The sequence below is a fragment of the Mirounga leonina genome, unplaced genomic scaffold (genome assembly GCF_011800145.1).
Source record: "Mirounga leonina isolate KUSES-001 unplaced genomic scaffold, KU_Mleo_1.0 Mir_176, whole genome shotgun sequence".
In the NCBI taxonomy this organism is placed as follows: Eukaryota; Metazoa; Chordata; class Mammalia; order Carnivora; family Phocidae; genus Mirounga; species Mirounga leonina.
This window is the reverse complement of record NW_023270454.1, coordinates 40,698,824-40,770,912: the sequence shown is the minus strand read 5'-3', so window position 1 is coordinate 40,770,912 and position 72,089 is coordinate 40,698,824. Positions and strand designations below refer to the sequence as shown.

Genomic DNA, 72,089 nt, shown 5'->3' with positions numbered 1-72,089 from the left:
TTAGAATTTTAGCCAAATTGTTCTTGGCATGAGGAATAGTCTACAACCAGCAACTTCATCACAGGTAAACATAGAATGTCTTAGCTTGGATACTCCTGTAGTTCCCAAATTTAAAGCACTGAGTTGGGATTGGGGGCAGGTAAATTATTCGGAGGGGGGGGTAGTCCCAGAAAACTGGAGAGGGGACACTCAGAATAGTTAACTAGGGAGAGAAAGAAAGCAAATTGAAGGTTTACTTGAATGCTAAACTGATTTATTGGTGTAGACAACTGGGGTTCAGTTCTGCTGAGGTCCCTCTAAGGAGCTATGTTAAATGCCCCTCAGAACTGCCTGCCCTATGCACGCAGGGAGTATTTATCTGCTGGCTCTTGCCATCATGGGTCCAAGGTTGACCCAAAGGGGATTAAATTCTCACACCTCCAGGTTTTCACATAGGCCTGAACGGCTGAGCACATTCTTGTGGTCATCCTATGTTGAGGAAGTAGAGAAATACAGGGGAAGAAAGCAAGAGAAAGGGGATCCAGCAGAGGTGAGGGATTGTCAGATGATAGATGTTTGCAGCTGGTTAGCAATTGCTGAAGGATAAGTCTAAGGGTTGTAAGATAGGCAATAAAAGATGTCCAACATATAGTGAGTAAATAAAGAGGAGCTCATTTTAGCACAACTTGGATGCACTTGTTCAAATGCACAGTATTTTAGAAGCAAGTAGACATAAATATGAGGAGAAACAAGCTTGCATCAAAAAGAGGCAGCAAAACAGTGAAAAAACAGATGGGGTCAGTTTAACCTGCGTAGTGTCTGTACATTTTAAAAGGAAAGTGTCTGGATTTTTGCATAAATTTGGTCACAGATGTAAACTCTGATTTGTGCACATTTAAAAAAAAATGAACTCGCATTAGGGTTATAGAGCCGTGAGGGAGGAATTGACTGGGAACCTGAGAACAGTAAGCACAAGCAAACATGCAACCAGGATGTTTTGTTTCGTAGCAGCGGAAGCAGCCTGGTTAGAGAACTTTTAGGGTAATATATACCTGGAGCTTCTTTTAATTCTTTTAATATTTAAAAATTTAGGAACGAATATTTTTTTAGATTAAAAAATACCAAAAAGTTTAAACATTCACTTAAAATTAATATTACAAAGACTAACTCAGGTCAGTTTTATTCAACCTAGAGGGGGAAAGTAGATTATGACAGCCTAGGTTAGGATGATATAATGGACATATGTTTTGCTTGACCAGCCTCTATTTTTCTTTCTTCCTCTGATCATTCTGTCATTATTATTACAGGGAAAGCCACTTCCTCTACACGCTCAGGCTGTGTAATTTGGGGTGGGACAGACCGCGGCCCGGGGAGGAAGGGGGGCTCATATTTGAAGTGGGGTGGGTGGGTGGGTATGGCAGGCATGTGATCCAGGCTGGCCAATGAATGTGTTCCATCTCTCAGGTCCGAGCTCAGCTCTGCAAGAGATGGGGGACCCAACTCAGGCCAAAGAAAGTCAGCCCTGGACTTCTCTCGAAACTGTTGGGAGAGATGTACTGTTTCCACCCAGGTTGCTTACCGGTGGACGTCAGGCCGGAGTGGCTGGTGACCTTCCTGCCTTCGCCTGTGTAGGGCTTGTGACTGAAAAAAGGAAGGCTGAGCCCTTTGATGGAGGCAACAGAGTCGGGACGGGATCCTGTGATCTCCGGAATGCAACGTACCTCGAGTTAGAGTTACTTCTGAACGTTTTACATATATAAATCAATTAATTCTTTTTCTCCCCAGCCACTTGGAGCAAAAAAAAAAAAAAAAAAAAAAAAAAAGGCCTGACTCAGTGGAGAGTACCAGTGCGTATGAGGCGAGGAGATGAATGAGGACTTGGAGGCTTGGCTCTGGAGGGTGTGGGAGAGAGAGGGCACAAAGGCGAATCGGAAGGGATCCGAGTGGTTTTCACCAAAGGAAAGATATGACTGATGAAGAAACAATTTTTCCTTTTACATATCCAGTGCATGTAGAAAAACATTTTTAAATAATAAATATAATATTGTAAATTAGAAATACGCAGCTGCTTCTCGGTAGTGTGTTTTTCCTTGTTGGCTTAAATTTTTGATAGATTATGTCTCTCAGGTCATTCGAAGTAATTTGTTGTTGAGTATGCACAGTGCTTCATAGTTCTCAACTAATTTTGGAATTTTTTAAATCTCATTTAATCATCACAAGAACTCTGTGTAGTAGGTGGGATAGTTTTCATCATTCCCCATTTGCCAAAGAAGGTGTGGAGGCACAGAGAGGTTAAGATAATTGACTAAGGAAACCCAGCAAATAACTTGTAGGAATGGTGTGAGAACCCAAATTTCCTAATCCTGTGCTTTTCCTATATATCATCCAGCTTTACTATTCCTGATAATTGTAGTTAGTTATAATCAATGATAAAATTATAGGTAGTGCCCTAGTGACCAAGTTATAAACAGGTAGGATTCCAAAAATAGCATCTCATTTTCTTTAAAACATTACAAAATATATTTAACCCAATCAGAACTATTCTAAAAAAATGCTCAACTAGCGCAATCTTGGGCGACTAGTTTAGCCAGAACTCTGATGTGTATCTGAGTGCTCACTGTGGGTCAGATTCACTATCCAACACCTCCAAATTCTTCTGAAATTCTGGAAATGGGGAGGACTTACTCTGTCTCTGAAGGGAGGGTCCTACAAATTGGGAAGTCTCACTCTTGGGGGGGAAGGTAAAACATTTCCTTTCTAGAGAAATAATTCTGATACTCTCTTATTTTTCAGTTCCCAGGAAAGGAAGTTGTTCTAATCTTACTGAGGGAAGCATATAGGGACCTCAGGGAAGGAAGAAAAAGAGCCAGTTGCCTACCAAATTGATGAATAAACAAGAGTTATTATATATATGAAGTTTTGGCTAGGAAGGGAATGTAGATAGATTAAGTCTGGTGATAAAGAACAATGTGTTGGGCCACTGAGCAAAGCTCATCATAGCAAAACATCAACATCAATGGAACTCATCTTCCTAAATAGCTACACACTCAATTTTCAAGTGCTGGCAAAATGGGGCTTGATTGCAAGTAATATTGAATAATTTTATGTCATTTCTAATTTTAATTTCTCTGTAGAAATGTAGGAAATGTTGAGACTAACACAAAAAACATTTTGGACACAGAAAAAGACTTGGCTTTGTGAAATTATGTGGTTTGATATTCTGTTGCTTTAGTGAAACTGTTGTTTATATTAGGTGGCTTTAGAGCCAAAATATAACACTGAATTTCATCCAAGTCATGTAGTTCAGCCCACGCTTCCAAATGAAACTAATGGTCTGGCTCTATTTAAACGTATTGATTCTGGATTCATAAGTTTGTGTCAAAATGTGATTATACATTCTTCAATTTCTACACAACTTCCCCTACCCTTACCCCTGCAAAGAAATCTTTGATGCATTGATTCTTCATTTCATCTTAAACTAGTACTTAGGTAAGAAATATGGTCATGACTCTTTTTCCCCTCTTGAGGAAAAAAAGAAACAATAGACGAATCTGATAAATCGGTGTTATTCTAAACAAAAATAAAAGCCAAATTCTAGTAATGTGACTGCTCTCTAACAAGAGGAAACCAATATTAGATTTGATAAGACCTTCTGGAACTTAGGCTGACTGAGATGTGCCTAGTATCTCAGATATCCTCTGGAATTCTTGGAGGAGAAGATGGTAGAAATGGAAAGAGGACTCTGCCTTCAAAGGGGGAGGGTCTTACAAATTGGGAGATGTTACTCTATATAGTTTGGAACACAGAGAAAGCCTTGCTTTGTAAAATCTGTGCTTTGAAACTCTGTTGTTTTGTGAAACTGTTGTTTGTAATTTTGAGATAGTAGAATGTGTATATGTGTTTGTGTGCATGCGCACGTATGTGTATGTGTGTGTATATATATATATATGACTTTGCCCCCAGTACCTGGCATAGAACTCCTAAAACCCCTGTAACATCCTAAGTGGTAAGAGCACTAGGATCATCTTTTGTTCTAATAGATAGTCTTTGACTCCCATTTGGCACATGAAAACTTTGTAATTTTCTGGGCAATGGAAATGTCTTTTGTTCTAATGAGGTGACTCTGGGTGGACTCCTGAAGGGCTTCTGGATGAGGGCTGTCAGCAGAAAGACCAAGCCATGATTAGAAGCCTGGAATTTTCAGTCCCTGCTCCCATTCTCTTGAGAAGGGAGCAGAGCTGAAAATGGAGTTAATGTGGATGCCTACGTGATGAAGTTCCATACAATCCCAATAGTGTGTGGTTCAGAGAGCTTCCAGGTTGGCAAACACATCCACACCGGTAGGGTGATGCACCCCAACTCACGGAGACAGAAGTTCCTGCACTCAGGACCCTCCCAGACCTTACCCCATGTGTCTTTTCATCTGGCTGTTCATCTGTATCCTTTATCATATCCTTTAATAAACTGGTAAATACAAGTAAGTATTTCCCTGAGTTTGTGAGCCACTCTTGCAGATTAATCAAACCTGAGGAGGGGGCCATGGGAACCTGAAAATTTTAGCCAAATAGGACAGAAGTCATGCATAACCTGGGGGCCTACTCCTCAAGCCTGGACTGGGTCCTTAACCCCAGGCATCTGACACTATCTTGAGGTAGATAGTGTTAGCTGGAGTTAAATTGTAAGACACCCAGCTGGTGTCACCGAGAATTGTTTGGTGTGGGGAAAAACTTCCACACATCTGGTGTCAGATTGTTGTGAGTATGGTGGTGAGAGAGAGTAAAGGACACACACAGGAAAGAAAGACACAGGAGGGAGGGAAAAACTTTTTTTTTTCCTAATCCAATCCTATATATGTAATATCTAGTATTATATATTATAATATATATAACATATATATATATGTATCTTTTCATTGTTGGTGTTGTCCACTCAGTGATACATTTTCCACGTGATACATCTATAACATAAATCTATTTTACTTCTCTTAATTGCACATAAAATTCTATTATAAAAATGTACCACATTTTATTTATTTCTTGTTAAACATTTCCAAGTTTTTTTTTTAAAGATTTTATTTATTTGACAGAATGAGAGCGAGAGAGAGAGCACAAGCAGGGGGAGCGGGAGAGGGAGAAGCAGACTTCCCGCTGAGCAGGGAACCCGATGTGGGGCTCGATCCCAGGACCCTGGGATCATGACCCGAGCAGAAGGCAAACACTTAACAACTGAGCCACCCAGGCGCTCCCCAAGTTTTTGAAATAAAAAAAGACTGAAATGAAGTTTTTTTGTTTATAAAATCCTGGGTGCTTTTATTTTTTTTAAACATAGGTATCTACCTGAGTGTTTTGGTTTTATTTGTTAAGCATAGCTATCTAAAATTTGAACTGTTAGTTCATAGAGGAGAGTATTTTCAACTGTACTACTACCAAGTACTACTTGGTACTACTTCCCTAAAACCTTCTCCTCTTTGCTCATCGGTGCTTGATAGATCTGCTTCCCCACCATCTCACCCACCCTTGATATTTACAAAGTCACTTTTGCAAATATGATCAAATACATGCAAAATGTTACCTCTTTTACACACACATCCATTTTGATGCTCTGGGCATTTTAAACCTCCTGTCTTTGTCATCCTATCTTTACCTTGGCAGATTCTGTCACTTAGCTCCTAGGCTCACCTCTGTTGACACCTCACCTACTCTGGAGACTAAGAGGTGGCTAGTGCTGGGGATGAGGAAAAGCTTCTGTAGCATAAAGATTGATTTTTTTTTTCTTTCTTTTTCAAAAATGAAATTAACAGCACTTGGTTTAGGGCTGTGAAACATCCCCCAAATCAAAGTGGACATATCCAAAATGACCCATAAAACACCTATGTGACATTTTCTACTTTCATCTTGAATTTTTCTTTTATAATAAATATATTTCTCTGAGATAATCTTTAACAGTTGCAGAGTATTTCATTTTATGGGTGTTCCAGAACTTAACAAATTCCTATTTATTTATTTGTTTGTTTCCAGACAGTTGGATAGACTCTAATTGTAGCAAAATCTCAGGGCACATTCTTAAATTTTAACACCAGACTTACTGGTCGAATGATTTTTCTGTCAACATCTTTTTTAAAGATTTTATTTATTTATTTATTTATTTATTTATTTGAGAGAGAGAGAGAACATGAGTGGGGAAGAGGAGCAGAGGGAGAAGCAGGCTCCCCGCTGAGCAGGGAGCCGGATGCAGTACTCGATCCCAGGTCCCTGGGATCATGACCTGAGCAGAAGGCAGACACTTAACTGACTGAGCCAGCCAGGCGCCCCTCTGTCAACGTTCTTGACTTCCTCTGAGTTTTCCCTAAATCAGACCAATTCTTTGGATTTTCTATTAAACTTGAACAATCTTACTATGAGGCAAATGGATTTTGAGAAAGATATTCTCAGCTTCATCCTTACAGAATTGCTTACCCAGAGCGTAGGGTTAATTGGACTAATTTACAATATTACTTTAGTTTTGTCCTATTCCGGGTACTACAACCCACTTTACTTGACTGCAACATGGCATCTATTTCTATGACCTTTATTTCACTCTTTAGGACCTCAGTAAATTTTCCAATTTAGTTTCTTGCTTTAAAAGTAACATTTTTCATCACCATGATAGTAAAATGCAAGAAGGTACTTTTCTCATTTTTGCTGTCAGCCACAGCTGGAGGTGATCCCTGGGTTAGCTGGAAAATACACATGTATTGCTATCTCTAGAAACTGCCTTCCAGGTGAAGCCTGACAAAGTGACATGCTGAAATGTGAGCACAGCAGGGGTTGTGAGTTCCAGAACCCTGGCACTAGAAATTTCTTGCCGATGAGGGCATTTTTTCTATAAACCATAAAAGGGTAAAAAGAAAAAGATGGATTTCTGCAGTTGAGTTTCATGACGCCAAGAGGAACCAAATCTCAGATTTATTTCTCCAGGATAAGGAACACAGGCATAGTAATCATCTAATGCTTTTTTCTCACGTGACTTGATCTGTGCTCTGTTAGACCTTATCTGTTCTTGCAAGCAAAGTTTTGTTGCCACATTTCTGAAGTTCAAAATTAGAAAAATCATATCCCCAAGCCTCTAATACTTAGAGCTGTGCAAATTCTATATTCTATTTTCACAAGTGCTTCTACATAAATCTTTATAAGACAAAAGAGAATTACAAGAAATAAAATATCCCATACGTACATAAGACCTCTTGATGGACTGTCCTTTTATGGGATGGGGACAGGTGGGAGCATGGGTCAGTAGGAGGTCCGTTAGAATAAAAAGTGAGAATTATTATTATTTTTAATTGGTGCCACTCATACACCAAGCATTATTGCCTTTTAAAGGGATGTGTGCTTCATAGAGCTGCTTTCCTTGAAGAACCCATTTCTATGTCATAACCCACCCACAAAAGCACTGAAAGTCTTAGAATATGAAGGACATAAAAACAGGGTTTAGCCAATCACTGTTCTTTTATAAACTGGGCCCCTCTTCTTCTGTTTTGTTTTTTTTTATCTCCATCCCCACATATTTTGCAATTTCTGTTTAGAATATTGGCTGATAGTAGAATCTTTGTAGTCTGACTTACAGTTTGAATCCTTATCAATCAAATATTTAAGGTAATTCTACAACACAGGAGAATTTTAGCATTTTATGTTATCTCTGTGTTTCTGGAAGACAAGACTCAATTTCTGTAGACTGACAGACTACATATGTAAAAGTAAAAGCATCGACCCTCTAATTGGCTTTTCTTAGGGAAAAATAGTAAAGAAGACCAGAGTGTTTCAAATTGGTAGTATAAGGCATATAAAGAAAAGGCACGACCATCTAGATAATAGAAATTGATTTCCTACCCTTGTACTAAAACCCAGACCCCACACAGCAGCCTGATGTAATTCCATTACCATGCTAAATCACCTGGCACTTGCATCGCCTTTTTATTTTTGTGTTACTGTTATTCCTGGCAAATGAATAAATTTCACTCAGCAGAAATAAATTAGACAGTTTGTCACTCAAGCTAATCACTATGGAGCTTTCCTTTCCCTGCTCAAAAGATAGGTTGACACCTACTGGGCATTAATTTAGTCATTTCTTGATAACAGAGCATCTATTTGCACATGGATATGAGTAGAGTTATAAAGATTTTAAAAGTAATTATCTCTGGGTCTCCTTAGCTTTTGAAAGTCTAATTAAAGAAAGTTTAAGTCTTTAAGAATTAGGTTTATGGCATGCAATCCAATCAGGTTGCCCTTAAACTGGGAACCAGGTATGTTAAAGATTGCAGAAACATTAATCTAAGCCAAGATTTAGTTGCTCACAAAACTGAAGTTTCAGGATGCCTGGGTGGCTCAGTCCTTAAGCGTCTGCCTTCTGCTCGCGTCATGGTCCCAGGGTCCTGGGATCGAGCCCTGCCGGGGTCTCCCTGCTCAGCAGGGAGCCTGCTTCTCCCTCTGCCTGCCAGTGCCCCTGCCTGTGCTCTCTCTCTGACAAAAATCTTAAAAAAACAAAACCCAAACCAAAAAAACCCCTGAAGTTTCAAAAAAATAGATGAAAAGTGGTAGGTAGAGGGACTCAGGTCTCTAATTCTGCTGAACAAAGAGAGTTACGTCCAGATCCCCTTTTCTAGCTGGCGTTAGGAATATGCCCTGGCACACACTTGTGTCAATGACATATGCTGACTTGTTGTGTTATTCTGAGTAGAGAATGGACACAACTGGAAGCAGTCATGGGAGAAGGGAATGGATATGGGTTTGGCTACATCCACTCCTGTGAATGGCATCTATACCTATGCATACAATTCACTCCGTCCCGTTTAGTCCTACATCCTCACTTCGTTTTGTTTCTTTTAGCCTATACACTTTCTTAAAATACGTGAACAAATCTATTGGTTTCATGTATGCATTAACCTGAGACCTAAAAGATATTAAGATGAAGAGAATTTTGCTATGTACTGAAAATAGTCCATGTTTTCCTCTTGGGAATGTAAAAGCTTTTTTGATCATATGTAAACGTCTAAAAACAGGTTCTATCCTAAAATATCAGTAATACAAGTAAATTGGTGTAGGATATGTCTGGGAGAACATGTCTTAAAACATTCAATAAATTTTGTCTTAAACAATCAATTTTAGGGGCCTTTTCTGGAAGGTGTTCCTTGGAGATAGCTGAATATATTTCTTTCAAGCAGATGCATTATGACTTCTTGGGTAAAAAAGCTGTAGAAGTCTGTGAAAGCCACCAGGAGAAAGGGTGCTATTCATTACTTCGGCTGGGGCCAGGGTAGGTAAAGAGATCTATTTTAAATTTTGGTGGCAGAAGGACATGTGAAGAGTACTTATAAAGCTATCTGCTTTTCCAAACAATTTTCTTCATGGTGTACCACCTTGGGGAAGCTTAATGGAAAAGAAGGAGCAGTTAATAGACTCTGTATAAGGGGGGAAGATCGGGCTGCTAGCCTACTAATTTACTTTATTACTGATGTTTCAGGAGAGAATTTACTTATAGATGTTTACATATGATCCAAAAAAAAAAAGTATTTTTCCTTTACCCCTTTCTCTCAATTATTTTTCACCTCTAAAACTTTTATATTCCCGAGAGAAAAATATGGACTATTTTCAGTATACAGCACAATTCTGCCTTCTTTTTAAGTCCAGTGTTTCAAGCTTGACCCAAACCACAGCAAAGGAGATATGCTTTGTCCTGCAGCACTAAAAGATATAACAAAAGTCATGTGGACAAGTTAAGCCTTGTAGAATTTACTTCAATGTCTTTGAAAAATGCAAAAATGTTCACCAATCAGGAAAAAAAGAGACCAAAGGAGAGTTACATTTCTCCTCCACAGGTAGTTTTTAAAAAAAAAATTTTTTTTTTTTAATGAAGCTCAGAATTATTCTGTTTACACTGAAGTGCATTGCTCAGTGCCATGGTAATAATCAGATTCAGAGCTTGACAATATGTATGATCCCTTACCCGATATAAGTAAGAGTTTAGTATCAGTTCTATCTCTGGGTGAAAATAAATAGCTCTGAAAAGTCAATCATTTTCATTTTCTTTCACACTTGGCCTGTAATAGTTGTTTTTTGTCATTCCTGTCAGAACTCTGATACCAAGTTGGATTGTATGTTACATCTCAGCTCTCAGCCTTTACTGAAAGTTAAATGAAAGATGCCTTTGCTAGCAATTCAGAATTCTGACTTGTCAGTCTTCCTTGATTTTTATTTGCCCCTCATCCACCAGCCGGTGGTAGACTCATGCATGGACTTTAGAGTTAGACAGACTGTGGCTTGAAACTTTGCTCAGCCCCTTATATTTTTATGTGGCCAGGTCACTTTTGAAGCTACTTCTTTCCCCCATCGAATAATGAATGTACCAACCTCACAGAGTTTGTGAGACATAAATGGGGTAATATTAGTGGTGAACCTAACTCAGGGTCCGTTACCCAGGAAGGCAATCCATGGAAAGCCGCCATTTTTTGTGACGTTGTTGGTGTGATAAAGGGGGTTTTCGAGTCTCATCACTGTTACCACAGGTCCACCTCCTTGAGGAGCCAGAGGACTCTGAAAGCCAATGAGCTCTAGTACTGAGGTGTGCTCAAGAGGTGTGGTCATCACTGTTGGATTTAATGACCATGAAAAAGAGTGACTCACTTCTTAGAAAAAGTGACATATAGCTCCAAGGCCCTCAAAGACTGTTACCAGTTGACAGTGCCCTCTGATGTGCTTGTTTAATTATATTTAAACACCTTAAATCTGATCATTTCCACCTAAGAATATATATTACCTAGGCTAATATGCTATAGAAAACCCTGTATCTGGCACAGAACCTGGCAGAGAGTAAGCGAGTATTTAGTATATGTTCATGGCTTGTGGAGTAAAGTCAGATTTTTCCTCAGTGCTGGGTTAAAACTCTGGAGCATACCTTCATGAACTTTAGCTAATCTAGAAGCTATTGAGGTGATCTGAAACAGTTTGTTATTCTTTTATTTCTACTGACATTTATTGAGTTTATGTAGCAATTCTATGGTTGGCAGTCCCATTCACAATTTTGTTTAATCTTTACTCTAGTCCTTCAAGGTAAATATTATTCCTATTTTCAGATAAGGAAACAGAGACTTAAGTGATAAAATGACCTACTGACAGTAGCGATGAATTGACTTGTAGAATACCTTAGCTACTATCTGGATAGTGGCATGCCTTGCCTAGAGAGGATTTGGGGGCACTAACTGCTGTATATTCAGTTGCCCCCCAAAATCTTTCCTTGAGAGCATATTATTTAGATCCATTCTTTTTTTAGGGTTGGGCCATGTTATGGACTAAATGTGTTCGCTCCCAAATTTATATGTTGAAGCTGTAACTCCCTATGTGACTGTATTTGGAGATAGGGTCTTTACGTAAGTAATTAAGTTTAAATGAGGTCATAAAGGTGGGACCTTGATCTAAGAGGACTAGTGTCCTTATAAGAAGAGATACCAGAGAACTTGATTTCTGTTTTTACCATATGGGGACACAGAAAGAAGGCAACTATCTATAAGCCATTGAGCTCTCCCCAGAAGCTGAACCCCGTCGGACCTTGATCTTGAACTTTCCAGCCTTCAAAACCCTGAGAAAATAAATTTCTCTTGTTTAAACCATGCAGTCTGTGACATATTGTTATGGCAGCCTGAGCAGACTAAGACAGGCCATCACAAGGTACAGATGCTTGGATATTCTCTTGTATGCTTAGTGGGTATACTGGTTAATAGAAATCAGGTATGCAAAAAAACCCAAAGGCATATTTTCCTTTCCATTTACTGATTTAGACTTTTTTTTTTTTTTAGCACTTTTAGGTTCATAGAAAAATTGAAAGGGAAGTATAGAGATTTTCTCTGCCCCCACACATGCATAGCCTTGTCCTTTATCAATATCTCCTGCAGAGTGGGACCTTTGTTAAAACGGATGAACCTACACCGATGTATCATAATCCTCCAAAGTCCAGAGTCTACCTTAGGATTCACTCTTGGTGGGGCACATTCCATAGATTTGGACAAATGTAACCATCATTATAGTATCATACAAAGTGGTTTCATACCCTAAAAATGCTCTGTGCCTCACCTATTCATCTCTCCTTACTCAACCCTGGCAACCACTTTTCTTTTTACTGCCTCCATAGTTTGCTTTTTCCAGAGTGTCCATATTATTGGAATTATACAGTATGTAGAATTTTCAGATTGGCTTCTTTCACTTAGTAATATACATTTAAGGTTCCTCTGTGCCTTTTCATGACTGGATAGCACATTTGATTTTAGTGCCAAATAATATTCCATTGCCTGGATATACCGCAGTTCTTTATCCTTTCACCTAGTGAAAGACATCTTGGTTGCCTCCAAGTTTTGGCAGTTATGAATAAAACTACTATAAACATCCATGTGCAGGTTTCTTGTGTAGATATAAGTTTCAACACCTTTGGGTAAATACCAAGCAGTGTGATTGCTGGATCATATAGTAAGACTATGTTTAGCGTTTTATAAGAAACTGCTAAACTATCTTCCAAAATGGTTGTATCTTTTTGCATTTCTACCAGCAATAAATAAGAGTTCCTATTGTTCTACATGCTTGCCAGAATTGGGTGTTGTCAGCACTCTGGATTTTGGCAATTCTGATAGGTGTGTAGTGGTATGTCATTGTTGCTTTAATTTGCATTTCCTTGATGACATATGCAGAGCATCTTACCATGTGCTTATTTGCCATATGTTTATCTTCTTTGATGCTGGTAAGATGTTTGGCCCATTTTTTAGTTGGGCTATTTGTTTCCTTATTTTTGAGTTTTAGGAGTTCCTTTATATATTTTGGATAACAGTCTTTTATCAGATGAATCTTTTGCAAATATTTTCTCCTAGTTTGTGATGTGTCTTCTCATTCTCTCAACATTGTCTTTTCCAGAGAAGCAATATGAGTTTAACTATTTTAGAAACAAAACCCCCAAATAATGCCTGAACCCAAAAGGTACATAAAAATGGCCAAAAATATTTTAAAACAATAGATCTGAAGATCATTTATAGCTTTTCCCTCCTAATATGAATGCTTTCAGCATGATTACAAACCGTATCAAATCATGTTATGCAGATAATCAATCTGGTTGCATTTGTAACTACTCCTGGGAAGGTAATCTTGGAGCTGTTCCTCCCAGCTGTTTGGTCAGCTCGTCCAGGAAGAAGCAGTCCTGGAGCCAGCAGGTGGGGAGCTGGGCCTCACCTGTCTTGTTACCGTTTGTTCTGTTGGCCCTCTGTGACAGAAGCAGACGGGACCCCGGCCCTTGTTGACATCACCGATGCACACCCACTGCCCGTGGATGGACTCCTTCCAAAGGGTCACCTTATTGTCTCCACCTGAGACAGCCAGGATGTTGGCTGTGGTGGACTAGCTCACATGCGACAAAATAAATATCACTGAACTTGTGCAGCAGTTTGGGTGACCACGCATTGCCTGAGTTGTCATCACATGTCCAAATGAACACACGTCTGTCCTCACACTGGGCAGCTGACAGTGGTGCTGGCGGGAAGGCCAATGGAGAGGGCCCAGGCCACATCTCAAACCCAGTCACTGTGCACTTCTAGCTTCTGTTCCTCCTTCTACTGGCTGTCCTCCTCCTCCTTCCACAGCTTGATGAGGTTGTCACAGACACTTGATGTGAACTTCTTGAAGTAGTTGGGTTTCTGCCCCAATGGCTAGTCTATGAGGCTTCTAGGTACAGTAGGAGGGGCCCAACTGATGGCATTGCAGCCAATAATGGGAGCATCGTTGATCTTCTTCACTTCCCTCTGGCCTTCTCCAGTGTACATCAGCAGGGAGATGACCCCATCTGAGTTCCCACAGGCCAGGATTAGGCTGTAGGCATGGGGGGCCCAGCAAACAGAGTTTATTGAGGATTTGTGGCCTATGTGCCTGTGCATCTTCCCTGAGGTGCTCTTCTCCACTTTCTAGATAATGACTTTCTGATCATAGGAGCAGGATGCCAGGATGTTCCTATACATGGAGTGGGCCCAGGCTGCTTGCTACACAGGACCCTCATGACCCCTGAGGTTGGTGATGAGGATCTGCCCTCCACTGAGCACACTGAAGATTATAATGGACCTGTCTGATGAGCAGGTTGCTAGACAGGTGCTATAGTAGTCCATCTAGGCATCATGAATCATGTCCTCATGGGAGCTGTCCATAGTGCTACTTACTGACACCATGGCTGTGATGGCAGCAGCTCCTGGTCTTGGATGTGGCAGCTCTTGGTGGCGCCCCCGAACAGCTCCTTCAGAGCAGATAGTTTTAATTTTAGTGAAGTCCAGCTTATCAATTATTTTTTTCATGGATTATGCCTGTGGTGTTGTACCTACAAAGTTATTGCCATACCCAAGCTCATTTAAGTTTTCTAGAAATTTCACAGATTTGCATTATATATATATATGATTTATTTTGAGTTAATTTTTGTGAAAAGTGTAAGTTCTATACCTAGATTCATTTTTGTTTTTCATGTGTATGTCCAGTTGTTTGAGCACTATTTGTTGAAAAGCCTATTTTTTCTCCATCATTGGCTCTTTTGCCAAAGATTAGTTGACTATATTTATGTGGGTCTATTTCTAGGCTCTCTATTCTGTACCATTGATCTATGTGTCTATTCTTTCACCAAAACTACTCTGTATTGTCTACTGTAGCTTTATAATAAATCCTGAAATCTGGTATTGTCAGTCCTCCAACCTTTTCTTCTCTTCAATATTGTGTTGGCTATTCTGTGTCTTTTGCCTCTCCATACAAACTTTAGAATCAGCTTGTCAATATTCACAAAATAACTTGCTGAAACCTTTATTAGGATTGCACTGAATCTTCAGATCAAGTTAGGAAGAACTGACATCTTGACAATATAGTGTCTTCCTGTCCATAAATTTGGAATATTTCTCGATTTATTTAGTTCCTAATTTTCATTCATCAGAGTTTTGTAGTTTTTCTTATATAGATCTTATACATATTTTGTTAGATATCCACCTAAATATTTAATTTTCTTAGGTGCTAATGTAAATGGTATTGTGTTTTTAATTTCAAGTTCTACTTGTTCATTGCTGGTATATAGGAAAGCAATTGACTTTTGTTTTTTGGGGTTTTTAAAAAGATTTTATTTATTTATTCGTAAGAGATATATATAGAGAGAGGCAGAGGGAGAAGCAGGCTCCCCGCTGAGCAGGGAGCCCAATGCAGGACTTGATCCCAGGACCCTGGGATCATGACCTGAGCCAAAGGCAGAAGCTTAACCATCTGAGCCACCCAGGCGCCCAGCAATTGACTTTTGTATATTAAATTTGTACCCTGCATCCTTACTCTAATTGCTTATTATTTCCAGGAATATTTTAGTCCATTCTTTTGGATTTTCTACATATATGTTTTCCTTTTATTTTTAGTGTGTAAGTTTCAGGTCATTATTTACTTATTTGCTGTAGATAATCATATTAATTGTATGTGTTAGTGTTGGTAAGAACTTATCTACAAACTTAAAATGCCTTTTAAATCCTAATTGATTTATAGATGTTCAATGAGAAGACAACATTTCTGTATCATCAGAAAAAATAAATTAATAAAATAATAAGTATTATATGATATACATATCATATATAGTATCATATGTATAGTATTAGAAGGATATATACAAAAATATTAATATGATAATGTGATCTCTTTGTGGAGATGCTATATGTAATTTTCTTTGTTTTTACTTATATGAATTTTTTAAAAGATTTTATATATTTAAAGTAATTTTTACACCCAACAAGGGACTCAAACTTACAACCCCGAGATCAAGAGTCTCACACACTCCACCAACTGAGCCAGCCAGGCAGCACTATATGACTTTATTTATATTTCTATCTTTGAAATATGCAAAAGAGAATAAAAGTCACTATCAATCAAAAGCAAGTCAATTTTACAGATGGGTAAAATACAGTTGACCCTTGAGCAACATAAGGGTTAGGGGCACTGACCCACCATGTGGTTGAAAATCCACATATGACTTTTGATTTTCCAAAAACTTAACTACTAATAACATACTGTTGACTAGAAGCCTTACTGATAACATAAACAGTCGATTAACATATATTTTGTCCATTATATGTATTATATGTTGTATTTGTACCATAAAGTAAGTTAGAGAAAAGAGAATATTATTAAGAAAATCATAAAGAAGAAAAAATATATTTACTGTCCTGGACTGTAAAAAGAGTCCATGTATAAGTGGACCCACACAGTTTATATCTGTGCTGTTCAAGGGTCAACTATACATATCTTCTTCCATAGAAAGGCAAAGAATTGTAAATGAATGTTTAGAGATATAAGAAGTAACAAATAGGATGTGTCTTTTGTCCAGAAGATCTATGGCATTAATTCACAAATACAGATATAAAAAATGAAACAAACACACCATTCAGAATTTCCACAAAATGTTGCTGAAGCAAATATACAGTCAAGAGTTAATTAAGGGGCGCCTGGGTGGCTCAGTCGTTAAGCGTCTGCCTTCGGCTCAGGTCATGATCCCAGGGTCCTGGGATCAGAGCCCCACATCGGGCTCCTTGCTCAGCGGGAAGCCTGCTTCTCCCCCTCTCACCCCCCCTGCTTGTGTTCCCTCTCTCCTTATGTCTCTCTCTGTCAAATAAATAAATAAATAAAATCTTAAAAAAATTAATTTAAATAAGCTGCAGGTAGGGTGTTTTTTTTTTTTTTTAAAGATTTTATTTATTTATTTGAGAGAGAGAATGAGAGAGAGCGAGCACATGAGAGCGGAGAGGGTCAGAGGGAGAAGCAGGCTCCCCGCCGAGCAGGGAGCCCGATGTGGGACTCGATCCCGGGACTCCAGGATCATGACCTGAGCCGAAGGCAGTCGCTTAACCAACTGAGCCACCCAGGCGCCCAGGTAGGGTGTTTTTTAAATGGGTGGCTAAGGGGGTGCCTGGGTGGCTCAGTCGGTCAAGTGTCCAACTCTTGGTTTCAGCTCAGGTCATGATCTCTAGGGTTGTGAGATCGAGCCCTGCATTGGGCTCCAGGCTTGGTGCAGAGTCTTCTTGAGATTCTCTCTCTCTCTCTCCCTCTGCTCCTCCCCTTGCTCTCTCTCTCTCTCTTTTTCTCTCTCAAATAAATAAATCTTAAAAAAATGGGTGGCTGAGGTGTTCACATTTTGCTATTCTGACAGGCATTACAGCACAAATTTAGTTTTGTAGAGTGACTCTCTAGGGACTTATTGGGGTGGTGTCCTGAGAGAAAGGGCAGTGGATTTGGAGTCTGTGGACCCAGATTTGACTCAGGTACCAGTTGTGTCATTGAAAAAGTCATTTAAGCTCTCAGAGACTTAGTCTTCTCATCAGTAAAAGTGACATCACAATTCAATGTGCTTTGCATGATTTTTGTCAGTATCAAACCAAATGAAATAATATGTGCAGTGCTTTGTGACCCATAGCACTCTATGTAAATGCTAGCTATCATTATTCTGAAGATGACTATATAAACAAAGTTACACAAATTAGAGAAATATAACAGAAGTCATTGTCCTGGAAATGTTAACTCTTGATGCTGGAGTCCTAATTATGCTAGGGTATACCATTTGCACATTCTTAATTTCTGCTCTGATTTTAATTAATGTATGCCAGTGTAGGTACTTTAGATTTCTGGCAGACAGTGAAATTTGAGGTTTAGGAAACTTTTGAGCAATGGCAGTGTAATCAGGATATAGTTTTGTAAATTCCAATTTTCATTCATTCAATATTTACCACTGAAATCTATTGCTATGGTATTCCAAGTCTTGTGGTCACAGCAGCAAATAAAGCAGAGTATCTGCTGAAATGGAGCTTACAATTTAACGAGGCGGGAGGCATGGTCCATAATACTGTAGAAAGTGAATATCTAATAGGACAGTAATGGACATATGATAGAGCAGTAAGTGTAAGAAGTGCTGAAGAACAATGAAGCAGAATAAGGAAGGAATGCTACAGGTCAGGTGTCCAGGAAGCAGAACCTTGGATGGAGATTAAATGCAGAAAGTTTACTGAAAGGATCAAACACTTGTCAGAGAAGGGTATGAAGAAGGATCTCGTGGAGGGAGAACTTGGGCTATAAAGTAGACACAACTAGGCCTCTGCCAACCCTCTGGGAAGCTGGGACGGGCCTTTAGAGTAGTGTTGAGTTGGGGCAAAGGAGTGCCAGGTCTTTATGCTCCTGCAATGACCAGAGAGTGGTTGCAAGCTGTCCCCTGGGAAGGGGGTGTGGCCTTGTGAGGTGGCTTTCTTCCACCCTGGGCAATTCCCAGAGAGGGCTAATAGCAGTTCTCAGCCAGCAGCACTGTATTCGTTACAGGGTGTGCATGTTCAAGGTGGGAAGCAAGGGATTGCTCATTTTATAAAAGATGATCAGGGAAGCCTCTACTGAAACTTTTTTGAGAGTACATTTGAAGGACATGAAAGAAAAACAACCTAGATATCTGGCAGAAGAGGATTCCTAGGGAAGATAATTTTGACCTTCATTTTTAGATTTTTCTCAATGTAATTTCTATGATCATCTATTGCTTTTCTACTCACACTCTATCATGGACAGTAATAATAATAACGAAAACAACAACAATATCATTTTTCACCATGTAATTGCAAGCTTTACGTTTAGAAGCTGATGTAAATGTCTTTCATAAGATTTTACTAGAGTATTAATAAACCAATCCATTTATTCATTCAGTTACACAGTGAGTATCTATAAGTGCTCAGTGTATGTCCCTTACTACATGAGGTGCTATGGGTACAATGGTGAATCAGTACCTGATTTCAAAGCTGTTGACTTGGGAGACAACTGAAACAGGCTATTTAAAAACAGGATAGAGTGGCCTGGTGTGGTTAAGCACAGGGAGGGAGGGTTAAAAAACAAGTCATTAAACTAAACCATGATGAAACTAGCATGTGAATAGATGGTGTAGGATGGATAACTAAAGTAGAGTCAAAATGAAGCTTTCTTTGAACTGGGGCAGAACGGTGTGTTCACAGCAAAGCTGGGCACAATAGGTGAGGTAGGTGATTCTGCAAAGGAAAAGCATGCTTTGTTCACTTTTTCAGTTGTAAGATGGGTTAAATCCACAAGGGTCTAGAAAGATCAGCCATCTATGCAGAAAACACACATTTCTATGACAAATCAGTTGTGTGAGAAGTTTTCATTGTGAAAGATGGGCTCTGGGCATAAAAGAGACTCGGTAAAACTTGGCTCAAGGAGTAAGCTGGCATCTCTTATCAGAGTGGCTGCAAGGCAGAACGTGTTTTGAACAAGTTAGTTGTCTTGAAAAAACAACATTGAAAGTGTTAAATATTTTTAGAAGATGGGATCTGCTCACTGCTCTAGCAAATTTTATACATCCTAAGAAAGTGTTTGAAACTTCCCTGTCATTCCACAACCTATTTATTGAATGATGTCTCTCTTCTACTTACTTGTCTAGGCATATAGAGACCCACACAGTCATTGCTCTCAGGAAACTTACATCCTGGTGTCTGTGGGACTGTGGGTGGCTTATGATAAAGTAGTAAGCCAATGTTATAAGATGTTGTGAGATTTTCCTATCCTTTCATAATTGGCATCCACGACAAAACAAGAAAGACTGAGAACCACCTCATTCTAAGAACCACTGAGCTGTTGCTCACTGCTGGGGCCAAACCACCTCACAGGGGTTTTTTAGACTTTACAGAACCAGACTTTCTGCAGACCAGGTCCATACAAGGTGAGCAATGTGGAGGGAAGAAACTCACTGAGGGTTCCTAGTCAGTGATCTGGTAGGGAATGTATGGAGGAAGAAAGAAGGGTGTTCTCCATCCCCAGAATTTAAGTGGGGAAGGGAAAGGGAAACTCTGAAAGAAAAGCTTATAAAGATTTGGATGCCTACAAGAAGATGGGAGAGACTGGCATTTTGCTTATTGTTGGAAGGCTCTTTGGGCAGCATTTTGCCAATGTGTCCCTATTTCTACATGAGTAGAGGAAAGATAATTGGAGTGGGACAATAGAGTTTAGAGAAGGGCAGTATTTGAGAAGTTGAACACCATCCATTTGGCGTGTACAGATGCCAGGATATCCAATGGATCAAGTGGAAAGTAGCCAAAGAATTATCTTGCTGGTATCTCACACTAAAGGATGGCCCCCTAAGCAAGGGGGCACTAGGAGTAAGAGCCTTGGGATAAGAATTTGGGGATGTGAGTTGAGCAAGAATGGAAGAGGCAGAGCTGGTGTGAATCCCCATGTGATGTCAAGGCCTTCTGAGATTCCCCCATATCTTTGAGAGATCCAGCATTGGACTCTGACTCCCAGAGTCCATTGGTGGGGTTTGTGTAAGCCAGGTCAGCAGCTACAACCATCAAGCAGAGGACCACAACCTGGAACAGTTAAGTACAATGATGCCCCTTCCCTGTTTTTTGTTCTTCACTTCTAACCCTCAGGAAGCTAAAGTTAGAAGGGAAAGGGTAGCCACAGAGCTTTGAATTGGATGTGAGATTAGCATATTGAAATTGAAATAGTTTTAATAACAAAAAAGAAAAAATTATTTTCACATGGTTGGCAATATTGGAAAGTTTTATCTCTCTCAGATGTCTGGAAGTAATAGGAAACGCATATTCCATATAGCTAAGTGAATAAAAGATTGAGTGTTTTTTTTACCCTACGAATTGGGACTTGCCAATAACCAGTTATGTAAATAAAGAGGACAGTCCTAGAAACTGGTTGCTATGAAGAAAATAAAGGGAAAAAAATGAGATAGAATTTAATGGAGGAAGGAGACAGGAAGCTGCTTTGCCTTGGGTAGGCAGGGGAGACCTATGTCATTCAACAAAATTTTATTGTTTTTCTGTCCACTCACTATTCCCAGCTTTGGGGATATAGTAATAAACAAAGCAGACAAAAAGTAAAACCATCAATAATCTTCTTTGAAGGTATGAGACAGGAATGATATGAAGGAGGTAACCAAGCAAAGATATGAGAATAAGTGAGAACAAGAAAGAAAGAAACATAGGGTATTGGAGTGTCAAGAGAAAAGGTCAGTGGCTGGAGCCTATGAATAAGGAGAGATATGGAGAAGGTGTGGGGCAGGGAGAGAAGATTGGGCATAAGGACAGGTGAGATCCAGAAGATCATGCTGAAGAGTGGTGATTTTGCTCTGGTGCAATGGGAAGCTCATTGGAGATTTTTAAATCGGGGAAGTAGATATTTATATTTTAATTTGTGTCTTAAGTTTTTACAAAAATTCCTCTGATTGCTTTGTGGTAGAGGGAGAGTAGGAAATAAGAAGAGGTAGAGAAATAACATGTGGGCTCTCACTGTGTTCCCAACAATCTCATCTCTTCTTTGTAGTAAGAATAAATGATGTTGGTCACTTTTCAGTGCTCCCTTTTCTTCATTTCAAAATGCTCAGGGATGGAGTTACTTTGATCTGAGAAAATTAAAATGTTCAGCACTTTTGTGCTTTAGTAGGCCTAGAAAGAATTTAATTGATTTAGGTTAAGTAAGACTTACATTAAACTGATTGCTTTTGATTTAATATTATCTTTCATCTGAGAATGGAAATTATTTTCACATGGTTGGCAATATTGGAAATAATTACTCAACTTCAGTTGATAAATAGTCTAAAAATTACTCTATTAGCTTTCCTCAGAGCACATCTTATTACAAATAACACTACCCACATGAGAAAAGAGCCATGAGAAGGGTCAAGGACATCCTCTGAGTGACTTAAGTAGAGATTGAAATAACATGTTCTTCTAATATATGATGCACTGACAGCATTTGGCAAAACCATCTGGAAGAGACCCAAACTGAGACAACAATCCCAGTTAATAAGCTTCACTGACTGATGTTCAGCAATTGATAATGTGAACTCAGGTTGAACTCTAGTCATAAAACTTGGAAAGAGGGAGGTTTGAGAAATTGTATGTTCTTCATTGCAAAATGACTGGCTTGAGCATAAGATCAATTCTAAGAATGACTTGAAGGGGCAGATAATTTCAAGGCCAACCTCAAAAAAATAGAAATGACTCAGCACCTGTTGATCATCTCAGATTCTATTCCCAAATTCTATTACCATTTATCCCACTTGCCATCTATACTGGAGAACTTTTTGGATATCCACTGCAGGACTGAAATTTTTGTCTCTAATTTGAACTGACAGCCACAGTTCCCTATAAACCACAACTAAACAGTCACTAGAATGTGTTGGGCATGCAAGCAACACAGTGCAGGAACTCAGATCTGGAGGACTGTTTTTATCATTTATAAGTAAATCCCCATGTAGACTAATACATTCTATACATTAGGGAAATGTGGTATAGCAACTGTCTGGTCATGATTTTTTTTTTTAACTTTAAAAAACTGTGGAAGGAACCAAGATGTCCTTCAACAGATGAATGGATAAAGAAGATGTGGTTCATATATACAATGGAATATTACTCAGCCATCAGAAAGGATGAATGCCCACCATTTGCATCCACATGGATGGAACTGGAGGGGATTATGCTAAGTGAAATAAGTCAGTCAGAGAAAGACAATTATCATATGGTTTCACTCATATATGAAATATAAGGAATAGTGCAGAGGACAATAGGAGAAGGGAGGAAAAACTGGGAAGAAATCAGAGAGGGAGACAAACCATGAGAGACTCTTGACTCCAGGAAAAAACTGAGGGTTGCGGAAAGGGAGAGGGGTGGGGGACGGAATAGCAGGGTGTGGGCATTAAGGAGGGCACGTGTGGTGATGAGTACTGGGTGTTATATGCAACTAATGAATCATCGAACATTACATTAAAACTAATAATGTACTATATGTTGGCTACTTAAATTAAAAAAAAGTTAATGATTTTTATTTACTTTTTCTTTGAAGATGTAATACAGGCTTATAAAAGGTTTGGAAGTTAGGCAAATGTAAAAAAGAAAAAAAAAACTAAAATTCACTATAAATATAATCCCTAAACACACACACACACACACACACACACGATGAGCTCTTACTACAGGAACCATTTGTAATCTTTCAGACATGAAACAAACCCCATTCCTTGTCATTAAATGTAACAGATGTCAGCATAATGTGACTGTTAAGTCATGTCCTGAGATTTCCAAAATACACCGGAATTTAGACATTCAAAGCAGTCGTTTTGGAAGTTCACGGTACACGTTTATTCCAATGTTGATGCTGAGCAACACAACTTTGTGCCTGTCTTCTTGCTGTCCATCAAGGGAAGGCATGTGACACATGGCCAGGGCCCTGCCATACCCTGTCTTTTAGGACGGGGAGAAATGAAGCCTCAGACATCCCTTACCCTCACCCCCAGGGCAAGGCTGTCATGGTATGTCTGGTGTAAGGGTTGGGGAGGGGGAGAACTACATGTGACACAAGACCCTTTGGTTTTAACTTTGTGTCACAGGCATGAGGGCATCATGTAGCCCCTTAGAGATTTCTGACTCAGGATCTGCCCTGTCCTTGAGATGACAGGAACTCTCCAGAGATCATTTGGAAGTCGGGCCCTCCTCTCTGTGTTCCTACCCTATGCCTGTCCTTCTCTTTACTGTTGAGAGAAGGCTCCAAACTCCAGGCAGGTGAATTATAATTGAGATCACTTCATACCAATGGAAGCCTTTCAAAAACCCTGCCTTAGAGACAAAGATTTGGAATACACTCAGTCCCTGCCTTTAAGGAGCTCACAGAATAATAAATATGCTCTTGTGCTTTGTTTTTAATCGCAGTGCCGTTTCAGCAGCCAGGCACCTGGGATATTGGCTAAATTTCAGTCTTTCTGGACATTCCTTTGCCATCCCTCACATGTTATTTCATTTGTGTTTGGACCGCCATGCAGTGAGCATGCAGGCTGAAGTCTCCCTTCTGCTTCTGCAAGTTCTCTGCTCTTGGCTTTGTTCACACCTTCATTCCTTCACATTTATCCTACTGGGCTTAAAATCTTAAAAATGGACAGAAAGGAACAGATCATCAAGGTAATACATGTACATTTCTTTAACAAGTGCTTTTTCCTGAGATTATAATAAAAATCACAATAGCTGACATTAATTGATCACTAACATTGCACTAGGCACTATTATAAATGTTGTATATATGAACTTATTCACTGCTCACTACCACCCTTTGAGAAGGTACTACTGTGATTATCAACCCTATTTTGCAAATAAGAGTAATGAGGCACAGAGAAGTTAAATAGCATATTCGAGGCCTCACAACTAGTACATGGTAGAGCTTGGATTCTAACCTATGTGTCCTGGCCATAAGAACTGTGTTTTTAACCACTCTGTATTTGGCAACCATTCTTTGTCCCAGCCTCTCCCAACTACTCATTTCAGATCCTAGAAATAAACACTCACTCAGGCAGTCTTATTATTCTCTAGGTAGCTTATTTGGTTTTTTTTTTGGGGGGGGGGGAATTCTATTGCACAAATCACATTTCCTTTTCCTTTCTAATTCATCAGTTACCTCTTTCATTTGTTTTCAGTTTTCCAGATCTTTACTGAAATATTCATCTGTTATTGTTATTCTTTCTTCTGTTCTTTCAGTTTTGTTTCTTATCCTTTACAATTAATAGATGGAGGCTTAGAAAAGAGAAAATATATACTCGTATGTTCATTGTACCATCTTGAATGAAAAGTCTATTTTGACTTGACCTAGAGAGGTGAGATTTGCATTAGGGTTCAACAGGTGTACCTTATGATATACCTCCAGCCTGCTCTCCCAAACTTGACTCCTACTTCTAGGTTTCATATTTTTCTGACTCTGGGGGTCTACTTCCCATCTCCAACCCCTTCAGTCTTTCTTGAAACCTGCAGCTGAACATGATCTTTCTCCTTCATCTCAGTTCCTGGAATACCTGTGGTACTTCACTGGTGATGTGCATCATGACTTCTCCTTTATTACAATCATTTCTATGCATAATTTCATGTCCATGTTGCACAGAAGCTTCTAAAGAGTAGTTGACAAATCTTTTTGTAGTGGAAAAACCTGGGCTTGAAATCAGGTGCAGTTGTACTCAATAATTACAAGAGTAAGAAAGATTTAAATTTACCAATTCTCCATAGTTGCAGGAAAGAAAAAGCATTTGATAGGATTCAATAACTGCTTATGATGAAAAAAAAATATCCCCTAGCAACTAGGAAAGAGCTTTCTTTAATATAGTTTTTTTTTTTAAGATTTTTATTTATTTATTGAGAGAGAGAATGATAGAGAGAGAGCATGAGAGGGAGGAGGGTCAGAAGGAGAAGCAGGCTCCCTGCCAAGCAGGGAGCCTGATGTGGGACTCGATCCTGGGACTCCAGGATCAATGACTTGAGCCGAAGGCAGTCGCTCAACCAACTGAGCCGCCAAGGTGCCCCGGAGCTTTCTTAAACTATAATGGTTATAGACGAAAAACTTACAGGAAACATTATTCTTAATGGACACACCAGTTCAGACATATTCCCCTTAGAAAAAGAGGAAGAAGAATGCCAACTACCACTCCCCCTGTGTAACATCTTACTGAAGATAGTGGCTAAAACAAGTCTTACCTTCCATGACCTTTAGTTGTGGTCATGCAACTAACTCTGGCCAATGGCATAGGAGTGAAGGTTACCATTTATCCCACTTGCCAGTCTGGCCCAGAAAACCTCATGTGAGTGTCCCCCATCCTTTCCCCCTGAGAGGTGATTGGGAAAATGACTTTGCAGACCAAGAGGAACTATAAACCTAGAACCCTGAATGACTGTATGGAGCAGAAATCACTTCCAGTCCCTTCTTAGATTCACACTGGACAGTTAGATGAGCAAAACTACCAACTTTAATTGTGCTGAGCCCTAAAACTTTGGCCTTACTTGTGATAGCATTTAGCCTGTCTAATACAGAAATAAGGGTGCTACCATAGCGAAACCCTGAAGTAAATGGCATTGGTTTAGTATCTGGGTGTCAGGAGATAAAGAATGAAATAATACTTCAGGAAAGTGGACTATTCATGTTATGTTGATGTAAGTTATTTGGTGAGTGCTGTCTACAGTAACTTGGATGGGATACTATGTGCCTTCTGCATCTGTAGTTTAGGAGAAATGGTTAGAAGGAACCTAAGTTTTAGTGTTTGTTAATTGTTACAGCTTTTTAAAAATTTTTTTTATTTTTTAAGATTTTTTATTTATTCATTTGACAGAGAGAGAGATGGCAAGAGAGGGAACACAAACAGGGGGAGTGGGAAAGGGAGAAGTGGGCTTCCTGCTGAGCGGGGAGCCCGATGCGGGGCTCCATCCCAGGACACTGGGATCATGACCTGAGCTGAAGGCAGACGCTTAATGACTGAGCCACCCAGGCACCCCAATTGTTACAGCTTTTAACAATAGTATAACAAAAAATGAGTTTAGGAAATAATTGGCTGATTTTCAAGAATAAATTAAGAATCTCAGAGTGTTGGGGAAAGCAAATGCTTCTGGGCCTAAAACAGGACAGATAAGACTGAAAAAGGCTTAGAGGAAAAAGACTTATCAATGTTTCTCATTAACCAAAAGAACTCAGCCCTAGGGCTGAGATCACATCAAGAATATTGCTTTTCATTATAGCCCATTATTTAAGCTGCCTCAAAGAAGCTGTCATTAAGTTAGAGGCAAGGATTAATGCAAGTACACAATGAAATGAAAAGATTTAAAATTTTGTCTCGGAAATAACTTTGGATGTAGTTACAGGCAAATGGAGCTGACTGAAAGCAAAATGACCAGAAGTCACTTAATTTTCTAAGGGATTTGTGTTGCCAAAGTAAGTGTGAGCCTGGCTTGAAAAAACTTTTGCCTATTTCTCTATAAAACAACCCCAGCACCATTAGAAAATGTGTTACCAAATTTGTATAGCTCATAAGCAGGGCTCAACACTCATTTCAAATATGGCCATGGAATTTAATGACCAGGAAGAACTTACAAAGTGCAAAGCCAAGTGCAAAGTGCATTGCCATAGAGAACAACAGACACTTCCATAGCCTGCGGAGGAGACTTCGCAATGTTTGCCCATCAGGTTCTCTCTGTGCCATGGACCAATGACTGATGTGTGGATGGTAATTTTTGGATGGTAATTTTTATTACAGATATCCTAGGTCCACCATTGTGTATTGGGTATAGCAGTGGGCAGAAAACTTGTCTTCTTAGTTTGATTGTCTAATGAGAAAACTGTACATCACCAAGAGGTCCTGGGCTTTGAGTTACATGCTATAACAGAGGAGAGAAGAGGAGAGTGTGATATACATGTGGGAATAAGGGCGTGCATGAGTATGTCGTGACCAGAGGCATGGGTTCTGGCAGAGACTTCCAACTGTCTGGTAAAATCCATTCTACCTTTATTCTGGGCACAGGGCTTGAGTTTTCCCAGACTCCCTTGCAGTTAAGTGTTGTGGTGTGACTGCATACTAGTTAATAGAATGTGAGTCGAGAAATGGCCATTCTCCACCCCCCTCCTTTTGGTTGTTGATTTATGGGAGGGATGGATTAAACCTCCCATGTAGTGCTCCTACTTATTATTTCCGTCTTCTGGAATGGTGATGTCCAGAGAAACTTTGGAAACCATGTTTTGGCAATGGCAAAGATGCCATTAGCTTAGATCCATGAATGACTATGTGAAGGAGAATCTCTATTCTCCACTGACCTGGAATATTTCTGTACCATTACCTGGACAAAAAAATAAACTTCTTATGTGTTAGCATCATTATATTTTGGTTCTTAAACTGCTCTAATTAAAGCCACATGTGGTCTACTGGGTGAGATAATGTAGCAGTAATTTCAGGCAGTGACAATACTCAGACTCAAAGGGAGGGTGGCAAACAGCCTGATTAGGTTTGAAATCATGACCACATCAGGTCCTGAGGATACAGAGAAGTATCTCTCACAGGAAGAGGGCTATCTAAGTGGTCAGCAACCAGATGGAAGAGTTAGGATTCAAGTCCATTTTCCAATCCTAGTAGAGGAATTGTGGGAAAAGCTATTCTTATAAATCAAAAAATCAGTATTGGTCACTTTAAGAAACCTTTTCCAACTACCAGGAAACAGTACTATTCTCATTTCCAAGTGTGTCTACAGAATATTTGAGAAAAAAGAAAAAAAACATAAACTCTTGGTCTGTCCTAGTTTTTTTTCAAAAAAAATTTTTTTTTTTAGAGGGAGAGAGAGACAGAGAGCGTGCATGTGCACAGGGAAGGGGCTTCGGGAGAGAGAGAGAGAGAGAGAGAGAGAGAGAATCTTAAGCAGGATACACACTCAGCATGTGTCTGACACAGGGCTCAATCTCACGACCCTAAGATCATGACTTGAGCCGAAATCAAGAGTCAGATGCTTAACCAACTAAGCCACCCAGGCCCTCCTTGGTCTATCCTAGTTTTGATTTCAAGAAGAGTTACTAGACGTATATGTAATAATGTATCATTGTGGTGGGCTCTATTCTGAGCACAGTGGTGGAGCTATGATGTGAAGATCCTCTGTACTGCCCTCGAGACTCTCGTGGTACACACTGGAAATAAGAGAAGAGTAAATCACATGATACGAGAGGTCATGCTCTATAGCTGTATTAAACAAGAATAAGGGGAGAATGCTGGGAACTTGGACTTGCATGTATTGGAAGCTTTGTAAAACTCTGAGGTGAGGAGATCAAAACAAATTATTAAAGATTTTAAAAAATTATGACATGGTTATCATTACATAGAGGATTGTATTTAGCTTTAGAAGTGAAAAAGAACTGTTTTATGTCCATGGAAATGGACAACATAACTCCTATACCTTTTGCTCCAATGGTCCAGGTGAGAGAGATGACAGCTTCTTTTGCTTTCCTTTTGGGTTTTCTTTATAAGCCCCTGTGGGAACCATGGTCGCTGCTGAATGGGGTGGCTATCAGATATCTGGGAATAAACCCTATCCCCTAGCAGACTTAGTGTGAGGGGGAAAAGAATGCATGATTTTCTGCCTCCTGTTGCTGGGCCGGCCCTCTGCTATTGCTTCCTCGGGTTCTAAGAGGAAGAAGTAGCCTGATTCTTTCAAACAAGATTTAAATGATGTTAAATTTTTTGAGCTCATGGAAGATCATATACATACCTACTCCTAACACTGCACCAAACTCATATATGTCTTACTATGAAAAAAATAGCTTTTAAGACGGCAACATGTTAAAAAAAAAAAAGGATCAGATTCCTTTTAAAACGTACAGACCAAGTTATTTTATTGATGAATTTTTCTGTTTTGCACGTTCTTTGAAACATTTATCCTTCAACTTTCAAGGATGATTTTTGCCGAGTCATAGCACATTTCGAGCACACCCACAAACGTGTTTCATGAGATATGGACAATGGTGCGATACCAAGGTATTGCTGGTGTTCAGTTTTAACATAGAGCTCTAGCTTCGAGATATTCAACAGGATCCTGCAATGTTGGTACCACTTCACTTTAAATTAGTGCCTCTTAGCAACAAGAAAAAAGAAACTATTGGATATTGCTTCATATTGTTTTCTGAACTTATTAATTTATGCACCCGTATATATATATATATATATATATTTTTTTTTTTTTTAGTTAGCAGTAAACACACTGTTTTCTACATTTTCAAGAATAAACTTGTACCTATCTCAAGGGTTTTCTGAAGATCACACTAAGCATTTAAAACAATGTTTGGCACATGGTAAATGCTCAATAAATGTTAACATATCATTAACCATGAAGTTTGTGTTTAAAATAAATTTAAATGCTAAAATATTTCTTGAATGCTTAATTGTACTATGGTGCTATGGTAATAAAAAAGAAAAAAAAAAAACGAAGCTTGTTTCTGCTAAGACCTTAAAATCTAAGACATATACTGTCAATGTTCTCATTTATGTAGATAGCAAAATGAAACAAATCATTGTTATAATTACAACCAGGTCATGTAAGGAGAAGAGACAGTTTAGGAAGGTTTATGAATCCAGAAAGCACCCAGAATTAGAAAAGAGAATCCTCTTTTTGAAGAGAATCTGTCTTTTTTTTTATGTTCAGTTAGCCAGCATGTAGTACATCATAAGTTTTTGTTGTAGTTTTCAACTGTTCATTAGTTGCGAAGAGAATGTGTCAACATGATCAAAACTTCCTGGGTTCAAAAGTCAGTAGAATCAGTGATTCCGAAAAGAATGGCTATGCTTCTGTCAGTTTAATAGTTGTTTAATATCTAAAAAATAGTGATTTCTTACTTTGAGGAAATTTTTTCTGGTAAATTATATACACTATGACACTTGAGAGTTACACAATATTTAATTTGTAGGTTGGTTCCCTTATTAGCTGTTAAGCACAAATGTCAAGAATGTTTTTCCTTAACACTCTGACTCTGCATATGCATTCCAACTAATTCTCTAAGAAAGGAAAGAAAGCAAGTCAGATGTACTACGAGAGGGGAAGGCTTTTTTTTTTTCCAATTACAAAACCCTATAGTGAGTGAGTGAGTGTGTTGGATGTTTTAAAAATGATGAAAATTAGTAGGTTACCTCCTTTTATCACTGAGATCCAATTTTTCTAAACCTATTGTCTTCAAAACAAACCTACTTTTTCAATTTAATCTCAAGTAACATTTTAAAGCTACTAATGACAACTGAAATCTTAAAAGACAACTGATTTCGTTTTGTACATCTAATCAGTGAAAGCGCATATTGTCATGTTCCAGCGACAAAAGATAAGAAAAACTGGTTTTTCTATTTTGCACAGCAAAAAATGAGATGGCAGAAAGAAATGAGGGAACAGCCTTCAAAGGCTCAATATTTCCACGGGGCATGTAAAGTGGATTGGCTATAGAACTCTATGCTGCTTTGCTGGTGGCGAGGAAGGAAGAGTTTGTCACAGGTGATGTTAATCAGAGCTGCCATTTACTGAGCACCTCCTGGGTGCTGGGCATGCCCTCCATACCTCATTTCACACCAATGTCAAGGCATTTTTGCCAGGCAGTTAGTCTCACCCTCACATTGCAGATAAGGAAACTGAAGTTATGTGAGTAAACAAGCAAGTGTTCGAACTCTGGATCCAAAATTGATTCTTTTTCCATACCGTGCCAGATGAAGCCTTTATAGCACTATGAGTAATGCCATTTTAAATATTAAGAAAAGAGCATGTTTTGTGAAGCCTCACAGGAGCCACAAAAATGAATTAAAGTCCCTGCTCCCAAGGACTCACAGTTAAGTAGGGGATAGAATTCAGATCATAATAAATGCAGCACAAGATGTACACATGCTGTGAGGATTCAGACTCCATGTTTCCATCTAGAAGCTGAAACTGAGTTATCGGTCAGTCGCCAGCACACGTACTTCAGCTGAACAGAGCTGAGGGCAAAAGACGCTCATTACATAGATACCCACTGACTCAGGGATAAGCCTGTGCGTGATACTGGGTAGAATTTTGTGTTGATTTTTGCTTGGATGACATTTGGCTCTTAGGAGTTTCTTATGAGAAATGTGCTGCATTTGATAAGACAAATACTTAGAATAAACCAGAAGGCTCTTGATCCATTACTGCATATTAATATACTAAGATACCCCTTCCACCATGTCATTCCTTGGCTCCCCATGTTCTTCCTTCACAAGTTCCTCACCTTTCTCCATTCATTTCCCTTTATGTAGATCCTCTGCTCACACTTACACAAACACACACCGAGGCCTGAAGGATCAAATTTTCTAAACAGCTTCACTCCCACCCCTGACTCTGGTCTCAATTTTAAGAAATTCAACATGAACCATTCATGTTGGCCTCCAAGGTAAGATTTCTTTACTATCGTCTTAGGCTGACCGAATTATAAAACTATAAAGACCATAGGGTAATTTCTTCCTACAAACATTAAGTTCAAATGTGAAAAGTCCATAGGTAGAAGTACAGAGAAATTAACTGGAAAAGTTCCAGGAGGTTAATGTAATTCATACTTTAATTATTCTCTGAATTCTCTTGCTCTTGTTGAGAAGGGACAGCCACTCTAGTCTATTGCCTTTGATTTGTAAATTACTTTAGAGACAAGCTTAGTCTCCTGTTCTCTCTTGGCTCAACATTTTATTTTTATTGAAAAAATACATTTAAAATTGCCTTGGTGCTTGAGTAATTCACTTGATTAAATTAACCCAGTAATACTGCTAAACTACTTTAAAAATATGTAATAACAGAAATGTGCTATTCTTTTTTATTATGTTATAATAAAACATACATTATAATAAAACATACATACATTACATCATTAGTTTTTGATGTAGTGCTCCATGATTCATTGTTTGCGTATAACACCCAGTGCTCCATTCAGCTATTCTTATTTTCAGTTAAATAGTCAATTTAATACAAGAACACTCTCAGAACAAACAAGTAGGTTAAGATTTAGATTTTGTAATTTATTTTAAAAAATTTAAGTTGCCGGGCCCAAATATGTACACAATATTATTTACTTAATTATCACACAATGAAAAGCCACATGGATTTTTAGTAATTTGGAAATAGACTATTACAGGAGGGTACTTCTCTGTTTTTATATTGCCTTTTAAGTTTTACTATAAATGAGTGATAGCTGTATGGTTACAAAGCCTTCGTCTCATATCTAGAAATTTCTTTTGGATTATTTAGGCTAATTTTCAAAGCTTTATTAAGGACAAAGTAGGGCTGGATGGATTAAAGAATTCAATTGAGAATATAGAACAACCTATTAAAATATTCACCTGCTTGTCAAGTTTGCACGTCTTATTGCATTTATAGAGTTACTAAGTTTCATTATACTGCATTTAGAGAGTTATTCAGTTTGCAAGGAAAAGTCATTAATTCTTTTCTTTGTCAGGACACCATGACCTCTTACATAAATAACTCTGCCAGGGGAACGCAATGCATCAGTCAGTGCCCTGGAAGAGTTAACACTCGACCGTCAGAAAATTCTTTTAAATAGGTCATTCATACATGTATAACATCTCACTTCTTAAAGTGGGAAAACCCTTTTGTGTTGATTTATGCATTAGAGGATGAATATGTCATTTTATACATCTATATCTATGTTATCTATAACGTATGTGTTTACACATGCATATACGTAAGGCATCTCCAAGCACAAGCTTTATGAGTGTGACTGAACGATCATCATCATCAGTGTCATACCCTATCTTGCAGTGGAAGGAAATGTTAGGATCTCAGGTCCCCTTAATATATTTAAAACAGTGACAAGTCTCAGAAGTTTGGAATGAGAACTTAGATACCATCCAGACGTTACAAGCCTTTCATTTGACAGCACAATCATTGAACTACAATAAAATCGAATAAGTCATAAAGAACTGCAGGTGAAGCCAACTGGAGTTTGGGGATCAGAATTCTAAATCAATTAATTATAAAAATAATGCTAACACACCAAAGCAAGCATGAAAGGAAATAATTGTTCTTCATTTTGAAATGTTAATGAGTAGAGACGTTTTCCATCATTGAGTCACTGGACTCATCATGATGAAATTTTCATCCTGAAGTTGTACTGCTTAGGAAGGTGTACAATATATTGGAGTATATAATTCACACATTCATTTTTCTTTTGACTGAAGTCTTGTGTCTTTGACTTCTTCCAAAATTTGGCTTGAGGAGCAGATTCTCATGAATTACTTTTCTGTGGAAGGATTATAGAGGGGGGGAAAAAAAGCAATAGTATGAGACATAGTTCTATTTAAGCACAATAGGAAATTAATACATAGAATACACTTCAGAATTCTACATTCTCACAGAGTTGTCCTTGAATATAATTATTAGGAAATGAAAGGAATTTTCTTTCAGATGAGCATTATTAGAGAATAATATGTAAAGAAAGAATTTCTTAGAAAATCTATTCTAAAAGCCTTAGAGAAGGCACAAACATAATTACTCTGCTCCTAAGTTCTACAGAGATGAGAAGCTAACACAGAAATTGTATGGGGGCTGAATATAGTGAGAAGGCAGCAACTGATAAGTGAGTTGAATTACATATATGTTTCTGAACCTCAGGCAAACTCCCTCATCTATAATCTTTCTTGGGAATAATTTTGTTCCTTGGACATTAGCAAGGAGCAGTCTGTACAGCACCTCACTGCTAAATTCCTCTCTGATACTAGCACGTGGGGAAAGGGCGCTGGGTTTGTCTCTTTCATCAAATCTGACCCTCAACGTTTCTTAGCTAGAAAGTTGGATTTATGTTACTCCTGGAGAGTACACTAAAGGGATGAGAAGAGCTTTTGCTCTTGTGAAAGTGGAGTGTTTTCCACAGTTTTCTTCCATTTGGGTATCACAGGAACTGTGTATCCCAAACATTTTCCTGTGAGAAATGAGTTATTGGAATCACCCACGGCCATCACGATGGATAGCTAACTCAGATCCACCTATTCTCACTTCCTATCAGGTATAAACTATGCGCAAGTTCAAGGGCATTAAAGTAATTCATACCCTAACATTTCCAGTTCTCGTTGAGATGACACGGTCCCTCTGTCTCTTATTGTCTTTGACTTGCACATTTCTTTTCAGCAGTATGCTACAAAAATAGGACTAGAGCATTTTTAAATACTTTATATATTTCCCAATATTTCCTGTGAGGTGGGATCAGATTTTATAAACCATTTCACTAACTTCCTAAGACACATTTAATAACTTCATGTGCACAAATATGGGGAAATGAAAAGAAGCCTGAAATTTGGTTCATCTGACTTTCCCCTGTCTTTCCACATATTTGAGGCATGAACTGGGAACAAAAGCATTCATCTTGCCAATATAGAAATGGACATAATTCCCTGGGGACAGCATAATCTGTCTTCTCCCATGCCTTTTGTCATGTCCTTCTGCCCGTAACTGCCTTGTCTTGCCCTGGGTAATGTTCATGGCTTTGGGTGGTAAGTGCTCCATTTTAGAAATAGCATGAAAACATATTTTTTTGAAATAATGCATAATGTAGATTAAAAAACACGTATTAGTTCCACCTGCAAGTCCTATAACAAGGTAGCCTTTAGTAAATGAAGTGAATCTGGCACATGACTCCAAACTTTGTTAAGTATCAGCAGATTGGGTTTTACTAACCTTTTTCCCTGAGAACTTTGTATATGCCATTTACTCTATAGAGCATGACCTTCCTGGGACTAAGTAATTATGTAACAATCATGGTTAAGCTTCAAGAACAATCCACAAGATAACTTGATGAGGCAAGTCCTGCCTATAGGTTATGTAGCTGGAGTGAATCTTTAAAACTTTCTTTCCTCACTGCAAAGTCTAGGAAACCCAGCAAGTCCTTTGAAGATAAGTGCTTAGTCCCAGGTTAAAACTAGAATCCAAAAATGTACAGGTCTTCAGTTCTATCATGATTTTTTTTTTTTAAAGATTTTATTTATTTGACAGAGAGAGACACAGCGAGAGAAGAAACACAAGCAGGGGGAGTGGGAGAGGGAGAAGCAGGCTTCCCGCTGAGCAGGGAGCCCGACGCGGGGCTCGATCCCAGGACCCCGGGATCATGACCTGAGCCAAAGGCAGACGCTTAACGACTGAGCCACCCAGGCGCCCCTCTATCATGATTTTTTAAAAAGATTTTATTTATTTATTTGAGAGAGAGAGAAAGAGAGCTGGGGGAAGGCAGAGGAAGAGGGAGAGAGAGGATCTCCAGCAGGCTTCCCACTGAGTGCAGAGCACAGGCAGGGTTGGATCCCAAGACCCTGATCATGACCTGAGCCGAAACCAAGAGTCAGATGCTCAACTGATTGAGCCACCCAGGCGCCCCTGTCATGATTTTTTTTTGTAATTATGGAAAAACCTTAGTCAATTTTGTAGGCGGAGTTAGGTCCTTTTTACTTGAGCCTTAGAGCCCATCCTAGAGATTCGTTCTTGGTGGACATCTCCCAAGATAGATATCACTTGGGCTTATGCTTCAGGTGACATCTAATAGGAACTATATGCTCAATTATCGAAGTTATACAAGGGGCCATAATGAATGAAATAAATGAAATTGGCTTGGTATTTAAGCCAATAGCTGAGGCAGCAACCACTACTCAGCTCTTAGGAATTCCTATCAAGCTGGTACAGAGGCTCCAGACTTATTAGAGTTTACATTTCTTTCTCTAAGGGAGTACTAATATTTGGGTGTTTTTTAACGTAAAAATCTCCTATTTTTTTAAGTTGGCAACGAATGCTCTTTTTAAAAACCACTCTGTAGGCTAATACTGTTCTGTGTGAACAAAATTCACCTGCAGTTTTCCATGTGTTGTATATCTACTTAACACATGCAGGTGGAAATGAAAACAGGGGACCAAATGACCGGCCAGCTGTGCAGAGGAGGTCATCTGGGTGTGGAACCTTCATTACTTATTAGAGCTAACAGGCATTAGCACTTCCTATGGCCAAGAACTGTTCTAAATGCTTTACTTGTTGTAGCTCATTTAATGAAACTCCATGAGGTCAACATTTTCATTACGTCCATATTAAATTATCTCCACATTAACTATCATTATCTCCATAGTTGGAGCTTGCTCACAGTTACACAGCTAGTAAGTGTTGGAGTATAGATTCAAATCCAGGTCTGGCTGTAGATCAGGGGTTATTAAACTATATCCACTGTAGGGTCTCCTATACACAACTTTGCAGTTTGGAAAATATGAAGTATACAAAAGAACTTAACTTTTGCTTTTACTTATAGTATTTGTTTTACCTTTTTTTTTAAAAGACACTTTCTGCCTAAGGAATAATTTCACTATGCTGAAGACAAATGTTCAAATAAAAAAAAATCTTACAGAGGTAGCATTGATGAAATAGAATATAAATGAATCCTAATTGGGCATACCCCTCCCAACTCAGAAAGAAGTAACTAATTTATTTCCCTCCAAAAAAGGCAAAAGGCATTAAGAATATTAGCACCAACCTGGATTCCTTGTTTCTACAAAACTTCAGAGTCTGCGTCTTCTGGGGATGAAGATTGGACAGGAAGTGAACTTTTCTATGGATAAAAACCAGACAAATATTAATGCCACAATTTTAGAAACTTAAGACCTTATAAAGAAAAATGCCTCAAGTTCAAAACTTTTTTTGTGTGTTTTGGCTAACGTTTGTTTTCTTTTGATTAAGATGTGCTTTGTAGAGGTTACTTTCAGAAAAATTCACAATTTCATAGATATTTACAAACTTTGATTTCAACTTGTATTTATCTTTTGAAATAGTATTTGATATTTCCATAGGTGAATTAACCCCAGACATTGACTTTCATATTTCCCTGCTATAATGAAAAGCTAAAATGGAAAGGGTTAAAAAAAAAAAAAAAAGAGGTAAGATCTCTTAGCCTATTGATCATGATCCGGTTTTTCTATATACAAATAGAAGATTTTCTCTGAATTTTGCCAACTAAGTATCTTATTGACTTTTCTAGATTTTAGATCATCAGCCAAGAGAGACGACAACTCATTCTGACATATCCACTCGATCACAAGGAGATGATTTTCCCCCAGTGTTTATACAGTGGACCAGAGAACTCATCACCTTACATTCAAGTCTTTACAACATCCCTCTCTTCTTCCATCACAACAAGCACTCTCAATGACTTTTATTAAGAAGTATTCTTTAGAGAAGATACATTTACATGGAGTGATGATAATCAATCATGGGTTTAGACCATTATAGAAGTCACCTACTAGAAGTTGTTGTTATACCCCTGTCATTGCAAAGTTGTTACCCCTCTAAATAAGCCTTTTTAAAAGAATATATATAGTGGTTATAGTGTGGAGATCACAAAGAGAGATCAAGAACAGAGGATGAACGAGAACTCAACTGTACCATTCTTTGGTGACCAGATACTTAATAATCTAGGATTACATTCTAATTATGGCATCAGAACACACACACAAATGTTGTATCTTAAACATCTTAGATATAAAGTTATAGTAAAGGTTATGTGCTTTGGAATGCTGTGTCATACGGATTTAAAGTTAGCTTTAGTGATGAAGAAAATCACTAAACACATGGAAAACACATGGGTGGGGTTTGAAAAATTTGTATCAGGAAATATGAGACTAAAAAACAGCAAAAATTTTAAACATATGTAAATATATCATGTTATTTTAAATATTTTGCACACAAGTTAAAGTACATACTATATTTAGAAATTTGATTGTTTCATCTATATCCATCAAACTATATTAAATTAAGTGAGACAAAAACTTTGGAAAATTTTTCATTGGAAAATGGGGGAGAGTTTTATATTTCGGGTTCCTTTATAGGGCAAATGCAAAAAAAAACACAAAAAACAAAAAACATTCCACTAGAATAACCCAGTGACTTTTATGTGTCCAGTTGAAAAAGATGGGAGTTTTATGCAGTTTTGTTTCTCTTTGAGTTTAACTGAACTCAGAGGAATAGAGTTGTTCACACAAGCACTTACAGCAAAATTATAAACTGAATTCTCACCTTTGTCAGTTGGCCAATACAGAAGGCAAATGAGAGGATAGTTATAATGATACCAAGCATTACTGCATAAATAATCCCTATTATCACTATGGGAGAAAAAGAGAACAGAAAATTACAAAAGTATGAGATAAGCTACCTCATATCAACTAAAAAATAAAACAGATAAAATCAGAGTAATATCACTTTGCCTTTCTATAGAAAATCCATTAATATGCTTTTATGTATATTATATATTTTTAAAAATTAGGTTTTTCACAGTAACCATGTGGGAGACTGGAACTTTGAGCACTAACATCTTTGTGCAAGGTCACACATCTAATGACAACCAAGGTTTCAGAGTTCCAACTCACTCCCATTGTTCTTTACAGGACCCCACAAGCATAATTATGGAGAAGAGCCATGTGGACATTCTACCTTGATATGGAAAAAACCACAAACTCATAGTTTCAAAGTTATGAGAGAAAATAATGTCTTGATATACAAAAGGGTATTGGGCAGATCATTGAATCAGCAGTTTTGGAGGAAATAAACTCAATATAATATACACTAATATGATATAAAATGTGTACACCCATTAGTATAATTCTAATGTAATATACAAAATACACTACACTGGAAATATACTAAAAATACTTCTCAAATCTTTTACATGTTGAGAATGAAACAAAATTTAAGTTAGAGGTAGTCTTGCCTATTCATGCATATTTGTTGTGCTTTCAAATGAAGTAAATAGAACTGAAGGCAAGACATACAAGTAAAATGGCATGTTTATTTGGTTAATTTATATTTAAAAGACTTATTACTGATTTTTTAAAAAGTAAAAGTAGTTTTTCCTGCCACTGGTATTGCCCAGCCTTCCTGTCCATGTAGCTTTAACTCATGAGCTAGTGACTCGACAATCCATTTTTCTTGTGTGAAGAATGGATGTAGGCCAAGTGTGAAGGGAGGCTTAGAAAGGCGGAATAGTAAATGAGCACATAAATCAACCAAAGCCAGATCCACAGCAGCACCTAAGAAGTGGGGATGGCAGTCCTCCAGTCAGAGAGGGTTGTGAGGATAATCCTAAAGTGGTAGCATAGGGCCCCAAACAAATCAGAATTGAGATATAAATGGTCTATATTTATTCCTGATATGTGCCAAGTAATCAGATGATTTTAAGCTCCTTGCTTTCTTTACAAGTAGGAAACAAGGAAGTTCAATTGTTTTATAAGCTTCTACGAGACTTCTCTCAAGTACCCATGGCTGGTTAGAAAGTTAAAAAATCTAAATTAAAAGAATAATTATCAAATTATGTACTGCTAGTTCCAAAATATTTAGGAAAATAAGAAATGCATATTTTAATTTTAAAAAGAACATATTTTCCTTGCCTTTACAATTTCGTATCATGAAAGTTAATAATATACCCTCTTCTGTTTTAAAACCTGATACTTCTTGGGGTGCCTCGGTGGCTAAGTCAGTTAGGTCTCTGACTCTTGGTTCTGGTTCAGGTCATGATCTTGGGGTCATCAGATGGAGCCCCACATTGGGCTCTGTGGTTAACATGGAGTCTGCTTGAGATTCTTTTGTTCTTCCTCTCCCTCCCCATCTGCTCCTCCCCACTCTCTCTCTTTCTCAAACAAATAAATAAAATCCTTAAAGAAATTAAAAAGATAAGAATTGATGCTTCTTATTTTCTTAGGCATTTGGAACTAGCAATGTGTCATTTAAGATGAAATTATTGTGATTCTATGTCAAGTATTAACATACCTGGTTCAGATAAAGTGTGGTCAATTTGTTGCCTTGCTCCTAAAAACACAAAATTTCAAAATAAAGTCAGAATATATAGGGTGTATCTTTAAAGTTCCATTTTAGAATTACATTATTTAGTGAGTTTCTTTTTATTAACTGTGTTTGGGAAGCTATTGTTCAATTTTAAATAGCTAGTAAAACTTCTGAGGCAATGTGTCAATTTTAACATTAGTAATTCCACTATCTACTTTCAACTACCCAACAGGTATTCATGGGTCAGACATTTGCAAACCATCTCCTTAAATGAAGGAAAGGGTATGAGAAAGTACTGGAAGAACCACTTATTGACTTGTACAAGAAGCAGTGCATTTAAAAATATATGTAAAATTGCGGAGAAGAAGGGCGACCCAATGAGCCATCACCCCACGTAAACTTCAGTCCAAACCCAAGAGAGGTCATGTTGGTACCAACTTTCTAGCTTTACACCACAGCCGCCATCTGAATCCAAATCCTTATTGTGTCTCATCTGAGCTTTTGACCACTGTTGCACTGGATTTCCCATCTGCAGAAGTTTCTGGTTTGTTGCCTCAATGCACCTGAAAGCACCATTAGCGTTCACCTGATTATGTTTCTTTCTCTGCAGTCACCAGTGCTATTTTATGTCATGAAGTAGTAAGACTACTACAGCCTTACAGTTTTCTTGAATTTAGTTATTACAAATAACATATGTTACCGCACGGTAACATGGTATGGTATCATGTAGTCAGGGACTTGGCTATATTGGGTCATTCTTTAGAGGTTATGTTTAAAGGTTAATGGGGGCTTGTCTTCTCTTTCTTCATGGCAGTTGATAGTTGTGGTTGGTGTATGTGCTCTGGAACAAAACAGGTGGGGTTTCAGTCACAGAATCTCTCTTACTAGTTATGCGGCCTTGGACAAGTTCTTTAATTGCTCTGTGCTTTAGTAATTTCTTAGGCAAAGGAAGATTGTAATACCTATCTCTTTGGCTTCCTGTGAGGATGAAATTAGGTAATGCATGAAAACACTTACAATGCCCCACCATGCTAGCCATTATTTCTAGGATTCAGGGCATGTAGCACTGCGTGTCTATATTTGACCTTTAAATGCTTTCCGGTTGGACACCATCCTGTTGGCTTCACATTGAAGTCACTTTGAAAATTAGATTGTTTCATGGAACCTAGAGCCTAATAATTAGTTCCCAGCCTTAGCCTAATTTTCTTCCCCTGGTCTCTGTTCTTAAAATCTGCTGCTTCCATTTATCCCAGTGCATTTTCTCCATGTTTCTATTAGGTAATGATCCTGCAGCTACTCTAAGTATTTGCTGAGCCTTTTTTAAAAAAATCTGGAGTATCCTGCCTAAACCCCACCTACAAGAGATAATTTCCCTTTCTACTTTCAGCCAGCTCTTGTGAAGTCATCTTTTTCTGAGAAAAATAGCCAGGGACAGCGAATGAGACCTGACCGCCCTTCTCTCATGCCCAGTGTGGCTTAAGAGTTCTCATTTACTAGGCAGTTACGATATGTCAGGCTCAGGGTGAAGCATTTTCTTATTTGATCTCTAGAGAAATATTGTAAGATGAGAACTATGGGCCCATTTGAAAATGAAGGGGACAGAAAACCCCCTGGGGACCTCACTCAGGGTTAGCAGGTGGGACAGCTGACCCTGCATGGTTTGACCCCAGCCCTCCTCACCACTGCACGATGGGTCCCTTCCATCTGGCCCACCATTTCATGGTCACAGTCAGCACTTATGTGCTCTGCTAGATTGTTTTAATTTCTTTAGCCCACAGTATTATTTCTGCGTGATATTCCAGAAGTGAGAATTCCTCTGGAGTAGGGATTGCATCTATTTGGCACTGTTTCTCAGTGTTGGTCACAGTTTTGCCACAGTGATGGGTCCAGTTGAATAGAATTGCATCATAACAATGAAGTCCAAAGCAACTATTTTAAAACATGAACAAACCCTGTTTTTTTTTTGTTTCTCTCTTTTTTCTGTTTGTTTCTTAAATTCCACGTATGAGCGAAATCATACGGTATTTGTTTTTCTCTGACTTATTTCACTTAGCATTATGCCCTGTAGATCCATCCATGTTGTTGCAAATGACAAGATTTCATTCCTTTTTATAGCTGAGTAACATTCCATTGTGTATATGTACCACATCTTCCTAATCCATGCATCTATGGATGGACACTTGGGCAGCTTCCATATCTTGGCTACTGTAAATAATGCTGCAGTAAACGTAGGGATGCATATATATTTTCCAATTAGTGTTTTCATTTTCTCCTGGTAAATATTCAGTAGTGGAATTATTGGGTCATATGGTATTTCTATTTTTAGTTTTTGTAGGAAACGCCATACTGTTTTTCACAGTGGTTGCACCAGCTTGCATTTCTACCAATAGTGAAATAGTTGAAGGCCATTAAGAGTACATCTCCTGTGATCATATTATTGTACACCTGAAACTAATACCATACTGTATATTAATTATACTTGAATTACAAAAAATTTAAAAAATGAACAAACTTTGTCCCCTGTCTGGGAGTTGTTGGTGTCTAGTAACCAAAGTGTCTTGTCCTGCACCAGGAGTGGTGAGTGATGGTTTCTCTGAGGAAACTAAACCTGTAGAAAACAGAAATTGAGAAAAAGATCAGCAATGAGGTCACTGAGTGGACTCCAGCGCATATCATAAAATGCAAATTTATCCCACGTCCCTCCCTGTGGCAGCTCCAGAATTTCTACATAGCAGGGGCTTACAGATGAGGAAACTATATCTTCATTTCCTCATGTGTAAAATGATAAAATCTGCCTCAAAATGTCATTGTAAGGACTAAAGTAGTTTTGTGCATGTGGGTACGTGTACACACCCACATTAGTGGAGTACTTGGCACATAATGAGCATGACAGACGTTGGTTATAATTTTTAACATTCTTATAAAGGGAAGAGAGACTGGAAGCTGCTTTTGCATGGCATTTTCCATAACTTTGGGAAATTGTCGATGTTAAAGAAAGGGAGAGGCTCATGATGATGACATAGGATGAAAGTTCTGCCCCGTGCCTTCCCGTCTCTACCTCCTTGGTACAATTCTACTTCGCTGGTAAAAATTAAAACCAAGACATGACTAAATTCAATTTTCTTCTGGCTTGATAGAGGGCGAGTCAATTCTAAGGTTCCCCACCCATACTTCTTTTGTCTCTTTCTAAAGTAGCATTTCAGAATTTTAATAGAATTGTAGGAAATGCTGGCTCCAGTCTAAGATTACTGGCTGAGGACCCAGATAACCAAGTGATGCAATGAATTCTAGGTTATTCTTTAGAATAAAAACATATAAGCACACAAACATGAGTACAAGGTATGTATTCTCACATATCCTTTTAAAATCTCATTAAATATATTATAAATTGATTTTTATAATTAAATAATTATACTTATATTTTAAAATTTTATAAATATAAAATTTATAAATTATTATATAAGGTTTTTATAAATTGGATTTTTTGTTTTACAAAAGTAATCTAGGGTCGTCTGGGCGGCTCAATCGGTTAAGTATCTGCCTTTGGCTCAGGTCATGATCCCAGGGTCCTGGAATCAAGCCTGTGTTGGGCTCCCTGCTCAGCAGGGAGTCTGTTTCTCCCTCTTTCCCCCTCCCCCCTCCCCTTGCTCATGGTCTCTTGATCTCTCTTTCTCTCTCAAATAAATAAGATCTTTTTTTTAAAAAGTAATCTAGATTCAATGAAGAAAAGTTGGGAAATACAAGAAAGCACCAACAACAATATAAAAGTCATCTATTATCAAACCACCCAGAGATGGACACTTTAAAGATTTTGGTGTATAGCCATCTGAAATTTAGCTATTGCATCTAAATATAGGATCATTGTGTTTAAGTATGTATAAATATGTAAATAGTGTTTAAAATATATATACTACAGACATGTACCCTATGTTGTTGAATAATCTTCATGACAAGATGTTTAATGGCTATATAGTATTCCATTGTATGAATGTATCATAGGTTAATTATCAATCTCTGACTTCGAGGTTTTATGTTATTTTTATGCTTCTGAGAGTTATAAAACACTCTTAGATAACCATCAGCATACTAAACTCCATGCATTTATCTCTGCTCATTGCTTTGAGACACTCTAGTGAGGGAAATGGTGCCCAGGTATGACGAAGATGGGGTGGAAGGGCACCTGCAGACATTCCCCAGAGAGACTGTCACCTTGGCTCCTCAACTAAATGCTCAAGGTTTCCTGGAGAATCCACACAGAATTGAAAAACGTCTTTGACATTTCTGGTCAGTCTACTCAAGGACCAAGTACTAAGACCTGCCTCTTTCTACCAGCTGCCAACGAATCCTTTCCCCCAAATTGTGCAGGCAGTGTTCATCGTCCCTTAACTGTCTGCAATGTTTTCTCCTCTCTTATAAATTCAATTTTCATCTTGTTCCTCGACTTGGTTCTACCACCTGATTCATCACATGTATTTAAACAATTGCTACACAAATGAGCTAAATAGCATGGTAAATAACATATATCTCTAAGTTAATCTTTTTTTTTTAAGATTTTATTTATTTGACAGAAAGAGAGAGAGGACACAAGCAGGAAGGACTGGGAGAGGGAGAAGTAGGCTTCCCGCCGAGCAGGGAGCCCGATGTGGGACTTGATCCCAGGATCCTGGGATCATGACCTGAGCCGAAAGCAGAGGCTTAACAACTGAGCCACCCAGGCACGCCTCTAAGTTCATCTTCGACACTCAAGTGTGATGATTTAAAAGATAATGTAAGAAGAAATACCTGATGATAGCAATACCTGATGATAGGAATTTTAAGTTTCAACATACATTGAAATCAAAATTATGGAAAGGAATATTTTTATGAAGAATCAATGAAATTACATAAAAATATAAAAAAGGATAACTAATGAACTAAAATTATCTATATCTCTTAGTTAATGTTACATCTCCTTTAGACCTTTCAGTTCAGCATAATTATTTACAGGTAGGGCATACATTTATAATCACTTTAGGACACCAAATGGGTTCTTTTGAGACATAAAACTTGTTTCCAGGGCTGCTAGTTCCCAGGGCTAGCTCATTTTGAATCCCCTCAGCATTAGAACAGTGTTTTGCTCATAATAGGTATTCAGTGAAATACTAATAGTTATAAATTTTTAGCTAATTTCTTATAGAGAAACAACCAGGTGAGTTTGCAGATTGCATCTAAAATGAACATAACAGTGAATTAAACAAGCCATATGACAAAGTGGCATCCACAGAATGAGGACAAGCATATTTGAAAAACATGCATTCACAGAAGACCAACAAAATATTTTCAACATTTCAATAACAAGCACATACTTTTAAGACCAAAAAAAATCTAAAACTGAAAAACAAAACAATCCACACCAAAGTTTTTAAGAGTTAAAAGAGTTAAAATGTTAAAAATTTAACCAAAGCCATTGAGGAGTTTTGACTGTGAACACAAATATGCCCTACTCCAGGCTTCCTAACTCTTCCGCAGGACATCAAGGACTGCCTGAGTGGGGATTTGCAGGGGTCAGATAGGGAGGTGCTCAGTCTATGGGTGGGTACCCTCTCCTCTTTGTGAACACCTATAAGACCCTGCATGACCCAGCCCCCCACCTGTCTCCCTGTCTCATTGCTTGCCCCTCAACCTTCTCTCTCCAGGCTCCAGCCATGCCAGACACATTTTGATTCCTCAAATGCACCATACTCTTAACCATGCCCATACCTTCATGCCTCCTCTTCCCTCTGCCTGATGTATTCCTTCCCACCCCCATCTGGCCTAGCTGTCTGCCTTTCAGGTCTCAGTTCAATACCATTTCCTTTTGAAGATCCTTTCTTATCTCCCCTACTTGGACCACAAACTCCATCAAGTACCCAGGGCTTGGCATGGTGTGGTAAAGGCTCAATGAAATCTTATGATTGACTGTAATCCAGATATGTCTTCCAAGGGCCCCAGTGGTTCCTGGAAACCTTGGGTATTCATTCATTTATTCATTAGTTCACAAAATTGTTTTAGCATGCCTACTTTGTGCTATGTACAAAGAATACAATAACTAACTAACTAACTCATGGTCTTCCCATCAAGGAAAGAGACACAACGATTTGATCTAAGTCTCATAATGTGTTTTAGGTGGTGGTAAAGTGCGGCACGAAGGAGGCTGTGGTCAATTCTATGGGGAGGAGGAGGAGGTGGAAAGAACTCGGGGAGGTGTTTTTGGAACTCATTTTGCAAGAACTCTAGGATTTCGACTGTGTGGATATTTAGGTACTGAGTCAGCAGTGCCAGCCATGCCCTGGAGTTTGACACATCGCTGAGGGATCTGCAAGCATCTACGGGGCTACAGCGCAACATGTGAACCGAACAACGCCGCGAGCAAACAAGGGAAACAGATGAAGAGGTTAGCAGAGCGCAGGAGCACCACGTGTTGCCGGCCCTGGTAGGGAATTCGGACTGTATCCTTAAAAGAGTGGAGAGACAATAAAGGGCTTGAGGCCAAATTTTCATTTCGGGGAGATCACTGTGAATAGTAGGTTGGAGGATGTGGGGGAAAAGAGCTTGCCCAGAACTCATCCCAAGAGGACTCTGCCTCGTGTTCAGTAGTGGCCAAGATAAGCAGGCCCTTTGTAACCAGCCATCCCTCCTCACAGAGGGTCCTTATCACTACTTGGCCTTGCCTTTGGCAGAGAAGACCTATAGTCTCAGGGCTTACTGGCATAGAAAATGACAGCATGTTGTAAAAAAAAAAATATGGCAAAGACCCAACAATAGGATCTAACATCTCTTAAAACAGATACTTTAGTGCTTTGAATTTTAAACACATGAATAAGCAAAGTATATTTAACTCTTTTTTTTTTTTTTTGTATTGATATGAGAAGATGCTTAGGGAGACAGACCTCATTAAAGTAAGTTTTGAACTTTATCAAAACCTTTTTCAGTCTCTAGCAAATAGATGTCTTTCTTCTCCAACAGCTATTTCTCAGAGGAAATGAGCATTTAGTGGAAATTTTGTTCGGAAGAAGTAGAGGCTGAAGACCAAGGTTCTAAACTGTAGTCAGAACTCAGGAATATCTAACATTGAAGGCAACACATTGTTTAGAGAAAAAAAGTCCTTGAGGTAATTTCCAAAAATTACATATACCCGATTCAAGTCCCAACTGAGAATGTTGCATTCTACTACATAAAAACTGATTGGTGGTCAAATTGATTTGAGGTTGAAATTTTCCATTTATGTTCTTAGAAATGCCTGCTTTAGTTCTCCAGATTTAGTTGCTTTGATGTAATTTCTTATTATAGTCACCTAAGGTCACCAACACAGTAAGTAAATAAATACAGTAAATAAATGCCCTAAGAGCAACTTGATAAAAAATGTTTTTAAACATCATTTCCTCAACAATCAAATATCTGGAACTGATCTATAAAAGGATCTTTGTCATAGTCTTCCTTCCATTTTCAGAAAAAAAAAAAATCTTGTATTTCAGTAGTAGTTAATACCCATGCTTGCTCAGCAGTATTTCTTACTGAAATACACAGTTTACAAAAAAATGTCAGCTTGAAGGATCAATAATTTTGCTCACTCACATAAGCTTTTCTATTTTCTAGCACTTAGTTAAATTTTAAAGAACTTCCTGGTTATTCTAAGATAGATTCACATGAGACAATTTGAAGAATTTTATCAATCACTTCAAATTAAATATACTAGCCTCTGGTTGAAAAATGTCATCTAGGAGAAACGAAAGAAGTATCTCTTTGTACATTCTCACGTGCTTAAGCTACTTTCAAAATTCAAGGTAAGGAAACTAAAATCCCACAACATGTACTCCTAACAACCACCAGGAATGTTTTGATGCTTACATTTGGCAGCAATAGCCCTCAAGTGTGTGGTTCTCCCACATTCCTTGGGCCCTAATCAGCTAACGGACATCTGTAGACATATGCAGTTACACAAAGGTGCAAAATTTCTTTGAATAAGGGGATTTTAGGCAGGGCTTTTTACAATAGAATCTTCAGTTGGGTTGACTAGGTCAAAAGCATCCAAGCAAATTTGTAACCATTAAACAGCATACATGGTTTGCCTACACCTCTTAGGGACAGGGTTATGAGAAACATCTCTCCCCCCCCCCCCCAGATTTCTGTAGCTAAATGAGCTTTCAACAAATCCAATTGCATCGTTCGCAAATTAAAGGTCAATTTAAATATTGTCCTCTTTAATTCAGAATGTACTTTTATACTTTATATTACAAAGTCTCTTGGAACATCTAATCCAACTTCCTTACTTTACAGATAAGAAATTTGATATCATAAAAATTAACTGATAAGCTCAGTTTAACACAACTGGTAAGAACAGAACCAAGACCTAATTCTGCTGATTTCCAATAATATTTCCATTTCTAGGTCTGTGCCTGGTTGAAATCTTGCCAGCAAGATTTCTTAGATATTTAGCATATTAGTTGGTGAACATCAGGGTGCATTGAACACACACAAAAAGATAAATTCCTTGTGATTCTGGGGTCCTAAGGGCTAGGAGTTTTAAAATAGTCATATATTCTTCATTTTGATTTTTTCACACCAATTTCTTGTACTAATTACATTATATCTCTTAGCCCTCAGTATCTTCTTGCTATAGCTACGAAGAGAAACCGTTTTCTGTTCTAGTAATATTGACATGAGGGTCATTTTTTTTAAATCTGTTCACTTCTTCTAGGAAGAACACATCCAGACTATACCCAAAAAATTCCAGTTCTCTAGGAGAAACATATATAGCTTGAGGTATTACAGAAGATGTGTCAGCATCTGGCTACCCAACACTGCACATTTCCTTAGTTGCTCTGAAATGTGTACTCTGAAGTTCTTACCCCATGTCTACTTACAATGACTCACCGTCTGAACCTTGAAGGATGGGAAGAATTTTAGGTAGAAATGTGGAAGAGGGGAATTAAGGTCAAGAAATAATCCTGTGGTTCAAGAGCAAAACTGAATATTTCCTTTAAAATACTGCTTCACAGCAATAGTGTCCTCCAAACATTTTTTTGGAACAGGGTAGCCATCTCACACTTACATAGTATCTGAATTTTTCCCGAACATTAACCTCTTTTGTCTCTTATCCTCAGTGCTCTGACCTCACAGTTGCTCACTAAAACTCTACCAGCCTGAGACATCCATGTGTTGAGGCAGGGAACATGAGAAGGCCCCTGTCACTGTTCCCAGTGCACCAAAAGGTGGGGCGACTTGTGGGCCCACGACATGTTAGGGATGCAATGGGGAAAAGAGGTCCAGTCTCCTGACACTCTCTTCTATGCTCTACCCACCAAATCACATGGCCTTCCCAAACAGTTGACATTTCTAACATGAAATGTTATAAGAAAGAATAACAATAAAGTGCAGTGTTGGACAAATACCCCATCTATAGTCTTGCTTAATGCGCAAACTTCCAATAGTGAGCTCCTGTCTCGATGTGATAAGGCCAGCTCTTGCAGCTGCTGGTTTGGGTTTGGTTCCCTCCTGACTTGCAGTTGATAGAAGTCTTATCTCGCAAAAGCAAACTCTTAGAAGAACACACCCTACATATGAAATGCCTTAAGTAGTTTCCAAGTCAGAAAACTAACTTTTCTAAGTGCTATAGTTTTTTGGGGGTTTTTTTGTTTTTTTGTTTTTTTGGGTTTTTTTTGCATTGTGATGACCATGAAGATTGATTGATAAATTTATCTGTGGAAGTTTTACACAGCTAATTTGTGATCAGACAGAGAAAAAAACTCACATGTCCTCACTTCCAACTCAGTGTCTCTTTGGCCATACCCTCTTGTTTTATACAGAATGAATATACAAATGGGGATCTTGCCCATTCCAAAAAAATGTTTGGAGGACACCATTACTGTGAAGCAGTATTTTAAAGGAAATATTCAGTTTTGCTCTTGAACCACAGGATTGACAAACTCAATCCGGGTCGAGTTTGTAATAATATAGTCAGATGTCCATCCTATCTGTTGTCATTGATTTTTCTTTTCTGGAAGGATTTTAGGAAGCTAAAATAGCCAATTACAATTTAGAAAAATTGAGCTTCCTAAAGAATGTGATGACATTTGAGCCTAGTGTTTTGAATAGCCCTCAATATTTTGTTTGAACTGTCTGGTCAAGAGCTCTTAAAGAAAGGAGCAGCCTGTTAACTGGTGAATTTCGCGAGCGAGGTGTCCAATGCAATGGCCCAGTTTCTGCCTATCTACAGAATGGCATGCTCTGGCAGCTCCCATGCAGCCAAGTGGTCAGACTTCTGCCTTCCTTAACTTGATGGAATAACAGCTCCTCACTGAGTCCTCATTGTGGACTAGGATGACAACAGCTTCCCTCGAGGAACCTTGAATGTGATAGCTTGATTCTGGACTGCCCAGCTGCTGGCCATCTTCATCGTCCCAAATCATTGTTGAGGCAGCAGGGATAGAGAGAAAAATCAGCCTCTTATCTCAGCCACTGCACTTTCTTCAGCCCAGACAGAAAGAAAGCAAGGGATATTTATCTCCACCTTCCCAGTGAGAAAGGAGGTCAGAGTTCTAGTCCTGGCTTTGCCACTAACTGGTTGAGGATCTGAATAGGTCACTGAATTTATCTGGGTGAAAGTTTCTTGCTTCTAATATGAGAGTAATGAACAGATATTGCCTGAGGAACTTCACTAGTCCAAAATCATGGACATTTATATGGCTGAGATAATAATATTCGTATTTAACACATTGCCTATTCACTACACTCTGGGTATCCTCTCCTGCCATCTTCAAGACAATTACCTGAGTGCATAATATTATATATTAATCATTATTTGTAGAGAAAAATAAAGATCAGAAACATTGCCTAACTTGCCTAAGATATTCAGTTGATAAATGGCAGAGCTGGGTTTTGAATTCAGATCTAGTTGACTGCAGAATTGTCTCTGAAGGTCTACCATGATCTATGCAGAATAAAAAGAATGAGAGCAGCAAATAAGTTGCTTCCAGACATTAAATTCTCAACAAATTTATGCAACAACTCTCAAGCAAGCCTTCACTTATGGCAAATCAGGGCTAACTGAAAAGATACAAAAATAATAATTCACCTTGTGCATAACCTGAGATGGCAGGGGTGTACCTCTACCATGGAAGTGTAGGGTGCATAGAATGGAAGTAGCCACATTATGGAAAGACAGATGTTACTGGTTAGTAACAACTTGTTAGCTGAAATTTCACTTTTTTGAGCCAAGCTTCTTCCAATCCAGTTACTACTGCCTACTCCAAATCCTCAGAACCAGAGAGGATTTCACATACTTTAGGTGTGCCAGCTTTATTTAAGACATTGGCATTTTGGTAGTTGAACTCCCTGCACACATTAGTTTTGAGCTTAAAGAAGTTAGGCAGGATGTGAAAAATTCTAAAAGTGAAAATTTTATCCCAAAGTTCTCACACCACCGATACTTTCTGCCACCGGTTGAACAACGACAAACAGCAATAATAGAATTCTCAATCCTGACTGCATATTGGAATCATCTGGGGTACGCAGGCCTGAGATTCTAGTGTGTTGCCAGCAGTGAGAGCCATTGCTCCAGACTAAATTCACACGTAGAAACTTCATTTTCCCGGGTTTTGAGATCTATTCTTGTATTTCCTAAGGTTCTTACATCACCCTTATCTAGAGCTTGAGCAAATTCAGAAAACAATTGGATATTAGCCTGAGTTGCTTGAGAAATAATAACACTCACCATTTGTCCTATTAAACGATGGCATTTCTTGTGATTTTGTCTTAGAAAAGTCCCTCTCCCCCACATCTGATTTAACTTTATGCGTTTTCCAAAGGTAAGTTCCTCAGTGTGTGAACATACTGGAATATGAACATAGTGGAATGGTTCAGATGGAAACGTGAGTAGTGGGCCAGGAGCCTCACACCCTGTGTCCGTGGCCCCTGGGAGCAGCTCCACGGAATTCCACAAGAACTTAGTTGGGAAATCCTCAGTCTAAAACTGAGTTTTCAAATTGCAAAATGAGATCCCTTGTGGAGGAGTTGGCAGACTTTCTGTAAAGGGACAAAGAATAAATATTTTAGGTTTTGTGGGTCACATGGTTGGTTTCTGTTACAACTTTGTCGTTACAGTGCAAGACCAGCCATAGACAGTATGTAAGCCAAAGCATAAGTAAATAAGTATGGCTTTGTTCCACTAATTGTTTATGGACACTAACATTTTAATTTTATGTAATATTCACATGTCACAAATATTATTCTTCTTCTGGTTTTTTAAAACACTTAAAAGGTAAAAACCATTGTTAACTTGAAGGCTGTACGAAACCAGGTGGTGGACTGGATTTGGCTCCCGGGCTGTAGTATGCTGGTGCTTCTGTTAAGGTATGTAGAATCTCTGGCTATGGAAGTCAATCATCACTATTTTTTAGGGAGAGCTCCTCCAACATGTAGTCAGGATAGTGAATTCCTATAGTAATTGGCCTTGAAATCAATTCACTGCGTCGTTACTACTGCATTAAAATATTAAATTGTATAAAATAGAAGAGAGTGCATCACATAATAAGGACAGTTATTATTTTGTGGAATTTTGTTTCATATAGGTTTATGTATTTGTGTAGAGTGAGTTGCAGCGTACACTCACTACGTCTTAATCACATTTGAATGCGTCTTGAGGTTGAGATACCTTGCTATCCCTATGTGAATACCTGGCCTCCAGAGGGGCTGAGGGAATCAAGAGCCCATGACACAAGTGAGATCCATTCAAGGCACCTATGAGCTGTTGGCTAGTTGGCTCCATCCTAGAACAATCTTACCCAACTTTTATAGGGCCCATAAAAGCAGTTGGAGTTTCTATATGTACTGTGCCCCTTTAAAACGACTTTGGGGTTCTGAGAGAGAATTCTTTAAAAACATAAAGTTAGCCAACAGGATAATTACAAAGAGGCTATATATCTTCAAAACACGTAAGAGGATAAAGGCAAACTGACCATCGCAGATATGTCAAAACATCAGAAATAAATCATTAAAAAAAGAAAATATGGAATAAAGATAACGAAAGATACTAAATGTCAGTTGTGAATCCATAAATGCATATAAATGAAATTTCCACATTAAAATACAAAGACCTTTAGACTGAGTCAAAATAGACAGGAATAAAGGACCCCAACAAATGTATGCTAGATCACAAGGAACACAAATAAAACAGAAGAATGCAAAATGTGTAAAGAATAAGTGCAAAGGTATATTAGACAAATCAAGATAAATAAAAATAGGAATCAAAATTTTAAAAATAGATAAAGTAGAATTAAAGGCAAAGACATGTAAAAAGACATGGAGGATTAAGTGATATTCTTAAAGGGTATATTGCACAATGATTCTTAGGTAAATATGGACCATTATATCCCCAGAACATAGCAACAAGAAATACCAAGCAAAAGAAGAAATTGACAGAATTACAATAGCAGTGGAACAATTTTAACAGTGTTCTCCAACTGTGATAGATTGATGAAGCAAAACAATAAACACTGACAGGACTTGAAAAACATCTGGCTTGCAATCACAATGATTGATGTTTACTTTTATGGAGTAATAAGTCAGTGAGAATAAACTTTATCATGTGTTGCTGCCTTCTATACCCTCATTTCGAAGTGACATTGCTGAATTGCCTGACAAGATGCTTTTGGGATCTGCACCTGACAGAATAGTTCAGGGAGGACTCCAAGAGGCATATTTGTGCAGTGTTTCTCCTAGCAGGATGCAATTTCACTGCCACAATTCGTCTTGCCAGTTGCCTTCAACCCATGTACTATTCTCAGGTTTTGTACTTTGGGATTACTTTATTTCATTTGATTTTTAAATATAATCGTGCCTGAGAAATAAGTGGGAATCATCAAAGGGAGATCCCAAGATAAAAAGTCTATCTAGCCCAGATTAAAAGGAACAAAGGGCTAACATCATAGTCACACAATTTGGGCTCACTAACTGCACCAGAAGGAGAAGACAGACCATCAGCCTTGATTACAGTCTCTGCGTTAGAGAAAGCACGAGCAGAGCACTGAGCGACATTGTTGCAAGAGTAAGGAAGAGCCAAGCCTGGAACATCACTCTGTAAGAGAGAAATCAGGCAATTTAATGTATTGAATAAGTGCACAGATTCTAGAGCCAGCGTGCATGTGTTCAAACTAATTTCCCTAAATACTAGCTGAGACCTTGGGCAGTGTGGCTAATCACTCTGTACCTTTGTTTCATCTTTTGTGAAATGGGGATGATAATTGTCTCTATCTTACAGGTTATCGATTGAGTTAAATGAGTTAAAATATGTCTAAGTTTTGCACAAATAGAAAAGCCAGTCTTAAATATGGAATTGTTAGGAACCACAAATAACCCAACTAATCTTGAAAAGGAACAGAGGTGAAAGACTTACACTTCAAAATTTCAAAACTTGGTACAAAGCAACAGTAATCAAAACAGCGTGTTGCTGCTCAAAGAATCAATGGAAGAGAATTGAGAGTATGGAAGTAATCCCATACCTATACCAGCTGATTTTCAACAAGGGTGCCAGACCATTAAGTGGTGAAACAATAGTCTCGTCAACGAATTGTGCTGGGACAACTAGTATCCTAACGCAAAAGAATGAAGTTGGATTCTTATCTCACACCATTTAAAAATATCAAATCAAAACACGGACCAAAGACATAAATGTAAGGGTTAAAACTATAAAACCCTTAGTTGGAAACATGGAGTAAGCCTCTATGACCCTGGATTTGCAGTCAGTGGTTTTCTTTTTAAGATATGATGCCAACGGGCACCTGGGTGGCTCAGTCGGTTAAGTGTCCGCCTTCGGCTCAGGTCATGATCCCAGGATCATGGGATCAAGCCCCACATGGGGCTCCCTGCTCAGCGGGAAGCCTGCTTCTCCCTCTTCCCCTGCCTGCTGCCCCCCTTGCTTGTGCTCTCTCTCTCTCTGTCAAATAACTAAATAAAAGCTTTAAAAAAAGATATAATGCCAAAATATATGTAACAAAATTTTAAAAAGTAGATAAATTGGACTTCATCAAAATCAAAAACTTTCATGTATCAAAGGATGCTCTCAAGAGAGTAAAAAGAAGATCCACAGGGTGGGAGAAAATATTTGCAAATCATCTGTCTGCTAAGGGTCTAGTATCCAGAATACATAAAGAACTGTTATAATGTAACAAAAACACAAACAACCCAATTTAAAGATGGGCAAAGAACTCAGGTAGACATTTCTCCAAGAAGATATACAAATGGACAACAAGCACATGAAAATATGCTTAATACCATCAGTCACTAAGGAAATGCAGATCAAAACCACAATGAGATACGACTTCACACACCTACTAGAAAATAACAAGTGTCTAATCGCAGGAAACAAAGTGAGGGTTGCTGGAGTGGGGGGTGGGGTGGGAGGGATGGGGTGACTGGGTGATACACACTGGGGAGGGTATGTGCTCTGGTAAGCACTGCGAATTGTGCAAGACTGTTGAATCTCAGATCTGTACCTCTGAAACAAATAATGCAATATATGTTAAGAAAAAAAAAGAAGAAGAAGGTAGCAGGAGGGGAAGAATGAAGCAGGGGAAATCGGAGGGATAGACGAACCATGTGAGACGATGGACTCTGAAAAACAAACTGAGGGTTCTAGAGGGGAGGGGGGTAGGAGGATGGGTTAGCCTGGTGGTGGGTATTGAGGAGGGCACATTCTGCATGGAGCACTGGGTGTTATGCACAAACAATGAATCATGGAACACTACATCTAAATCTAATGATGTAATGTATGGGGATTAACATAAGAATAAAAATAATAATAATAATAATAATAATTAAAAAAACAAAAAAAAACTCAAAATAAAAATGACATATATCTGTAAAAAAAAAAAAAGAAAATAACAAGTGTGGCTGGAGATGTGGAGAGACTGGAGCTCTCATACACTCCTGGAGGGACTGTAGAGTAGTTCAGCTTCTGTGGAAAAAGTATGGCATCTCCTCAATAAGTTATATATAAAATACCATATGACCCCAAATTTCTAGTCCTAGGTCAACTCAAAAGAGAATCAAAAACAGATGTAAAAAAAAACCTGTACAAAAATCTTTATAACAACACCATTTACAAAAGCCAAACAAGGGGCGCCTGGGTGGCTCAGTTGTTTAAGTGACTGCCTTCGGCTCAGGTCATGATCCTGGAGTCCTGGGATCGAGTCCCGCATTGGGCTCCCTGCTGGGCGGGGAGTCTGCTTCTCCCTCTGACTCTCCCCCTCTCATGCTCTCTCTCTATCACTATCTCTCTCAATTAAAAAAAAAAATCAAAAAAAAAAAAACCAAACAAGTAGAAATGACCCAACGTTCATCAACTGATGAATGAATAGATAAAATGTGGTATATCCATGCAATGGAATAAATACAACCTGGATGAAACTTGAAAACAGTATGCTAAGTGATGAAGCCAGACATAAAAGGCCATGTATTGTATAATTACATTCATATGAAATATTCAGAACAGGAAAACTGATAGAGACAGAAAGCAAATTAATGGTTACCAAGGCTGGTGGGAGGGGAAATGAGAATTTAATGTATCTGGTATTTCCCTTTAGGGTTATGAAAATGTTCTGAAACTAGATAGTAGCTATGGGTGTACAACATTGTGAATATACTAAATACCACCAAGTTGCATATGTAAAAATGGTTAAAATGGTGAAATTTGTTACATGTATGTCTCTACAATAAAAAAATTAAATATATGTACCTGAATGAGAGTAGTGCTTGGCACTAAATAAATGCTCTATGAATACTGGTATTATTCTTTGGAATCTAACTGTATGCAGAACCTAACCTATACTATACCAATCTAGAGATGGATATGCCAAAGATGATTAAATAACAATTTATAGAACTTTGTACAATAAAGATGACATCTTCCTTTTAGTGCTTACATATAATAATTTGGGTTACAAAGAAACTCAACCAAAATCCCAAAGTGGAAATTATATAGGGCATAGTGTCTGACCACAATACAATAAAATGAGAAATTTATATGGGAAAAAAGTGAAGGAAATAATAAAATTTAAGGAAGTAACCAACTGCAACAAAGTAAAGTATTAATGCAGGAATTATTGACTATTTTGAAATTGAAGCAAGAACACCTTTTAACCAAAGTTTAGTCATAATGGCCAAAAGTAAACTCACAAAACACACAATCTCAACTGATCATTAAACAAAAAATGATAATAAATAAAATGAGCAAAAGAATAGCAAAATAAAGCTTACAGAAATTAAGGAAGGAGTCAATAAAGATAAGAGCAAAAATGACTAAGTATAAAATAATGAAATTGATTAATATGTCAAAATATTTTTTGAAGAATTAATAAAATAAACCATTACAAGTTTCAATCAAGACACATTGAGAACATAAAACACAAATATGTAATTTTAGGAATGAGAAAAGATGCATAAAATTCACAGATAACATTTTTTTTTAAAGATTTTATTTATTTATGTGACACAGAGAGACACAGCGAGAGAGGGAACACAAGCAGGGGGAGTGGGAGAGGGAGAAGCAGGCTTCCCGCCGATCAGGGAGCCCGATGCGGGGCTTGATCCCAGGACCCTGAGATCATGACCTGAGCCGAAGGCAGTCACTTAACTGACTGAGCCACCCAGGCGCCCCTCACAGATAACATTTTTAATTAAAAACCATTAATTAAAATAAAACATACTTATCAAATTCAACACCCAAAGAACAAATAATAATCCAATCAAGAAATGGGCAGAAGACATAAACAGACATTTCTCCAAAGAAGACATCCAAATGGCCAACAGACACATGAAAACATGCTCAATGTCACCTGGCATCATGGAAATACAAATCAAAACCATAATGAGATACGACCCAGCAATTGCACTACTGGATATCTACCTCAAAGATACAAATGTAGTGATCTGAAGGGGTACATGCACCCCGATGTTTATAGCAGCAATGTCCACAATAGCCAAACTATGGAAAGAGCCAAGATGTCCATCGACAGATGAATGGATAAAAGAAGTGGTATATATATATACAATGGAATATTATGCAGCCATTAAAAGGAAATGAAATCTTGCCATTTGCAACGACGTGGATGGAACTGGAGGGTATTATGCTGAGCAAAATAAGTCAATCAGAGAAAGACATGTATCATATGATCTCACTGATACGAGGAATTCTTAATCTCAGGAGACAAACTGAGGGTTGCTCGAGTGGTGGGGGGTGGGAAGGATGGGGTGGCTGGGTAATAGACACTGGGGAGGGTATGTGCTATGGTGAGTGCTGTGAATTTTGTAAGACTGTTGAATCACAAACCTGTACCTCTGAAACAAATAATACATTATATGTTAAAAAAAAGAAGAAGATAGTAGGAAGGGAAAAATGAAGGGGGGGAAATCAGAGGGAGAGACGAACCATGAGAGACTATGGACTCTGAGAAACAAACTGAGGGTTCTAGAGGGGAGGGAGGTGGAGGGATGGGTTAGCCTGGTGATGGGTATTAAAGAGGGCACGTATTGAATGGAGCACTGGGTGTTATATGCAAACAATGAATCATGGAACACTACATCAAAAACTAATGATGTAATGTATGGTGATTAACATAACATAAAGTTTAAAAAATGGAAAAAAAAAAAACCCACAATGAGATACTTCCTCACACCAGTCAGAATGATTAAAATTAACCACTCAGGAAACGACAGATGTTGGCGAGGATTTGGAGAAAGAGGAACCCTCTTACACTGTTGGTGGGAATGCAAGCCACTCTGGAAAACAGTATGGAAAACAGTATGGAGTTTCCTCAGAAAGTTGAAAATAGAGCTACCCTATGACCCAGCAATTGCACTACTGGGTATTTACCCCAAAGATACAAATGTAGTGATCCGAAGGGGCACACTCACCCCAATGTTTATAGCAGCAATGTCCACAATAGCCAAATTATGGAAAGAGCCCAGATGTCCATCCACAGATGAATTAACAAAGAAGATGTGGCATATATATATATATATATATATATATATATATATATACATACCGTGGAATATTACCCAGCCATCAAAAAATGAGATCTTGTCATTTGCAATGACGTTTGTGTGGAACTAGAGGGTGTTATGCTAAGCGAAATAAGCCAATCAGAGAAAGACAATTATCACATGATCTCGCTGATATGTGGAATTTAAGAAACAAAACAGAAGATCATAGGGGAATAGAGGAAAGAAATAAAACAAGATGAAATCAGAGTGGGAGACAAACCATAAGAGATTCTTTTTTTTTTTTTAAAGATTTTTTATTTATTTATTTGAGAGAGAGGATGAGAGGAGAGAGAGAGCACACGAGAGGGGGGAGGGTCAGAGGGAGAAACAGACTCCCTGCCGAGCAGGGTGCCCGATGCGGAACTCGATCCCGGGACTCCAGGATCATGACCTGAGCCGAAGGCAGTCGCTTAACCAACTGAGCCACCCAGGCGCCCAAACCATAAGAGATTCTTAAGCATAGGAAACAAACTGAGGGTTGCTGGAAGGGGGAGTGATGGAAGGATGGAGTAACTGAGTGATGGACATTAAGGAGGGCACGTGATGTAATGAGCTCTGGGTGTTATATAAGACTGATGAATCACTGACCTCTACCTCTGAAACTAATAATACATTACATGTTAATTGAATTTAAATAAAAAATGAAAAGATAAAATAAAGTAAAGTAAAATAAAATAAAATAAAAAGCGTCTTGGAAAAATATATATGATTGAGCATCTAATGAAAAGAAGCCTGAGAAATAAATAGCCGTAAAAAAGGAACACTGTCAAAAATTTCCCTCAAGAGATACATTCAATGAGGAAATAATTAGGCAAATGAAACAAAACAACTCTTTTGGAGCCTTCAAAAAAATCAATGCCATTAAAAAAAAAGTTGGGTAATTATTCTAAACTAAAATAGATGCAGCAACCAAATTCAATGAACGAATGTAGGTTAAAATTTGATTTTAAATAAAAACAGCTATGAAAGACATTCAAGGGACAATTGGAAAAATGTGAATATAAAGATTATATTATGGTATTACTATTAATATTGTTAAATTTGAAATAATGTGATTATTTAGGAGAATGTCCTTTTTCTTAGGAGATGAATGTGAAAATGATTATAGGTGAAGTGTCATAATGTCTGTAACTTACGTTCAAATGACACGACAAAAGTATATGTATATTTATACACTTATAGACAGATAAAGAAAATATGATCAATTATTCACAATTATTGAATCAAGAAAGATAATATATGAATATTTCTGCTAGTCTTCTTTGAGTTTTTCCATGTGCTTGGAATTTTTCAAAATAAAAATTTAGAGAAAAGAAATGGGATAATATAATTTACCATATTCGTGTACACATGAAGAAAATATATTTTTTGCCTATTCTTGTAAAAAAATCCTTCTACTATAATTAGAAGAGATGACTTCTTCAAAATATCTTTAAAACTGGCACATAGTGATTAATAAATTATTTTTGAATAAAAAGGCAAAAATTCATTTACCTTTTTGATAGCAAATGCATGTGTGCACACAAATGAATTGCAGAAAAAATTGATATATAACAAATATAGGTAAAATAATCCTAAAACAAATATTAAATGCAGCACAATATTAAAAGAATACAAGAGCCAAGGAACTGATACTAGGATGGGAAGCATAGGGCAATATGATAATATCCATTGATATAATTCATCGCTTCAACATATTGAAGAATAAAAATACAGTGAAAAAACAGAAACTAATAAGATGAACAGACATTCTTAAAGAAAAGCAAACAAATGTTGAAAAAATATTCCTGTTATACTTAGTATAATAGATATTTTCTCTCTCATGATAACTGTCAGGAAATTTATTATTATACCATTGAGATATGGAAGTCAACTTTCAAAGTTTCAACTATGATTCATAAAAGGTATTTTATAGAATTTTAGATCTTTTCTTGATTAAATCTCTTCACTTAAGGTTAGCGGGAAATTTCTTAACATGATAAGGATAATTTACTGAAAGCAACAGACATCATAATTAATGGTGTGACATTCATATTATAGACAGTCTCAAGACAAGGATGACTACTATCATGACCATTATAGAACATTAACATATATAACATTGAGAAATTCTAATAAATGCAATATGATAGGAAAGGAGCAGCTATATGTATTTATTTCAAGTGAAGAAACAAAATTTCTTTTTATAAGGAATACAGTTGCCTAATTTTGAAAATTGAAGAGAATCAACTATCTTAACAAAAAAAAAGGTTAGTGATGTCACTTACAAAACGAACATATACAAAGTAATAAATTCATGTTAGGCTATCAATAAACAATTTGAAAATACAATGAAACTTTTTTTTTAAAGATTTCATTTTCATTTATTTGAGAGAGAGAGAGCACGCGTGAGAGAGCATGAGGATCGGGAGGGACAGGGAGAAGCAGGCTCCCAGCTGAGCAGGGAGCCTGATGTGGGACTCGATCGCGGGACCCTGAGATCATGACCTGAGGCGAAGGCAGACGCTTAACCGACTAAGCCACCCAAGTGCCCCAGAAACATGTTTTAATTAAGACAATAACAGAACATGTAAAATACCTCTTCAAAGAGGAAACATAAATTTATCTAAAGTTTCTTTCAGAATTTTTTCAACTCTTTGGAGGATGTAAGAGAGGACTCAGTAGAAAAACATGATATATTCCCAATTCAGAGATTTACTATTACAAAATTTTTTATTTGCCATGAGCTAATTTACTCTTTTAATTCCATCATTCATTCTATACTAACCAAATAACATGGGAATGCTTTTATGTTGCATAAGGGATAACTTTCCCAAATGATTCTGAAACTCATCTGGAGGAATAGACAAAAACTTCTGGCTTCCGGTCAAGGAAACCAGCTTGTTGCAGACCAAGCCTCCTGTCCATGGGAAGTAGAAGAGCTGAGCAGATGGAAAGCATCTAGGGAGGGCATCAGAGCTGACCAGGACAGCAGGCTCTGGAGGTGGAGGGGAGGTGCAGATGCGTGAGCTTGACGTTGGCCAGCAGCTCTCCTCTGAAGACATTTGTCTATTTGCAAGTGAGGCCTGAGAGGCTGTGAAACTTGTGAGAGATTTTAATGGTCTCACAGAACTAGGGGTTCAGGGCCCACTGAGGACAAGAAGCTACAACAAACGCTGCGAATTTTAAGTTGGGGCCCCCAAAATGCTACTCCCTAGAAGTAGGGGTGAACAGAAAGAGAGCTTTCCAGAAGACCAAATGCCGGCTGCAGCTCTCAGAGCCTTGGTTGCTGAGTGGATGAAGATGTTTCTTCTCCAGGAACTGCCCACCAGAAGCCAGGGTCTCAGCTGGCTCTGCTCTGCCTGCCCTCACTCACCTCACCCCCAGATCTGACTCGGAGGGATCCTGGCTATATTTTAAATTATGATATTTTATTCACCATTGATTTTTTGAATTAATCTTGAGTTTTAAAAAATATTTCATGAAAGTATTTATCTTGATGACTTAAGGTTTTGGTGCCCCCTTAAATTTGGTCCTGAGACCTCTCCTCTTACATCTTTGCTTTGTGGGCTGGTATCATGCTCGGGAACGGAGAGAGGAATGTACAATGTTTTATGATTTAGGGCTTATGATGTTTTTAGAGTCGCTTAATTTCTGAGACAGGCATGGGCCAGAACACTCCCTGACTCCCATGATGTGATAGAAGTGTCTCAGTGAATAAAGCATCCTAAGGTTCTATATGCTGCCACTTTTCTGATACTCTTAGCTGCTAGAATGTGGCAGTTGGCAGCTTGGGGCTGTGTATCATAACAGAGTTATGCATCATAACAGATGTGTATGAGTTGTGTATCATAACAGAAACAAACCCTATAAAAATGGAAAATGGGAAAATTATTAATGATGGTTTATCTCATCTGTTCACCAACAATTCTTGCTTTTTTTTCTCTACCAGATCCCTGAAATCAGTTTCACCAGACATTGTAACCAAGTTTATTTGAGTAGTAATAACCACAATGAAATGCATCTACCAGGATCTTGGTTTTCCTGTTAATATTTATCAACATTGCTTCCTGATAGAGGCCTCTCAGAAAACAGAGATTTGTTCAGTTTGCTTTTAAATTTTTTTAACTTTTCCTAATTACATTTTATGATTCTCCTTGCAGAAAATTTAAAAAGCATCAAAAAACAAGAAAAAAAGTCACCTACAATCCCAACACCCGGAGATAACCCTGGGATGTTTCTTCTCAGGACTGTTGCTTTAGTTTCCATCTAGATCATGTATCACAGAAGACCACACAGATAGATACTTATTGAATATGCAGAAATGATGATAATGGCTGGAAATCTATTACCCATCTGCTTTTGTCGGTAACTTACTTGGTAATTCATGAGCTGTGGTTTCAGAGACATCTTGAGTAGAAATATAACCTATAAAGACAAGTTGGGGAAATCACTTAAAATGTGCCTCCTAAATTGGTTCATAGATGTATTCAATAATCCTCTAGAAACCAAAGTAAAAAAAAAATTCATCAAAAGAGGGTTAAGTCTGGCTTCCCAATTTAAAATTAATATGTCAGGGTTATAAATAAATAAGCCAAAACCAAGAGTTGGACACCTAACCAACTATGCCACACAGGAACCCCGAGTGTGTGTCAGTTTCCAGGTACCATCTTCTTTCCCCTCTCTTAGGGATCCTTCCCCAGGCATTCATCGCGGGTGTCCGTTTCTTTCTAAAAATCCAATTTCACTCCAAGCTAGTGAGATTCATAGGTTTGGGAACTACACTACAGTTTATCTCAGGCTGAGCTTTGAGAAGTCACTGAAGTTTAGAGATGGAAGGGATTTTAGGGACTATTTATTCCGTGTTTTATTCAATAGACACAAGGAAACTGAGGATGGATAGATTCTCCACAGTTAAATTAGTCTGCAGCAAAATTTTGGTCATTTGTCATTTCTGCAGCTACTATTTATTGAGTGCTTACTTTGCGTCTAGCAATGTGTGGGGTGCGTAAGTAAAGACACAGGTTTTACTTTGAAGAAATTAAAGTGGTCCCCGAAACCCAGCTTGGAACGCTTTCTTATAACTTCTACATGGGCAGAAAGACTCTCTTGGATCACCAAAGAAAAAGGAGATGCCTTGTTTCTTCACTTAGTCATTCTAAGCATGTGCTTTTCAAACTGATATACCTACAGATGTATGTAGTAAGATGCTAAAGGTATCAGGGTTAATCTACACGGAGCTCTCATTTTGTCTAAACAACCGAAAACAAATATTCCTTCTTTTCTTCTCCCACCTCCCTCTCTTTACTTGCTTCCTTGTTGATTCAACCGATCTCCTACTACATGTGAAGAGCTGTACTCGATTCTGGAGATACACTAATGAATAAAACAGCCATAATACCTGTGCCTTTGGATCTTCCAATTAAATCGGTATATTGTGGCCTAGAATATAAATTTTGCATAAATTTTAAAGTAAAATCAGGAAATTTTAAGAGGGTCGTGGTTTATGACATCATTTGCTGGTCGGAGTGCTGCAATACTCTATTCTCAAATTCCTTCTTAGCGCCCGAATCAGATTTTCAAAGAAAAGCTTTGAACACACTGTTTTCTCCTGTGTCAGAGCTTCTGCCCTTGCTCTTCCCTTTACCTTCAATGCCTTGCCCCAAGATTTCTCAAGCTGGCTTTTTTCGTGGTTCACTTCTCAGCATAAATGTTACTTACTCAGAGAAAAATTTCCTGCTACCCTTTTGTAAATCAGCCTGCTGCGTTATGTTCATCACCTTTCCGGGGTTAATTTTCTTTGTGTTATTTACCACTGTTCTTACGTTACTAGTTTACTTATTCGGTTTAATGTTGGTGTTCCCTCCCACTGTCTGCCCCCACCCACCCCGAGTGGATCCTCCCCAGGAGCTCACCGATCTTACTGCTGTGGCCTCAGTGTCCAGCCCCTGGCATGTAAGTGCTGAAAGAGCACATGAATTCTGGGACCAGGAATCAAATAATCTCAAGAGAACTTACTCTCTATTTAGAGGATGACATCTGATAAATTTAGAATTAGAAATATTGGTTTTACCCTTAAGATTTCTAGGGAAAGAAAAATCATCTTCTTTTTTTTTCTCCCTAGCCAAAGATGTTTAACCAGCCTCACACTCTCCAGATTCTCCACTTCAACTGCTGAGGGGTGGGGGGTGGGGGCAGGACCCTGCTCAGACACCTTTCCATTATTCTGTAAAGGAGTCACGTCCACAGAATTTCTTCAGAGGGTTTCACAAAAGGCCAAGATGGTAGCAGCATTGGCAATGAGGGCCAGGCGGCCTTTGGAGTCACGTGGCCTTGATCTCTCATGAAGTTTTCACAGAAGGCCTTAGTACGCCATTGCTTGAGCAGGTGTAGATATGAAGAATTTATTTCTTTTCCAGGAGACTTTTCCAAATATCCCACATCACCCCCACCGCAAAAAAAAAAAAAAAAAATGGGTAATGCATCTAGTTGGATTGAGGAGGCCCCCTTCCCCCTCTGAACAACACAAAGAACACCTTTTCTCTCTTCTGTGTAATAGCCCTACAAATACTGGAATATATTTAAATATTATACCACAGCCCCTCCCCTTGTTTTCTCTTCTTCAAATTGTCTTTGTACTTTGCTACTTGAAAAAAATTAGAGCAGTTTTGTTAGTGTTCTGTTTTCCTGTAATTTTCCCCCATTCTGACTTCTCAGAAATCATCATCACATACACAGGTTTGCTCCCTAGTCAACAATTACTATCATAGCTAAATTATTTATTAATTTACTATTACTTTGTTTAGTCCTTATTTCATTGCTGGGAGGCAGGTACCAACATTGTACACATTTTAAAGATGAAGACACTGAGGCCAAGAGAGGATACATTGCCTTAATATTCCCCAGCCTTTCCGACGCGGAAGCAGGTTTGAGCCTAGTTCTGTTAACCATTACACTATTTTATCCCCTAATATATGTTATAAAATGCCGGATCCTTTCCCTGTCTCCTACAGAGTGCCCAGTAGATCCTTGATCTGTGCTCCAGTTTGAGTCAGAGTAATATCTGGGGGCTAAATACATTTCAGGTAACTGCCTGCTTCTTATCTCTGTGCTGGGCACTAGTATTTCTAACACATAAACACTGCATTTGAGAAGACATTAACCATACCACTCTCAGGAAGAGCCCAAAAATATTGCTAATTTTTTACAACTTAATAATAGTCCATATTATGATCTCAGGGTCGTGAAATCGAGCCTCGCATTGGGCTCAGCGCTGAGCATGGAGCATGCTTGGGATTCTCTCTCCCTCTCCCTCTGCTCCTCCCTGCTCTCTCTCTCTCTCAAAATAAAAAAAATAGGGGTGCCTGTGTGGATCAGTCAGTTATGCATCTGCCTTCCGCCCAGGTCATGATCCCAGGGTCCTGGGATCGAGCCCTGTGTCAGGCTCCCTGCTCAGTGGGGATCCTGCTTCTCTCTCTCCTCCCCTCTCGTTCTCTCTCCCACTATCTCTGTCTCTCTTTCAAATAAATAAATAAAATCTTTAAAAATCATAAAATAAATAAAAATAAATAATACTCCATGTTATTTCTTTATCTTAATGCATTGATTTTGACATTTTGATTTCTCCCCAAACCACATAATACCTAAGCCAATTTTTCTTTTTCCTCCATCGTACCTCAGTAACAGACCACAGAGAGGGAAACAACTCCTCCATGAATTCAGAGTTCATGCTGTAGCTTGTACTCTTTTGGTGGGAGAAGGAGGAAATTAGAATTTTTTCAGAAAACTTTTTTGAAAACTGAGGACTGGATATCCACCTACATTAATGACTCTTTAATTTAGAAATTAAACACAAAGAAGGCAACAAATTTATTCACATGGAGATATTTCTTATAATATTTGATACAATTCTTTTCACTGTAGCTGGGCTTAGAACTGAAGCATGCTTCTCATACTGGAAAATTGTGATCCAGCCACAACTACTGAGCCCCTGAGCACCTTAATCCAATTCCGTCCGCCTTACCAGCTCAGTTCCAATAAAAATCCACCCACCATCTGAGATACTATTCATTCATTTATTCGTTTAAGTAAGCTAGAACTTAGAGCAGGCAGTTTATATTTTAATCTATAAAATTTAATATCCAACATAACAGCATCATGCTAAAAAACCCCACTTACCTGAGAGTAGTAATATAATTACTATTTTTTCGTACATCCTGAGATCATGAGCTGGCTCTCAATAGTCAGTGCTGGGAAACCACCAAAGACGGACTGGTGTGGCGGACCGTGGCTCCCGCCCGGGTGCTCTTATCTTTCAGACACACCTTTTTGAGGCACCAGTTGACAGGCCTGGGAGGCATTTTAAATTACGCAAATTTGTCAAACATCTGTCAGTAAAGATGCATGGATAGCTGCTTAACTGGCATTATTAAAGTGTTAAGTAAAATCTTCACTGCAGGGAACCGACTGCTACATGTCAAATTTACTTGGCATAAATTAAGTGGGCATTGCAAGGCAGTGGTCTTCAGGAGCTGCCCAACTGGGCCTTGAAGGCCTGAGGCGGGGGTCCTGACCCAGGCTGGGGTCGCTCTTAGGGAGCTAGAGACCTTCTCAGGTTTCATGTAGAGATCCTTGTGGGCCCAGATGAAAGTGACTTCTTACATGTGAACTGAATGTATTGGAGAACTTACATTGCCATTGACCGCTCTGAGGTTTGAAAGAACTCTCACACTCATGACAAGTCACACAGTGATCTGAGAATACATGAGACACAAGAATATTTCAGTTCAAACCAGAGTTTCAATGCAACAGCTAGAGCCCACATGGCGGGAGTCAGGGTGTCGTTCCTCCCCAAAATAGGCCTCACTAAGCAAGCACAAGTGCGTACCAGGACAATCATGCAAACACGCAAAAACAAAAGCAGATGACCCCAAAACCTTGTTGTAAAGCAGGTTAAAGTCAGGGGTATGGCCATCTGAGGAAGGTCCATTTTAAAGGGAGGCAGAAAACGAAACAATAAGAATTAGATCTGAAACAGCTCAAAAGAAGGCGATTTGGGTATTCTACTTAAATCTTCCTGTTAGAGCCGTGAGTATCTTTCCTGCTTGCCCCAGAAAATCGACTTGCTAAGTCAGGAATTTGTCAAATAAATTATATGTATATTTTTACCCAAAACGTGGTTTAAAAAACTATTTATGAAACTAATGGTTTGCACCTTCAGGAAATGGAGCCACAGAGAGAAAAAAAACCTTTTACTGGGGAAAAGATGGAGATAAATGTCAGCTAACATCCCAGACAGGGGCTCTGAGGGACACAGTAGGCGCTGAGATGCAAGCTTGAAGGGGGACTAAGACTGAGGGACACAGAGGGGGACTCTGAGGGACAGTGCAAGAACGATAAAGCCTCAGAATCCTAGAGCCCCTCTGAAGGTCCTGCCAATGCATGCAAAGCAATTATAGCAAAATTTACCCATAGTTAAAAGTAATCAATATTTAGGAAACCAATAGCTCACTTAAATTTAGTATTTGCTATGGCTGGGTATCAGGTTGGGTTGCAGAAATTGTTTTTAGCAGACAGTTGAATAAAGGAGATTTATTTTGGATGTTAATATGAGCAATAAGATTATTTCACATGATTTCATATTTTTAAGGTGAGAACAATTAGCACGAGCCTTAAAAATGCAATTTCCCTTTGAAAATAAGTAAATAGTCACTATCCTCACGCTGGATTACTAGGCAGGTATTAAAATCACATTTTTAAAAAATCAAATCAAATCGTGTTTTCAAAAACAGTAGATATGGAGACTCAAGATAAAAATGGAAAATGGCAAGATCCAAAACTGTATATACAAAAATAAAATCCTGTTTTGTTACCTCTGCCTGGAATACACTTACGCTCTTCTTACATGATCGACTTCTATTCTGCTTAAGATCTCAATTTAAGAGTACTTCCTCCAGGAAGCCTTCCCTGACTTCCTAAGTCTTCATCAGGGGCTCCTGTTCTGTACTTGTACTGTACCATGTTCTTCTCTTATCATAGGGCTTATCCTATTGCACTGCATATTGCATCTTTGTGTCCCCACTGGACTACAAATTCTAAGTGTGCGTGCCCTGCCTGCAGCCTATCTTATCACTGAGGGCTTGGGGCACAGTTGACAATAAATATTTGTCAAATCAATGAACGACAAATGAATATTGCACTGCAGAGGAAAGCAATTTCTCTTAGGCGATGTTGGGGAGCAGCGGTGGGTCTAGCTATCTATCTACCCATCTCCCATGTCATATCGTAGTTTCAGTTTACTTAACCTGCTGCATGGAAGTCTCTTGCTAAGGCAGAAGGAGAAAAGGAAAATCAGTCTAAAATCTATACCGTCTTCAGCCTGGACTGATTGGCCTCTGAGAACACTCTTCTTAATGTGACCTCCTGCTTTCCTGGCGAATCACTTCATGAACCACTCTTGGAACTCCTGAAACACTTAAACTAGTTCATTTGTTTTCCTGCATGATTATTTCGTTGTATTGCTAAGTCTTGTTTCCCTTGTTCTACCTCCAGCATCTGGCAGAATACCCTACCGAGGCTGAGGGGCAGTCAGTAAATTGTCGTCAGTGCTGGCCACCAGACCACATAGGCAGCCGCCACAGGAAAGAACATCAGGCCACAGGAAAGAAATGGATGCTTTGCTCTTGGTCACCGGGAAGGGCTAGTTAGCTCTTACTAAGGTGGGGAGCAGGAATTGACTTTCGGTCAAGTATGGCTCTGTAGTTTCCTTCAGGCAGACATGTTGACCCTACCTGGCCTGATGAAGGACAGGCAAACCCTGTAGGGCTCTCCGTGTAGAATCTGGAGGTGAGCCCCCGCGTTACACACAGGGTGCGTGGAAGTAGAACTGCGCAGTGACCTCTAGTGGCGCGTCTGCATAATGGAAGGAAAAACGTGAGACCTGACAGTGCAGCAGAAAAAAAAATGTACATCAGATTTCACTTCTCCCTTCCACGCATTTCCCCAAACTTCTTTATATTCCTACTGAAACACATATTCCAGGTCACCATAAAACCCCACCTGTGAGATACATCGTGCGCATATGTCAGACAAATTTATAGACCTTTTGAGAATTTTGGGTCTATGCCTAAAGTAAAACAAGTACTTTTGAGACATTTCATCAAACATAGAAACCTTGTCTCAATTTCGTGGTACTGTATGTCTTTGGGCTATTTTTTCTTGATTGTCACTAGTCCATAAGAAGGATGAATTACAATGTGGCAGAGGAGGAAAGTCCGTTCGGAGCTACCAACCTAGTTCCAACTTGTTTCCCCATGGGCAAGTGTCCCTTTTTGCCGATTACTAATGCCCCGACTGTTTCAAGATCAGACTATGCCTCAAGATGGTTGCATGCTAGCCTGACCCGCCTGTGGAGAAGTCTACTGCAGCTGCTTTGCGCGGAGAACCGAAGAGGAGGGGAGATGTGGGAAGTTGATACAGTGGCTTCGCCTTAGGAAGCTGCAGCCTGCTTTGCCTTCACCTTCTTGTGTTATCTTAGCATTTCAAAATTAAAATAAACACAAATTTGACAAATCTGATGCCCCAAATAACCCTATGACAGAGGCAGAACAGATGCAGGTTTCCCCTGCTACCCCAAAGTAGAACTTTCTCGTGCAACTTTTCATGAGCCAAATGGCATAAAGCAAAGAAGTGATGACTGTTAATTTATATAGAAACATATCCGAGCGTTTTCAGACCCCCTCCGCCCCCAAAAAAACCCTCTTCGGCTTTTCTTTTCTTTTTTTTTAAGATTTCATTTATTTATTTGACAGAAAGAGACACAGTGAGAGAAGGAACACAAGCAGGGGGAGTGGGAGAGGGAGAAGCAGGCTTCCCACGGAGCAGGGAGCCCGATGCGGGGCTCGATCCCAGGACCCCAGGATCATGACCTGAGCCGAAGGCAGACGCTTAACGACTGAGCCACCCAGGTGCCCCCCTCTTCGGCTTTTCTAATACCTTAGGACACATCTTACTAAAGGAGGCACAAAATAAATGGAGATAAAGCACACGTGCTCACAGACAAGCTCGAGGCTGTGACGGCTTGACGCTGAGAGGCGGAGTGTAGTTCCCAGGGCAGGCGCTTGGGGGCGCTCTCGCAGCTCCGGTTTGTGCTGTCGCCACAGCTGTCAGCCGCCAAACACACACTGAACGCTATTTTCACTTCTCGTCTTTTTTCCCTAAAAGCGAAAATCCTCTTCGGGTTTCTTTGGATTACTGGAAACAGGTTTAATGTAGGTCCTTCGTTAAAGCAGAGTGGTGCAACACGAACTTTCAAAAAGCGAGGGATACCTGTGTTATCCTTCTTATTTTATACACACACAATGTGCACATTTGCGCTTTTCAATGTCTAGGATGTCAATTCACTCTGCCCTTTACCTTTGGGTACATGAATTTGGCCCTCGTTCTCTACATAAAGAAATACTGGGGGAAGTGTATCAGCAAAAGATAAAAGACAAATACATAGTAATTTCTTATTTTTTTATTGAGATGTAGCATACACAAATTTTAAGTGTGCAATTGGATGGGTCAGTTATATATACACACACATACATGCATACACATGTATGTGTATGTGAAACCACCTCTCAGATGAGGATATAGAACATTCCCAGTGATTTCTCTCTTTCTCCTTCCCAGTCTCTACCCTGCTGCACTGAGGTAGACACTACGCTGACTTCTAACACCATTGATGGGTTTTGTCAATTCTCGAACTTCATATAAATCAAATGACATATTATGAACTCTTTCCTGTCTGGATTTTTCCCTGCTTCACATAAAGTCCAAGAGATTCAGTCAGGTTGCTGAGGAGACCTTTCTTTTCTATCACTGTGATTATCCAACTGACTCCTCACCCCTTATTGAA

At 38.6% G+C, this 72,089-nt stretch overlaps 1 protein-coding gene and 1 pseudogene across 1 annotated transcript; both read right to left on the bottom strand.

Moving 5' to 3' along the window:
* Positions 1-13,225: 13,225 nt before the first annotated feature.
* LOC118022453 lies at positions 13,226-14,203 on the bottom strand (annotated as a pseudogene).
* A 19,349-nt stretch (positions 14,204-33,552) lies between these two features.
* LOC118022452 (glycophorin-A-like) lies at positions 33,553-68,136 on the bottom strand. The gene is made up of 7 exons (XM_035023215.1): positions 67,367-68,136; positions 63,566-63,616; positions 42,663-42,758; positions 40,136-40,174; positions 38,390-38,475; positions 36,855-36,929; positions 33,553-33,599 (listed from the first exon to the last, which is right to left on the bottom strand). Exons 1-6 carry the CDS (start codon positions 67,401-67,403, stop codon positions 36,870-36,872), a joined length of 369 nt encoding a protein of 122 aa, XP_034879106.1. The 5' UTR covers positions 67,404-68,136; the 3' UTR covers positions 33,553-33,599; positions 36,855-36,869.
* Positions 68,137-72,089: the final 3,953 nt, after the last annotated feature.

Coding starts and splice junctions, on each gene's coding strand:
- LOC118022452 (XM_035023215.1), bottom strand. CDS start 67,403: ATGTACGAAAAAATAGTAATTATATTACTACTCTCAG. Junction 63,617..67,366: donor AATTATATTACTACTCTCAG/GTAAGTGGGGTT, acceptor TTGTCTTTATAG/GTTATATTTCTACTCAAGAT. Junction 42,759..63,565: donor CACAGCTCATGAATTACCAA/GTAAGTTACCGA, acceptor TGTTTTCTACAG/GTTTAGTTTCCTCAGAGAAA.